Raw genomic sequence first — 72,089 nt, 5'->3', positions numbered from 1 at the left:
CATTTCTGTTACTAAGTATTGTGGTGAGAAGGACTTAATTATCGGATTCAAATGGACCAGGGGAAGGTGGATGCAGTCAGGAAGTGGCCCCGTCCCCAGACCGTTAAAGAGCTCCAACAGTTCCTGGGATTCGCAAACTTTTACCGCCGGTTCATCAAGAATTTCAGTCTTCATACTGCCCCCTTGACTTCTCTACTCCGAGGAAAGCCCAAGTCCCTGTCCTGGAACTCCACCGCCCACGAAGCCTTTGAGAAACTCGAGATAGCCTTCAGCACGGCCCCCATCTTACACCATCCTGATCCAGCTGCTCCCTTTGTTGTGGAAGTGGACGCCTCCACCACCGGCGTCGGGGCTGTGCTGTCCCAATACAAAGCCTCCTGGCCTCCATCCTTGCGTATACTACTCCAAGAAACTAACCTCAGCGGAGCAGAATTATGACGTCGGAAACCGGGAGTTGCTGGCCATCAAACTTGCCCTGGAAGAGTGGCGGCACTGGCTGGAGGGAGCTAATCATCCATTCACAGTCATCACCGACCATAAAAACCTCCAGTATCTTCGAGACGCCAAAAGACTCAACCCACGTCAAGCCCGCTGGGCGTTGTTCTTCACAAGATTCCAATTCTCCATAACCTACCACCCTGGAAGTTGCAACAACAAAGCCAATGCCCTCTCCCGAATACACTCTCCCAACTCACCCTCCGATCCAGAACCCATCCTCCCTCCAGCCATGGTTGTAAGTCCCATTCAATGGAATATTGACGAGGAGATCCGAGCCGCCACCCTCACCGAACCTGCTCCGCTGGGAGGCCCAGAAGGGAAGACGTATGTACCCACCTCCCAACGACTGGGCTCAGTTCACAATGTACCGGGCTCTGGACATCCAGGCAGCCACAGGACCCTCTCGCTCCTTCAAGCTCGGTACTGGTGGCCTAGCATGACCCGGGATGTCATTAGGTACATCCACAGTTGCTCAGTCTGTGCCATGTCTAAGACCCCTCGTCATCTCCCAGTAGGCAAGCTGGTGCCCCTGCCAATCCCTCGTCGACCCTGGTCCCACTTGGGGATTGACTTTGCAACGGACATACCCAACTCCGAGGGCAACACCTGTGTACTGGTAGCAGTTGACCGCTTCTCTAAGGCGTGCAAATTCATCCCCATCAAAGGACTTCCCACTGCCCTGGAGACTGCAGAAAGTCTATTTCACCACGTTTTCCGAAACTTCGGAATTCCAGAAGAGTTAGTCTCAGACAGAGGTCCTCAGTTCATTTCCCACGTGTGGAAGGCATTCTTCCGATTACTGGGAGTCACTGTAAGCTTGTCCTCAGGCTACCACCCCCAGACAAATGGCCAGACTGAGCGTAAGATCCAGGAACTCGGACGGTACCTCCGGGCATACTGTCACGACGATCAACACAGCTGGAGCAGCTTCCTCCCCTGGGCCGAGTATGCACAGAACTCCCTGCAACAAAACACCACCGGCCTCACGCCGTTTCAGTGTATACTCGGGTACCAGCCACCACTCTTCCTGTGGACAGGAGAGCTGTCGGAGGTTCCAGCTGTAGACCACTGGTTCCGAGCGAGCGAGAGAGTGTGGGACTCAGCTCACTTCCACCTCCAACGTGCAGTGCGGAGGCATAAGACCTTCGCAGATGCTCAGCGAACCATGACTCCCACCTACCACCCCGGAGACAAGGTCTGGCTGTCCACCCGGGATCTGCGCCTCCGCCTGCCTTGCAAGAAGCTGAGTCCTCACTACATTGGTCCCTTCCCGATACAGAGGCAGATCAACGAGGTCACCTATGAACTGCAACTACCACCCAAGTACAAAATACATCTCTCCTTTCACGTGTCACTCCTTAAACCCTGTTCTCCCTCTGCACCAGGACCCACTGAAGTAGACGAGCCTCCTCCCCCAGAAATCCTTGAGCAACCCTCCGTCTACCTAGTCAGAGAGATCCTGGACTCACGGCGACGGGTTGGCAGGCTGGAATATCTGGTCGACTGGGAAGGCTACGGACCAGAGGAACGTTCCTGGGTGGCCAGGGACGACATCCTAGACCCCTTACTACTCGAAGAGTTCCATCGCACCCATCCCGATTGTCCCACACCCAGAGGCCGTGGCCGCCCCCGTCGCCGCTCGAGGGCGTCAGGAGCCACCCCTGGGGGAGGGGGTAATGTCAAGGATCAGTCACAATCCTCACAGTCACCACCCAGCACAATCACCCGCTCACAGTCACCTGACTACTGATCGCACGCACCTGCTGCCACTAATCAACACCAGTATATACACACACACACATCCCTACCTCTCATTGTCCGGTCTACCGTTCACCTTGATGGACTGCTCTGGACTCCCTATATCATTTGACTTACCTGCGATACTTACCCCTTGGACTCGATCCTCCATCGAGTCCTGAGACACCCAATCCAAGATTATCCTTCCACCTGCAAACGAAAGACACTGCATCAAGACCACAGCTAAGCATTCTGAAATCCATAACATCTTGCTCACTCACCTGCCTTTTGCCACTCTCGTTCCTGTTCCCCAAGTTCCCTTCAATAAACCTTCTTGTTAGTCACTTACCTGTTGTGTTGGACCTTGTTTTGTGACAGTAGCTCCGTGTAGCTTCACTTTTTATTGAATCTCCACCTTACTTTCACTCCCTGTTGTTTAAAGTGATAATATATAACTTAATTCCCACCATATTTCTGGTGTTATCTTTCAAACTAATCTAACTAATTTGATCGTTCGCTTTTAAAACCGCTCCATTCGCGTTTCTATTCGTGCCTATTATTCTTTTATTTTTCTCTCGCTCCATTTTCATTTCTCTCTCGCTTCGTTTTTCACGAGTTCATCAAACAACAGTGGTAAGTTAAGTTGGTATCATTCATCAATCACGGTGAGTATAATGGCTTCTTCTCCTGCTATTGTTGTTAGCACTGCTTGCCACATGTACAGTTTATCTGTCTCTGTCAGCAGCGAGGGATTCACATGTGATAAATGCAGGGAAATAGTTAGGCTGACAGAGAAGGTTTTAGAACTAGAGACACGCATCCAAACTTTAGTTGAGGATAGTAAGAATGTGAGGGCTGTAGATACTGCTTTGGATGCTAGCTCAGGGAGTCCTGTACATTGTTCGGTTCCGGTTGAGCCCGTGCAGCAGGGCAACTGGGTGACTGTGAAGCGGCCTAGTCACGGGTCAAAACACCGCTCTTCCGTTACGATCAAAACATCAAACAGGTTCTCCCAACTCAGTGACGCACCCACTGAGAAACCTGATGAAAGTGCTCTAGTTATTGGCGATTCTATTGTACGGAACGTGAAAATAGAGACACCAGCCACTATAGTCCATTGTTTATCGGGAGCCAGAGCGCCTGACATCTTGGCAAATTTAAAAGTGCTGGCTAATGCTAAACGTAAATTCAGTAAGATTATTATCCACGTCGGCGCTAATGATGTTGGACTTCGCCAGTCGGAAATCACTAAAAATAATGTTAAAGAGGTGTGTGAACTTGCAAGTACGATGTCAGACACTATAATATGCTCTGGTCCGCTCCCTGCTTATCGTGGCAATGAGATTCATAGCAGACTGTCGCCACTCAATGGCTGGATGTCCAAGTGGTGCCCACAAAATAATGTAGGCTTTATAGACAATTGGAAGAATTTTTGGGGCAGACCTGACCTGTTGAAAAGAGATGGTGTTCATCCCTCCTGGGGTGGTGCTGCTCTTCTCTCTAGAAATATGGCACATACAGTGCCCTCCAAAAGTATTGGAACAGTAAAGACAAAATTGCTCTGTTGGCTGTGGAGTCAAGACATTTACAAATATGATTAAAAGATGAATATGAGACAAAACTACAGAATGTCGCATTTTATTATTGGGTGATTCAACACATAGATGTTTTACCAGCTAAGAAGTTCAGCACTTTTAGAGTTTCATCCCTCTATCTGATGTGAGCATAAGTATTGGAACAGCTGCCTCACAGGTCTTTCTAAGTGATCAGGACAGCTGTGTCCTGTTGCATTAATTCTTCAGATATTAAAAGCAGGGAATGTGTCGTATCAGTTATAGCCATTACTTCTGCATTCTAAATCTTGCATGATGACACACACAAACCAGGATGAAGACAAGGGAGCTGACTTTGAGAGAAAAGCAAGCAATTTGGATGCTAAAAGGAAAGAGGAAGTCAATTAGAGCTCTAGCAAAAACAAAAGGCATGGAGAAATCAAGAGTTTGGAAACCACCAGCGACACCAGCAACCACAACAACGACCTGATCGGCTGAGAAAACAACAGTAGTTGATGACAGACAGATCATAAAAGCTGTGAAAATGAATCCTAAAAGACGTGTCTATAAAATCATCAACAACCTCCAGAAAACTGGGGTGATGCTCTGACAATTTATTGTCCTCAGGAGACTTTGACACAGAACTACAGATGGTACACAGCAAGATACAAACCTCTGACCAGCTCCAAAAATAGAAAGGCAAGATTAGAGTTTGCAGAAAAGCACAAAGGTGAGCCAGAAGAGTTTTGGAACTGTGTTTATGGACTGATGAGACAAAGATTAACCTTTATCTAAGTGATGGGAAAGCAAAAATGTGGAGAAAAAAAGGGAACTGCAATGATCCCAAGCATACAGCCTCATCTGTAAAGCGTGGTGGAGGTGGTGTCGTGGCATGGGCATGCATGGCTGCCTCTGGAACAGGCCCTCTCAACTTTACTGATGACTTAATGTATGATGACAGTAGCAGAATGAATTTGGAAGGGTACAAAACCATCTTGCCTACCAATATTCAAGAAAATGCCACCAGATTCATTGGGAAGTGCTTCATATTGCATCAGGACAATGACCCAAAATACCCTGCCAGTTCAGTCAAGGAGTTTATCAGGGGGAAAAAAATGTAAAGTCTTAGTTTGCCCAAATCAAACTCCAGATTTAAATCCGATTGAACATGAATTTCACCAGAAGGAGAGGAGACTAAAGGCAGAAACTCCCCAAAACAAGCAACAGTTGGAATTGGCTGCATTAAAGGCTGGGAAAAGTATTTCAAAGGATAAGACCAAGAGTCTGGTGATGTCTATGAGATGCAGACTCACTGCTGTGATTGTACGCAAGGGATCTGCAACAAAATAATAGCTTTTAATCTTTTACATCTGCCTTAAATTCATCTGTCCCAATACTTATGCTCGCATCAAATGGTGGGATGAACTCTAAAAGTGCTGTCCTTTTTATTTGGCAAAACATGTATGTGTTGAAACAGCTAATAATAAAATGTGACATTCTGTAGTTTTGTCTCTTATTCATCTTTTCATCATATTTGCAAATGTCTTGACTCCACAGCCAACAGAACAATTTCGTCTTCATCGTTCCAATACTTATGGAGGGCATTGTAGTCTTAGGGTTCGTACTTGACTAACTGGGGCCCAGGTCAGGAAGCAGACAGAATGGCTAAACCGACCGTCTGCTAGCCGCCTCACGTCACAGAAGTCAGTTAATTCTCAGCACTTAGAGACTCCTTCACCTAGATATCACACTTTAGAGACTGTGTCTGTTCCCCGTACTAGAAAATACAGAAAACATCCAAACCAAAGTAATAATAACAATTTAATTGATGTTCAACAAATAAAAAACAAATATAATACAGATAAACACATGATAAAGCTTGGCTTCTTGAATATTAGATCCCTTTCTACCAAAGCACTTTTTGTAAATGATATGTTCACTGACCATAAACTAGATGTGCTTTGTTTGACAGAAACCTGGCTAAAACCAGATGATTACATTACTTTGAACGAGTCTACACCCCAAGATTACTGTTACAAACATGAACCGCGTCCAAAAGGTAAAGGGGGAGGTGTTGCTATAATTTATAGCAATATTTTCAGTATTTCTCAGAGGTTGGGTTTCAAGTATAATTTGTTCGAAGTAATGGTGCTTCATATAACGTTATCCAAAGAAACAAGTGTTAATGATAAATCCACTGTGATGTTTGTACTGGCTACTGCATACAGGCCACCAGGGCACCATACAGACTTTATTAAAGAATTTGCTGATTTTCTATCGGAGTTAGTGCTGGCTGCAGATAAAGTCCTAATTGTTGGTGATTTTAATATCCATGTTGATAATGAAAAAGATTTGTTGGGATCAGAATTGATGTCAGTGGCATTGATATCTCAGATCATTATCTAGTCTCCTGTATATTCCATATAGCTAAAGCTGTAAAGCCAACTCCTTGATACAAATACGGTAGAACCATCAGTTCTACCACAAAAGACTGCTTTATAAATAATCTTCCTGACTTATCTCAGATCCTCAGCATATCCAATAACTCAGAACAACTTGATGTAACAGAAACTATGGACTCTCTCTTCTCTAGCACTTTAGATACGGTTGCTCCTTTACGCTTAAGGAAGATTAAGGATGAGAGTCCAACACCGTATAATGAGCACACCCGTGCCCTAAAGACAGCAGCCCGGAAAATGGAGCGCAGCTGGAGGAAATCAAAACTAGAGGTATTTCGTATAGCTTGGCGGGAAAGTACCCTATCCTACAGAAAAGCATTAAAAACTTCTAGATCTGATTATGTATTGTCTCTTCTAAAAGAAAACAAACATAACCCCCGGTATTCATTCAATACAGTGACTAAATTAACGAAAAATAAAGCATCAACAGGTGTTGGTATTTCCCAACAGAACAGCAGTAATGACTTTATGAACTACTTTACTTCCAAGATCGAACTACTATCAGAGATAAAATTGTAATCATGCAGCTGTCAGCTACAGTATCGCATCAGATAGTGCACTATAGATCCCCTGAGGAACAATTCCATTCATTCTCTACTGTAAGAGAGGAAGAATTGTATAAACTTGTTAAATCATCTAAACCAACAACATGTATGTTAGACCCTATTCCATCTAAACTACTAAAAGAGCTGCTTCCAGAAGTCATAGATCCTCTTTTGGCTATTATTAATATAACGTCATTAGGACCGATCTCAAATCTCCCTTTTCTGTCAAAGATACTAGAAAAGGTAGTATCCTCACAATTATATTCCTTCTTAGAGAAAAATGGTATCTGTGAGGAATTCCAATCAGGATTTAGACCGTATCATAGTATTGAGACTGCTCTCATTAGAGTTACAAATGACCTGCTTCTATCATCTGATCATGGTTGTATCTCTTTATTAGTTCTACTGGATCTTAGCGCTGAGTTCGACACTATCGACCACAACATTCTTTTGAATAGACTAGAAAACTTTGTTGGCATTAGTGGAAGTGCCTTAGCATGGTTCAAATTGTACGTATCTGACCGCCATCAGTTCGTAGCAGTGAATGAAGAGGTATCATATCGATCACAAGTGCAGTATGAAGTACCTCAAGGCTCAGTACTAGGGCCGTTACTTTTGACGCTTTACATGTTACCCTTGGGAGATATTATCAGGAGACATGGTGTTAGCTTTCACTGTTATGCTGATGATACTCAGCTCTATGTTTCTTCGCGGCCAGGTGAAACAAACCAAATTGAGAAACTAACGGAATGCATAGTCGATATAAAAAACTGGATGACGAGTAATTTCTTACTGCTAAATTCTGAAAAAACAGGTGTTAATTATCGGACCTAAAAACCCCACATGTAATAACACTATCTAACACTTGACGGCTGCTCTGTCAATTCTTCTTCATCAGTTAGGAACCTAGGTGTGCTGTTAGATAGCAATCTTTCCTTTGAAAGCCATGTTTCTAGCATCTTTAAAACTGTGTTTTTCCATCTCAAAACCATATCTAAATTGCGACCTATGCTCTCAACGTCAAATGCAGAAATACTAATTCATACGTTTATGACCTCAAGGTTAGATTATTGTAATGCTTTATTGGGTGGTTGTTCTGCACGCTTGATCAACAAATTACAGTTGGTCCAAAATGCAGCAGCTAGAGTCCTCACTAGAACCAGGAAGTATGACCATATTAGCCCGGTTCTGTCAACACTGCACTGGCTCCCTATCAAACATCGGATAGATTTTAAAATCTTGTTAATTACTTATAAAGCCCTGAATGGCTTAGCTCCTCAGTACTTGAGTGAGCTCTTATCACATTACAGTCCTCCACGTCTGCTGCATTCTCAAAACTCTGGCCGTTTGATAATTCCTAGAATATCAAAATCGACTGCGAGCGGAAGATCCTTTTCCTATTTAGCACCCAAACTCTGAAACAATCTACCTAACACTGTTCAGGAGGCAGACACACTTTGTCAGTTTACATCTAGATTAAAGACCCATCTCTTTAACCTGGCGTACACATAACACACTAATATGCTTCTATTATTCAAATCTGTTAAAGGATTGTTAGGCTGCATTAATTAGATCAACCGGAACTGGAACACTCCCCATAACACACGATGTACTCGTTACATCGTAAGAAGAATGGCATCTACGCTAATATTTGTCTGTTTCTTTCTTATTCTGTTTCTTAGACCGTGTCCGGATCAGATGGTGGATTGGCGCCGGGAGATGATGTCTGCGGCCCTGATTGTCGGCAGAAGCCAGGACACCTGGAGGAAGACCTCAACTAAAAATACAATAAAACTAAAATAAAACAAAATAACTAAAAATATAATAAATACCTAACTATATAATACTATTATTGTTAGAAATTGCAACAATCTAAAAATCGAAATATAATACATTTATACATTTAAAATTTTAATTAAAACAATAATATACAAATATGAAAAATGAATAAATACAATTTAAAATAATAAATAGTATGATATATATATATATATATATATATATATATATATATATATATATATATATATACACACACACACAACAGAAATATATTAAATGAATTAAAATATAAATTAAAATGATAATAAACAAACAAATATATATTCTAAAAATAGACAAAGAAACAATAAATGCATTAAACTATACATTACAATTGTAGCAATGAATAAATCATATAAATGAAAAACTTCAAATAATGAATAAAACACAAATATAACAAATATATTAAATTATAAATTAAAATGCCCCATCGGGACAAGTCCACGGGAATCAGATAAGGGAATTATTTTAATCCTCTTAATTATTTTATGTGTGTATGTCTTTAAATGTTCTTGGGTCTGCCTGTCATGTGATCAGCATGTCAAACAATCAGGGTCACCCACCAAAGGACTGCACCAGCTGGATTGAGGAGTTGTTTTAAGGATTTACCATTCCAGCATCTCACTTTCTTTGGATTGTATATACACCGGTGGACACTTTTACATTGGAACTTACAGCACGCTGGATTTCTTAAGGACTGTTTTAATGGTATGGAACTGAAAGACTCTGTGCTTTTAACAGCCTAGGATTTCTAGGTTTTATTGTGTTGTTTTAAGTTCCTTGTGAATTCTGTAAATACACTATTTATTCCTTCTACTTTTGTTGTTGTCTCATCTTTTTAAAATGCTTATTTTACCTCACACAGTTTAATCTGACCCCATTTTAAATCTATGTAATTCGGCAGATAAGGCCGATCGTTACAAGTGCACCACATTAAAAGAGATGATCATTCATGTTTTCATGACCACTGGTCAAATTCAAAAACAAAACTAAAATTAAAACGTCTTTGAGAGCAAGGGGGCCCCCTGGTTTTTTCGGGGCCCCTCTGCAGCTTGCGTATTCTGCGTATAGGGAGGATCGGCTCTGCCAACATAAACAAAGACTTGACTTGACTACAGACATGAAACAACTCACCAAACAGAGGTCAATACGTTCAATACATGACCAGAGACAATAGGTGCGTTCGACTTAACGCAGTGCTGTGCAGATCGATCAAATTCTGACTTGACGCAGTGCATGCCGGTCAGAAATTTTGTTCGACTTGAGACGGCACAGATGCCACGTCACTGTCACGTGTGGCATCAAAGCACCGCAAGAGCGTTTCGAGAGCAGCCGGCTGACTTTAAGCGGCGCTGGGCAGAATGGTCAGTGTATGACATCAAAGTACCGTGAGAGTGATTCGAAAATATAAGGATCCATCTGCTCTCGCGGTACAAGAGGGGCACATGACAGGAACATGAAACAAGGCAAAATAGCAAAATAAAAAAACAGAAAACCTAAACAAGAAACAAAACCCATGTTACAATCGTTTTCAGATTTGTCCACTCTGGGGAAAAAATAGCAGATTCAGGCTCCCAAAACGCCAAAGCTGTCTGGACGAAACGGCGATACAACAAATTTTTTATGTGTACAGCTAAACGCATCTCTGTTTGGACAGGGCCTAAGTGGGTGCTTTCGACAGAGCTTTATGATATTGTAGCCTTACAAGAATGTGTCCTACCATTGAGAAGCACCTGATGTTTCTGTGACTAATGGATTTTTATCCTGATAAAGTCTGTTTTAGGTCAAAATGTGCTGGCCAAGAACAATTTTAAAGATTTAAGCCCACTTTATCAGAGGGTTTTCATCTTCAACCACTTGCCTTGGAATTTTCTGTTTTGTTTTTTTAATCAATTTGAACTTTTTGAATAATATTTTAAAATATGTAGACATTCACTCTTATTATGCTTAATATGTCAAAAACGCAAAACATTTCTTGTCTCCTCACATTGTTACATGAATTGAGTAATTGATTCCAAACGGTGAAAAAAGTCTGCATCCCTAGATTACTGTTGGTTGTTTAACATGCACTGTATTGCCAAAAGTATTGGGTCACCCCCTTCTAATGAACAGGTTTGACTACTTTAGTAATTTCCATGAGTACAAATCTTAATGTTTAAGCATATAATGATATTCTAGGGAATTGTGTGCTTCTAATTTTAAAGCAACAGTTTGGACAGGACCCTTTTCTATTCTAACATGACAATGCCTCTGTGTATAAGGCAAGGTTCAAAAAGAAATGATTGATTTAGTCCGTGTGGAAGAACTTGACTGGTCTGCAGAAAGCCAAGTCCTAATCAAAGCTGAACACCTCTGGTGTGACTTTAAATGCAGATCTTGAGCCAAAAACTCTTTACCAAACACCATCAAGTTCTTCCACACTGACTAAATCAATCATTTCTTTTTGAACCTTGGAAATTACTAAAGTAGTCAAACCTGTTCATTAGAAGGGGGTGACCCAATACTTTTGGCAATATAGTGTATCTATTGTAAAACAGTTGTCAAATATGACATTTTGCTACACTGAAAATAAATTGTGTATAAACAATTTTCATTCAAAAATTGCTAGTGAATTTCACAAACAAAGAAACTGAAAGTAACACATTATTAAATATGAAATTCTAAACAAGTATTTTTAGATTTTAGAAACTAGTATTTTAGTAAAAAATATTTTTTTACAGTGTACTAACATTTTACCTCGCTCTTTTTTAGGGGGCATTTACACATCATCATTTTCAATTAAAAAAAGGAAAAAGTTGGCTTTTCATTTAAATGACAACAGCCTTTTGGTGGCCTGAAAAACAGTTTTGAAAATGGGTTTCAAAGGGCAAGTTTTTGGAAAGAATTCCATTATTGTCTCTACAAAAAAATACAAAAAATGTGAACTTGTGGAATTGGTGATGTCATGTATATATTACGTTTAGTCATAGACATACGCAGGTACTAGTAACTGGTCTGGCATGCATAATGCATTTTTAACCTTTTTTGTGGATGTGTTTGAATGGGGATTGTTTTGACAATGCTGTCATCCGTACACAAAACTTTTCAAAAATACGAAGGAAAAACTTTTCTATTTTTAGTACATTGATGTCATGTAAATGTCATGTCATGCTTGGCTTCTGTGAACAATATAGCCTGCCTTCTTTGATTTGATTGGTCATCTCAGTCAATTTGACATTGACATGCTCTGTTAGACAACTGAGGCAGACCAGCCTAAAAATGTTACTTTTTAGTCATCCTAAAAACAAAGAGAACAATGTGTAATGGAGTTCAGCAGAGCAGTACAAGAAAATCAAACAGACAATTTGGCCATTTCTAATTATTGTCCCTCTCAATGTCTATGGTTATAATGGCCCTTGGGGTGTGTTTCCTGTACAACGACGTAATTCGCTGATTAACCACCAGAGTACGATGCATTGTTGTGGAAACGGACTAGCTAGTCGTGACTGTTTCCCGAACACTGTTGCATCTCCGTCTTTTGAACCACATTAGTTCAACAACATAGGGCCACTGTTAATGACATCACACGCATGTGGTGGAGGAATAACTTCAGCTATTTAACTGATTAGGGATCTCTAAGATGCGGTTGTATTGAACATGGCACCTGAAGATTAATTTAATATTTTTTGTTCCCTGTCATTTTTCTTTATTTGATGTTTGATTCATCACGGGTTCCCTCTCACATCATACTCCGGGGTTCCCTTAGGTATTTATGCACATGCACACTCTACAAAAACGGCACTTTGAGGACACGCAAAAATACATACATTAAAATGCATTTATATTTTGATAGAATGGAAGATATAGATTGTACTGCATGTTAGCTTGCTTATTGTGCCCAAGAGCATATCTATTTAAGCCCATATGTCTTACTAACCAGAAACTATGCCTCTAACCACAAGTCGAGAGCTGCGACGCTGTTTGCGAATGTTCGTTTGAACTACGGTTTCGGGGAAACAGCGAATCATTGAACCATGACGGAACTTGCGAGTTGGTTAACGATGCTTTTGGGAAACGCACCGCTGTTCGGTTGTAAGGGAAAGGTTACAAATCCCCGACATCACAGGTATTGAATTGATGTGAAGGTGTCAGTGATGAGCACTTAAGGCTCAATAAGTCATGGTCTTTTGTGGCTTTAAATATAAATTAATGTATAGGAGTGTGTGTTGATTTAACTTGTTGAGTTCAAGTTCAAGCAGAGGTGTAACTGAGTAGTGTTTCTTCTCCAGAGGGGCTTGACCAGGATTAATTTCCCAGACCAATGTAATTTAAGCCTGGACAGAAGAAAAGCGCTTTAGCCCACAGGATTTTACATCCATTCATGCCTTTTCCACATCCAACAGGTCTTAAGAGACAGCAGCTCTGTGTAAGGGGACAGGTAATGGGCTTGGGGTTCATCTGCAACAGGTAAGGATGACCTGACTTCTGCCGTCTAGACGGAATCCTCTGCATATTTCTGTTGATAGGCTTTGCATGCAGGGAAAATCATTTTCAAATCATTTCAGCTAAATGAACAAACACATAATTAATCATGCAAGTATCATTGGCTCCAAATAGCAACACTGCTGGGCCTTATAAATTGGCATCAACACAACAAACCCCAAGATGTTGGTCATAAAAACATTCTAATGTTATTTACAGATTCATTCAGCACTTTATACTGGAAGTGAGTCATTGATAGTGGGGACACTCCTTTGTGGCAACGAAACAAAGAATTTTGGTTGGAGCCGACAATTGCAGGGAGACGCAAAGAACAGACACTTAAGTGTATGTGTTTTGGGTATGACTTCCCTTGTCGTGGTCATGTTGTAATCTCTGTTTCCTGTGGTCTGCATGATAGCAGAGGCTCAGAGCCCCCTAGCTTCATGGGGAACTGTCATCAGCTCCATTTCCTCAGAGGGCTGTGCTCCGTCCACACGCAACTGGCACAAATATGCAGAAGGAAACTGCAATGCCAAGATTATCTAGAATGGGACATTAATGACCAGCCACTATGTCAAGGGTTTTGAATCTTCATGTCTGCATTTTCAGATTATGATTTCAAAATCCTGGTTATGATTGAACACATAATTAAATGATTAATTAATTAATTAATTAATTAATTGAGACTTACTGTAAATTCTACTTCTTAACAGCATGATAGTTTTAGGAGTTTGAATACATGTTACTAATAAAATGTATGACATAAATTAAGATGAAATATTTTAGATCCTGCACTATTTCTAGGTCACTAATCAAAATGATAATGTGAACTCACTTGTACATGCTTAAAAAAAGAATTCTTCTTTGGCATGTACAGTTCTGTGAAGAAACATTAACATACTTGGAACCTTTCCATTGCACATAAGGTTCTTTAAAATTGGGAAGAACTAATCACTGAAAGGTTGGGGTTGGGGAACCTAAAATGGTTATTTTATGGCATTGGTCAGATTTTCAGATATTCTTTCTTTCACTGAAGCACAAGATGAATACTTTCACTCAACTTTTCAGTCAAATTGTTATCCTGATATTATAATTTAAAATGAAAAGTTAAAAAAAAAAAATTGTAAATAATAAACAGATTACAAGCACACTTTTACAACCACGCTGTATACCATCATCAATGCTATTTGCCAGGTCACATTAAATGGGGAGATGTTATGGAGACAAATTAAATGTGCTTATAATGAATAATTTCCTGAAAGGACAAAAGTCAAGGAGAAATTATTTAAATCATATTGTAGAAAATTATTTCAGTCAGGCATTGTGGTATTAACAAACAAACTAACAAAAATTAACAAAAATGAATAATCCATACAGTATCTTTGGACTACCACTAAAATCATGTTAAACTCTTGCTTCAATAATTTTCCCCTAACACTGGAAATTGAAGCAACATTTTCTGCATGAGCCTCCCTGTGCCCCCCTCAGTGTCTGAAGACTCAATGTGCTGTCACACATCTGCCAAAGGGGGTTTCTCTTCCTGTGTTGGCTAGCTTTAATGCCAGCAGAACAGGTCAGGAAACATGACCACAACACTCCCCGATCAACCTGTCAGACCTCATTTACTCAAAGTCAAGGAGCTACAAGACCCCTCACCTCCCAGACCCTGTGTCATGTTACAACACCCCCCAAACTCCATCAGATCTCAGCCTCATGAATGAAACGAATGGCTCTCTTGTTGTGTAATGAATGATCCTGGCTGCTTTTCTCTCGTTTTGGGATCTACATATTTTAGAGAAAGCAGATTTTCCTTTTTTTGGCAGTCATGTTCTGTTTATTATTTTGTGAACAAGTTCAATGTTTTAGAATAATAAGAAAGATCTATTATAGATGAAAAACAAATGTGGACATTGCAAAATAAAATTATTTGGACATTTAACAAAATGTCCATTTCCAATTACTATAGAGCAGCAGTTCTTAATCCTGGTCCTCCCGATTTTTAAGTGTTTAAGTGTTTAATTCATTGATTCATTCATTAGACTGTGTTTTTTTAATGTCTACACCTACTCCAACCCTAAACCTACCCCTTACGATAATGCAAAAATAGTAAATATTTTTGTACAGTGTGAGAAAAAATTACGCTATATTGATATGCGCATGTCCAGTAGTTTTTGCTGTATGCCTTCTAGCCTTAACCTCAGAAGGCAGAAGACACTGAGCGCAGTGCTGAAAAAAGGGCGTGGATAGCCGTGCAAAATTGTTCAATATAAGTAACCAGGCGATATCACTCTAATCACAGCCATGCTGATTTCATTCTTTTGTTCATTACCCAAAACTCATGATCATAAGAGGTTGGAATATAAATCGATTGGTAAATTGAGGGCTTCACCTTTAGGCTTAGCTCTCTCTTCAACACGACAGATCGGTAACGACTACATTACTGCTGCTGCTGCACCAAAACGCCTGTCAATCTCATGCTACAGCCTAGGGATACAACGATACCATTTTTTTCCCCAGATCCGATCTAATCCGATCCGATCCAGAAAATTCGTAATTCATTTCGAATGGAGAGTAGTGCGGGGGCTGCTTGGAGTTCCGATCATATTAAATCATTATTACGTTGATTAGCCCCATAAAACCTACTATGTTTTTATTTTGGGGATCATTTGTTTTGTGACGATACATTCATACATTAATTATATTCATTCAAATCATTAATTTTACCATGGTGAATATGCTGAAGTAATGGTTGCTGCACGACCGGTTTGAAAGTACTGTGTGACTGCCACTAGAGGGACAGTCGTGTCCAAATGTCGTGTGCAGTGGAAAGGCGGCTTTGTATCGGCCGATTCCGATCTGATCCCAGCGCAGGTTTTTTTTAAAATCAATGTAGAATTTCTATACTTCTGTGTGTTGACCTGATCATCACTCTTTTGTGTGTAAAACACAATCTGCTAAATACAGACAACTTCATTTTAATGAAAAACAACAAATGAAAAAATATATAATCATAATGTATGACAAAAATACTATTATAAACTAGGTCAGTGGATAATTTAGCAGCAAAAGTTATTCTAGAAAAATCAAGAGTGCACAATTTTATCAAATCTAAACATTTAGTGAAATAACATTATTTAGTGGGGAACAAATAAAAGTGAATAAGTGTAGGACTAAATCTGGTAAAATGTTACACATTGCTCTTTGTATTGTTGTAAAATACATTCATGAAAACAAGTAAATGTATTCATATATAAATATAAACTATAAAATTAAAAGACATTTATTTTAAATGAATAGTATAGCACAGTAATGAAGGCAGCAACATATGATAGATTAGATTATTAATAGCCTTTCTTTTTCTGTCCTATCATAAGACAGAACAAGAAACACTATAAAAATCTTTCATTGCGCAAAAGTATTATAATACGAAAAGCTCCAATACAGAGCGGCACAATGTGCTTATGTGCATCCCCTGATGATGCAACACGGAGTCACAGCGTGCAACGCTCCGCATAGAGAAGTTCAAAGCAAAAAGGAAAGAGATATTGATGCATAGTTTATTAAATCTGTGCGACAGTTTGAGCCTTTTCATTTAACAGTTTTAAATTTCAGTTACTGTGCGCTCTTGGAAAGAGTTTCATTGTCTTGACTGTTGTCCATTAACCGAATGTGACACGCAGTTTGAATGCTAAATGGAGGATGACAGACAGCTGCAGCGGAGAGAAGAGTAACTTCAGAACAGAAACTTGAATTTAACGACTTAAATATTCATCTGTACCTCACATTAAACTATGAAACGGCTTCAGAACACTTGGACTTTGACTTTATGGTGCTTTATAATGTTTTTGTGCTTTCGTGGGGCTTAACAATAATACAGAATATTATACACACAATATCGGATTTGGATCAGTCTCGTTTGACCGATACCCGATCTGGCAGAAAATGCCAGTATCGGAGCCGATACCGATATCGGATCGATGTATCCCTACTCCAGCCTATCCTCACTTGTGAACAAGACCCCGAGGTACTTAAACTCCTCTATTTGGGGTAGAAACTCACTCCCTACCCAGAGTGGGCAATGCATCCTTTTCCAGCTGAGAACCATGGCCTCAGATTTGGAGGTGCTGACCCTTCACACTCGCTGAATGTCACAGCCCGATGAAGCCATCATGACAACAACATCTACAAAAAGTAGATATGCCTTTCTAACACCCCCAAACTGGACTCCTGACTGGTCTACTATTCCATGTCTTGGATGGAATCCACATTGTTCCTCCTCCAGCTGAGATTTGACAATTGGTCGGATTCTTCTTTCCAGTACTCTGGCATAGGTTTTCCCAGGCAGGCAAACTGGGAAAGTTTGAATCCATTATAATTGTAACAAACCCTCTGGTCCCCTTTTTTAAAAATGGGAACCACCACACCTGTCTGCCAATCACCAGGTACTGTCCCAGATTTCCACACGATGTTGAACAAGCATGTCAATCAAGGCAGCCCAACTTCATCCAGGGCCTTCAGCATTTCAGGGCGAATCGTGTCCACCCCATGGCATCTTGCCACTTCTGAGCTTTTTGACTACTTCAGTGACTTCTGCCAGAAAAATGTTAGAAGGTCACGAAGTCCCTGTGCCAACATGTAATAGCCTGGAACAGTCCATGCTTTCCCCGCCTCAGTCGTTTGATGGTTTGCCAGTACCTCTTTGAGGCCGACCAAAAATCCTTCCATGGCTTCTCCAATCTCCTCCCACACCAAGTTTTTGCTTCCCTGACCACTGCAGCTGTGGTTCTTCCAGCCTGCTGATAACTGTTAGCAAAATTGGAAGATTTATAACTCAACTAGACCCGAAAGGCCTCCTTCTTTTGTCTGACAGTCTCCCTTACCACTGGTGTCCACCAATGTGTTCTAGGGTTGCCGCCATGACAGGCACCCACAACCTTCCAGCCACAGCTTGCAGCAGCAGCTTCTGCAAAGGAGGCTTTGAACAAAGCCCACTCAGAATCCACGTCCCCAGTGTCCCCCAGGAGTAAGGAAAATCTTCTCCAGAGGTGAGAGTTGAAAATATTCAGGACAGGATCCTCCATCTGGGATTCCCACCCAGGTGAAAAAGTGCACTTCCATACCCAGTCAACATTTTGATGTCACGATGTCACCGTGAGCTCACATGATTCTCATGATGTGGTCACAATGTGTGGGTTACAGTGAGCTAAAAGTGAGCCTTTTATTTCCTTCAAAGTATTTCTACAATTCAGTTTCCTTGTTTATTTTGATTTATTTTCAGTTTGGTGTTGGCATTTGACACAAACATTTCAATTCGACAGATACATTCTGCTTCTGGTGTTGTTTTGGTGACTCCTTTTCGATTCTTAACTTTGATTTCTTTGTCCCTTTGGAAAGACTTGACGCATCCTGAAACACAGAGAACAATATGTAATTGCAATCAGTTACTAACAACCTAACAAGTGAAAATAACTATTAGTTCAACAAAATACGAAACAAATCATTACTGAAATATGATCCAAAGTTAGTAATATAGTCTAGTAATGATCTGATTTGGGAAGTATAACAAATCATAAATAGTGCACTAAAGCCAGGGACACAGTTAAAGACTAGCTGAAACATTGTAAGACTGAACACACTTATGATTTTAAATGCTGACTGTAAACACAGACTGAACGTAACTGGCTCTGACGCCTTTGGGTGTGATCAGCTGTAAGTATCAAAATTACATTCATAATCAGTCTTACAGTCGTAGTGTGTTCCTGGCTGTGCTGGCAAGATGGCTGGTTCACATATACCTGGCTAACATGTGTACCTGGCTAATTTGATAACATGGGGCCAGGCCACAGTGCATATTGGCATTATAATATCATATCAGTGTATGTGAATAGCAAATAAAGAAACCACTCACCAGTGCTCCAGAACAAAACAGCAATTCCACGGTCGAAAGACTCTGACATAAATGTAAATCACTGTAGTGATGTTCGATTCCTGAACGAATTGTTCTTTAAGCCTGTTCATTCATAGAAAGTAATCAAACTGAATCGAATTTTAGCTCCAGGCTGATGACGCAAGACGCACAGCTGAAATTTGATGACCCGTTCGTTGATCCGTTGATAAATAACATTTTATGAAAACCTTCAAATTCTTGTCGTCACCGATAGACCCTTTTTCTGTTAGTAAACATAGTGATGTTTTTCTGTGGGCGGAGGCAGAAAGATTCCCCTGACCGCTTCACTAATGCTAGCTATGAAGTTTGATAGCTTGTTTTTTTAACAATGACCGATTTTACCTGCATATGTAAGGTCACGCACTGTCCGGGACCACGATTGTTATTTGAAAAGGTTAACTTTAACAGACGAAACCAGATCGGCCAACCCGCTTTTACTCAAAGCTTGGACGATCTGACAGGATTTCCTCCGGTTGAGTGACTCACATCTAACGTGTATAGTAAAGAAGACAAACTCACTGTGACTATCTAGTCATGAAGATGTTATACATTTCAATTTCAGCAGGCAACTATTTTTGTTACATTACTATTCCAGCCACAATTAATCACAACAATGTACAATTACAAATAATTAAGCATATACAGTGAGGAAAATAAGTATTTGAACACCCTGCTATTTTGCAAGTTCTCCCACTTAGAAATCATGGAGGGGTCTGAAATTGTCATCGTAGGTGCATGTCCACTGTGAGAGACATAATCTAAAAAAAAAAATCCAGAAATCACAATGTATGATTTTTTAACTATTTATTTGTATGATACAGCTGCAAATAAGTATTTGAACATCTGTCTATCAGCTAGAATTCTGACCCTCAAAGACCTGTTAGTCTGCCTTTAAAATGTCCACCTCCACTCCATTTATTATCCTAAATTAGATGCACCTGTCCACCCCATACAATCAGTAAGAATCCAACTACTAACATGGCCAAGACCAAAGAGCTGTCCAAAGACACTAGAGACAAAATTGTACACTTCCACAAGGCTGGAAAGGGCTACGGGAAATTGCCAAGCAGCTTGGTGAAAAAGGTCCACTGTTGGAGCAATCATTAGAAAATGGAAGAAGCTAAACATGACTGTCAATCTCCCTCGGACTGGGGCTCCATGCAAGATCTCACCTCGCGGGGTCTCAATGATCCTTAGAAAGGTGAGAAATCAGCCCAGAACTACACGGGAGGAGCTGGTCAATGACCTGAAAAGAGCTGGGACCACCGTTTCCAAGGTTACTGTTGGTAATACACTAAGACGTCATGGTTTGAAATCATGCATGGCATGGAAGGTTCCCCTGCTTAAACCAGCACATGTCCAGGCCCGACTTAAGTTTGCCAATGACCATTTGGATGATCCAGAGGAGTCATGGGAGAAAGTCATGTGGTCAGATGAGACCAAAATAGAACTTTTTGGTCATAATTCCACTAAACGTGTTTGGAGGAAGAAGAATGATGAGTACCATCCCAAGAACACCATCCCTACTGTGAAGCATGGGGTGGTAGCATCATGCTTTGGGGTGTTTTTCTGCACATGGGACAGGGCGACTGCACTGTATTAAGGAGAGGATGACCGGGGCCATGTATTGCGAGATTTTGGGGAACAACCTCCTTCCCTCAGTTAGAGCATTGAAGATGGGTCGAGGCTGGGTCTTCCAACATGACAATGACCCAAAGCACACAGCCAGGATAACCAAGGAGTGGCTCTGTAAGAAGCATATCAAGGTTCTGGCGTGGCCTAGCCAGTCTCCAGACCTAAACCCAATAGAGAATCTTTGGAGGGAGCTCAAACTCCGTGTTTCTCAGCGACAGGCCAGAAACCTGACTGATCTAGAGAAGATCTGTGTGGAGGAGTGGGCCAAAAGCCCTCCTGCAGTGTGTGCAAACCTGGTGGAAAACTACAGGAAACGTTTGACCTCTGTAATTGCAAACAAAGGCTACTGTACCAAATATTAACATTGATTTTCTCAGGTGTTCAAATACTTATTTGCAGCTGTATCATACAAATAAATAGTTAAAAATCATACATTGTGATTTCTGGATTTTTTTTTAGATTATGTCTCTCACAGTGGACATGCACCTACGATGACAATTTCAGACCCCTCCATGATTTCTAAGTGGGAGAACTTGCAAAATAGCAGGGTGTTCAAATACTTATTTTCCTCACTGTAAATCGTCAGTTTGTTGTTTTACACACATGCACACATACATTATTTCATACACGACATAATCATGAGATGCATAAGAAATCTTTAGACGCACTCATAACAACAAAAGACAATTATTAAACCATTTCTGATAAGAAGTGTGCGCTGCAAACGCAATCATTTTTGACGATAGTTTCTGTCTAGTCCGTTTGTTTTATTGCGTTTAAACACAGCTGTCGTCGGTTTTTTGTCTGGCAGGGGCAGCAGGTAAGCGATAAAATTTTAAATTGGAGCCTGTACTATGTCGATTCTGGCACCCAACATCACAACAAGATGATATTTTAAGCTGCTTATGTAGCAGAATCTGTGCTGGTTTGAATTGGCCGCCTCCCGTTTTCGCTTTGTTTTGCCTCCAGCTAGCGCTGTTATTTAATCGTGACATCGGCACAAAAAGGGTCTATAACCGCGTGGGCAGCACGCCAACATACAGTGCCGTGCGCTACGTGCGTCTTGAGTTCAAATCCCGGCTCGAGGACCTTTCCCAATCCCACGCCCCTCTCTCTTTCCACTTCTCTTGTCAGATCTAAACGGTCTTATCATAATAAAGGCAAAACCGCCAAAAATAAATCTTAAAAAAATACCAATGCTAAATCATTTATGTAGAGAAATGTAAATAAATTGTACTACAGTTTATTGTGCATGCAGATTAGGCTATATTTTAAGTTGTTACACGAAATCAAGAAGCTTATAAGGAGTTCATTATGGAGCGAAATTTGTGCCAATATTCATCAAACAAATCCAGTGTTTTGCAAATAAACACAATCTGCTTTACAAAGAAAAAAAACTCGACTTTCAAACAAACGCAAAGTGATTTGCAAATACAAAACTCTATTTGAGAGAAAATGCAGAGGTGCGGACAAATATATGTATTGTGTGTTACAACTGTGAGACTCATTTGCCTTTTTATGAGGAAACTTGGCTTGATTTTCTCACAAATGCGTGCAGGCTGATTTTCAGATTTTCTCACAAATGCAATTGAGCAACTTTCTTTTATTGATACAATTGTTCAACATTCAAAACAATGCAGGGGTATAACAATATATCGTGACAAAAATCATTTGTCTAAAATAATTACGTATCTTTTAGCTAAGCAAAATGATGAATATTTCTCTTCTGGTGTCACTCTTGTCCTGTGAATTGGGGAGAAGGAACAAGTTCACGCTGATGTAATACTAAATTCAGCATGTTAATAAACAGTGGTTTAATAAACAACGTGCTACACTGGGGAAGACTCAGACTCAGATGACGAACGTTTGCATTTTAAAGAGCCACTAATATAATTCCTGACGGTAGCCTTTTATTCTTAACTTCATGAGTTAAAATGTTGCTCGGCCATATATAAAAAGCTACATAATTTTAGTTGGATTTTTCCAAACAGGCTATTTTCAGACTAAAATCTGCTGATATATTGGTTGAAATATGAAATATCTCCTTACATGCCACTTTTAGTTTTAAATGTTGTACAAGGCATGCATATTACTATACTATATATAAACATAAATATGATAATAAACTATGATATCCCTTATGAAAATTAAAGTTGGTTTTACTATAGTAAAAGTGTGGTAACCATGTTTTTTTGCAGGCTACCATTTCAATATAGGCAGCTTTACTACAAATACCATGGTATTTATTTAGTAAAACCATGGTGAATTTTTGTAAGGGATATTAATGTTTAGATTATATTTTGGTACATTTACATAGCTGAATCACAATAAAGCTCACCTGAACTTAAACTAGTTTGATTATAGTAGCCTATTTGTATAATTAGTTTAGCCTACTCCTTTCAGTACGTTGTCTATGTGTAGTTTTATACTTGTTTAAACTTTTACTGCAGAGGTAGCCTACAACATTTCTCTCGACTGGAGGCTATGTCTCAACATATATAGCAGAAAGACAATAAATCTTACTTGACCTAACGTAAAAATAAAATTCAAAATGCTTTCATTTTTGGTACACAATATTGTCGTTATCCACTATACATTTGCATTTTATTATTACAATATATTGTGACACGATATTTTGTTATGCCCCTGCATTGTTTTGAATGTTGAACAATTGTATCAATATATATGTTTATGCCATGGTCTGTCTGAATACTCGATTCTGATTGGCTGGCAGGTGTTGATTAAATTCGTTTAACTGCACAGGTAGTTCCAGGTCAGTTTAATCACGTTCTATATTAATGCGCTTCCTATAAACATTGGTAACCATAGTAACATACAGTTACAGTTAAATAGTAATACAGACGAAAATAACCATCATTTTTATCGTTCCAGTCAAATATTGCAGCGCAAATATTATTAACATCTTTAATATGTGAATGCTGGCAAATAACCATGGCATAAACGGGATAATCAACAGCTAGCTGTGCATTAAACGATTTGAATGCACTTCCCGGAGGCAACCGCTGCGCGTCGGGTGGTTCTTCGCCTCCACGTCGTGCATTCAAATCGTTTAATGCACAGCTAGCCGTTGATTATCCCTTACATATTCTATATCCCGCGATCCATCAGAGGATAAGAGGTATGGAGAATGGATCAGTTTTTACAGGGAAAGACTGCCTAGTTAAATGTTTAGCCATGTCACTAATGATTTTTGAACTTATCAATCATGTTAACAACTTTACAGTATTTGTTGTTAATTTCACTGACACTGTAGTAGGGTTGCTTTTTGAAAACATCTAAATGGTTAATTATAGAGATAGTAAGACAAAAACTCACCTGTTCCCCACTCATATTGGTCTGAAAAGGTAAAGAGGTGTTTCAGGTCTCGGAAGACTAGCATAAATTGACCGACAGCACCATCTGCTGTTTTTGGAAAAGAAAGTTGCTCAGTTGCACGTGTGAGAAAATCAGCCTGCACGCATTTGTGAGAAAATCAAGCCAAGTTTCCTCATAAAAAGGCAAATGAGTCTCACAGTTGTAACACACAATACATATATTTTCCATACCTCTGCATTTTCTCTCAAATGGAGTTTTGTAATTGCAAAACACTGGATTTGTTTGATGAATATTGGCACAAAATTCGCTCCATAGGTTCATCTCTATATACTTTAGACATGTAGAACATCAGCATTTCTGCATCAATGTATGTAATGTGTGCTGTAGGTGCGAAACTTTTAGGAATCTTATCCAAGATGTAGATGATCTTATCCCCAGTGAACGATATTTAAACTGCCTCCTTACAACCTGCTCAAAAATTTAACTGGTGACTAATCGGAGAAGCCGATTAGTCACCAGAAGAGACCGACTGCAGCGCGTAAGTGTTTTAATACTTGTTCTTAGTTCTGTTGTTTAAATTAATTACTTACTGCTAGGAAAGAATACTCCGTTTCCTACCTATTTCTATTCTGCTTTTTCGTTGTGGTTTATATTTTTGATTGCACTTACTGGTCATTATAATAACTGCCCCTTTAGCTTAAACTCCTTTGCTGCACTTAAGTGTGAAGTGTTAGTTTCGATTTGAGCCATTGCCCTGCGATTGGCTGGTGTTTGTGCTAATTAAAAGCGACCACAGCGACTGTAAAAAGTATTTAAACTGTTCGGGAACTTTTAGACCCCGGGAGAAGCCGATTAGTCACCAGAAGAGACCGACTGCAGCGCGTAAGTGTTTTAATACTTGTTCTTAGTTCTGTTGTTTAAAATAATTACTTACTGCTAGGAAAGAATACTCCGTTTCCTACCTATTTCTATTCTGCTTTTTCGTTGTGGTTTATATTTTTGATTGCACTTACTGGTCATTATAATAACTGCCCCTTTAGCTTAAACTCCTTTGCTGCACTTAAGTGTGAAGTGTTAGTTTCGATTTGAGCCATTGCCCTGCGATTGGCTGGTGTTTGTGCTAATTAAAAGCGACCACAGCTTTTTTTCACTCTAGACTGTGTATTTGTTTGAGGTCTGTGCGCTGATGCGGAAGCGTTCAGCAGTCGTGTTCAGCCTCCTCGTGTGAAGACCGACCAGTGTAAAGACCTGCGATTTTTTCCTGCGCGACTTTAACTGAGCAACGACACCGAGCTACACACTTAAGTATCTTTTTTCCTTCCTCACACACTCTGCTTTCCTATCCTCTTTCCTTCTACCTCTATCATGTGTCTCCAAAACATTCCGGTTCTCTCTCAGCCACGCTCTAAAATCACACGCAGACGGCAACGTAATCCTGCTAACCTACGCCCTATCTCTACATCTTCCACTACACCTCTTGCTTTCTCTGTGGGTCTCTGGAATTGTCAGTCAGCCGTCAACAAAGCTGATTTCATTTCTGCCTTTTCTTTAAAATCCACTCTCAGCATCTTGGGCTTGACTGAGACCTGGATTCGTCCAGAAGACTCAGCAATCCCAGCTGCTCTCTCTACTAATTTCTCTTTCTCTCACACTTCGCGTCAAGTTGGCCGGGGTGGGGGTACTGGCCTGCTCGTTTCAAACAATTGGAAATACTCAACCCGCTCTACCCTATGCAATTACAACTCATTTGAATCTCATGCCATTACTGTATCAGCTCCGATAAAACTCCAGATTGTGGTAATCTACCGTCCCCCTGGACAAATTCTAGCCACCTTCCTAGAGTAAGTAAGTAAGTAATATTTATTTCTATAGCACCTTTCAAGCGCAAGTGTCACAAAGTGCTGTACAACAACAGTATACAATGAAGAAATAAAAGACATGACAATTTAAAAATTAGACAAAAGCAAGTTTAAACAAGTGAGTTTTCAGCTGCTTTTTAAAAATGTCCACAGAGTCCAAAGATCTCAGTTCCCGAGGAAGAGCATTCCACAACTTGGGAGCAACTACTTCAAATGCACAGTCTCCTTTTGTCTTTAATCTAGACCGTGGAACAACTAGCAGGAACTGATTTGAAGATCTCAGATTCCTACTAGAGTTATAGGGTTTCAACATCTCATGTATATACACAGGGGCTTGACCATTCAACGCTCTAAACACCATGACAATAATTTTAAAATGAATTCTTAATTTGACAGGAAGCCAATGTAAAGAAATTAAAATTGGGGTTACGTGAGATCTCTTTGATGACTTAGTTAAGAGTTTAGCAGCAGAATTTTGAACCACTTGTAAACGTTTGAGTGTTGAATTACTAAGACAGGTAAAAAGAGAGTTGCAGTAATCAAGGCGGGAGGAAATAAATGCATTTATAATCATTTCCAGCTCCGCTGTAGACACAACTGGCCTCAATTTTGCGATGTTTCTCAACTGATAAAAACAATTTCGAACCAAATAATTCACATGCTGATCAAGACTGAAGGCTTTCCCCATATGAACACCTAAATTACGAATGGTAGATTTAACAGAATGTGATAAAGAACCAAGACTTTCCATCACTTTTGGAAGAACACCAACAGGAGCTGAGATAAGTACTTCAGTTTTTTCAGGATTTAACTTTAGATAATTATTTGCCATCCAGACTTTAATGGAGTTTATACAGTTTAAAAGAACAGACAATTTTTTAATTTCTTGAGACTTAAAAGAAATATAAAGTTGAATATCATCTGCATAGCAATGATAGCGAATGCCTTCAAAACTGCTTATCAGTTTCCCCAGAGGCAGCAAATACAAAGCAAAAAGCAATGGGGCCAAAACAGAACCCTGGGGCTGTAGATGAAGTGTAATTATGAACTCTTACTGAGAAAGACCGATCTGATAAGTATGATGAAAGCCAACTCAAGGCTCAAATTTATCAAACACATTATGACCATCTAAAACAGCATAAAGCTGATTTACAACAACTTTTTCCAGGACCTTAGCCATAAAAGGTAACTTAGAAATAGGTCTATAATTTTGGAGTAAAGATGAGTCAAGATTTGTTTTCTTAGAGGAGCTGGATGGGTTGTTGTCCTCTTTCGTGGAGGATGGCACTCCACTCTTAGTCTTTGGTGATTTCAACATTCACCTAGACAAGCCTTATGCTACAGACTTCCACTCACTCCTAGCTTCATTTGATCTCAATCGCCTTACCACTACTAGCACGCACAAATCAGGCAACCAACTTGATTTAATTTACACACGCAATTGTACTGCAGATAACATTCTGGTACAACCGCTACATATCTCGGACCATTTCTTCATTACATTTACACTACATTCTGCTACCCGTGTGCCACCAACCCCCCTACCGGTTACTTTTAGACGAAACCTACGCTCCCTTTCTCCTTCCCATCTTTCCTCTGTAGTATCCTCCTCTCTTCCCTCACCTACCCATTTCTCATCTCTGGATGTAAACGCAGCTACTGAAACTTTATGCTCTACCTTAACTTCTTGCCTAGACAACATTTGTCCTCTCTCCTCTAGGTCAGCACGGGCTGCCCCTTCTAACCCCTGGTTATCCGATGTTCTTCGTGAACATCGGACTAAACTCAGAGTGGCAGAGAGAAAATGGCACAAATCAAACAACCCGTCGGACCCGAGTAGGTATCAGTCTCTGCTCACATCTTTCTCTGCTGATGTCCACACTGCCAAATCCTCACATTTCCACAACAAGATCAACAGCGCTCCAGACATGCGTAATCTCTTCAGAACATTTAATTCTCTCCTCTGTCCCCCTCCACCACCTCCCATCACTTCTATTACAGCTGATGACTTTGCAACTTTTTTTACAGACAAAACTAGATCGATCAGTGATCAGTTCTCACCTCCACGCAGTCAAGACCCCCAACCAACCACATCCACTGCTAAAACTGCCATCTTCTCCTTCTGGCCCCTGACGGAGGCTGAAGTATCCAAACTTCTCCTCTCCAACCATCCTACAACATGTCCTCTTGACCCAATCCCCTCACACCTTCTGCAAGCAATCTCTCCCATGCTCTTACCGGCACTCACACGCATCATCAACACATCCCTCCTCACAGGCATCTTCCCCACTGCGTTCAAGCAGGCTCGGGTAACCCCACTGCTCAAAAAACCTACATTAAACGCTTCTCTTATAGAAAACTATAGACCTGTCTCTCTCCTTCCATTCATAGCGAAAACACTTGAACGTGTTGTCTTCAACCAGGTCTCATTGTTTCTTTCACAGAACAACAAACTGGACGCTAAACAGTCAGGTTTCAGGAGTGGCCATTCAACTGAGACTGCGCTTCTCTCGGTCACTGAAGCCCTGCGAATTGCAAAAGCCCATTCCAAATCATCAGTCCTCATTCTGCTAGATCTATCTGCTGCGTTTGACACTGTCAATCATCAGATACTCCTCTCCTCCCTCTCATCACTGGGCATCGCTGAAATTCCACTTCGCTGGTTTGAATCCTATCTCACTGGTAGGTCTTTCAGGGTGGCCTGGGGAGGGGAGGTATCCAAAGCACATACACTGGTCACTGGGGTTCCTCAGGGATCGGTTCTTGGACCCCTCCTCTTCTCCACATACACTACATCTCTGGGTCCCATCATACAGGCACATGGATTCTCCTACCACTGCTATGCTGATGACACACAGCTCTATCTCTCCTTTCAACCAGATGATCCAACGGTAGCTGCAAGGATCTCAGGTTGCCTGGCGGACATCTCGGCTTGGATGAAAGAACATCACCTTCAGCTCAACCTGGCAAAGACTGAGCTTCTTGTCTTTCCCGCCGCTCCGACTCTACAGCATGACATCACGATACAGTTAGATACATCAACAATTACCCCGTCAACTTCGGTCAGAAATCTCAGTGTAATCCTTGATGACCAGCTGACCTTCAAAGACCACATTGCAAAGACTGCTCGATCTTGCAGGTTTGCACTACACAACATCAGAAAGATCAGGCCCTTTCTGACAGAGCATACTGCACAACTTCTTGTCCAGGCCCTTGTCATTTCTAGGCTGGACTACTGCGATGCTCTTCTGGCTGGACTTCCATCAAACACAGTCAAACCTCTACAAATGATTCAGAATGCAGCGGCACGACTGGTCTTCAAGGAACCCAAAAGAGCCCATGTCACACCTCTCTTTATCTCATTGCATTGGCTACCAATCGCAGCTCGCATCAAGTTCAAGACAATGATGCTTGCTTATAGAACAACCACAGGCTCAGCACCCACCTACATGCACTCACTATTAAGAATCTACATCCCCTCCAGAAGTCTGAGATCTGCTAGTGAGCGACGCCTCGTGGTACCATCACAAAGAGGCTCAAAATCACTCTCCAGAACATTCTCGTTCACCATTCCTGGCTGGTGGAATGATCTTCCCACCCATATTCGGAGTGCTGGATCCCTGGCAATCTTCAAGCAACAGCTGAAAACTAATTTCTTTCAACACTACTTGACTTCACCTTACACATAAAAATAAAAAAAAAATCTTTCTCCTTATTTATTCCTTCCCTTGCTAGCTTGTACTTATTTAAACAATGCCTGAGACTTGGTGATACAAGCACTTCGTTTGTCGGATTGCCTCTTCAAGATGAATCGCTTTATGTATTCCCCAGTTGTAAGTCGCTTTGGAAAAACTGAAATATCACATGGTCTTAAGTATTCAGACCCTTTGCTCAGTATTTAGTAGAAGCACCCTTTTGATCTAATACAGCCATGAGTCTTTTTGGGAAAGATGCAACAAGTTTTTCACACCTGGATTTGGGGATCCTCTGCCATTCCTCCTTGCAGATCCTCTCCAGTTCTGTCAGGTTGGATGGTAAACGTTGGTGGACAGCCATTTTTAGGTCTCTCCAGAGATGCTCAATTGGGTTTAAGTCAGGGCTCTGGCTGGGCCATTCAAGAACAGTCACGGAGTTGTTGTGAAGCCACTCCTTCGTTATTTTAGCTGTGTGTTTATGGTCATTGTCTTGTTGGAAGGTAAACCTTCGGCCCAGTCTGAGGTCCTGAGCACTCTGGAGAAGGTTTTCGTCCAGGATATCCCTGTACTTGGCCGCATTCATCTTTCCCTCGATTGCAACCAGTCGTCCTGTCCCTGCAGCTGAAAAACACCCCCACAGCATGATGCTGCCACCACCATGCTTCACTGTTGGGACTGTATTGGACAGGTGATGAGCAGTGCCTGGTTTCTCCACACATACTGCTTAGAATTAAGGCGAAAAAGTTCTATCTTGGTCTCATCAGACCAGAGAATCTTATTTCTCACCATCTTGGAGTCCTTCAGGTGTTTTTTAGCAAACTCCATGCGGGCTTTCATTTGTCTTGCACTGAGGAGAGGCTTCCGTCGGGACACTCTGCCATAAAGCCCCGACTGGTGGAGGGCTGCAGTAATGGTTGACTTTCTACAACTTTCTCCCATCTCCCGATTGCATCTCTGGAGCTCAGCCACAGTGATCTTTGGGTTCTTCTTTACCTCTCTCACCAAGGCTCTTCTCCCCCGATAGCTCAGTTTGGCCGGACGGCCAGCTCTAGGAAGGGTTCTGGTCGTCCCAAACGTCTTCCATTTAAGGATTATGGAGGCCACTTTGCTCTTAGGAACCTTAAGTGCAGCAGAATTTTTTTTGTAACCTTGGCCAGATCTGTGCCTTGCCACAATTCTGTCTCTGAGCTCTTCAGGCAGTTCCTTTGACCTCATGATTCTCATTTGCTCTGACATGCACTGTGAGCTGTAAGGTCTTATATAGACAGGTGTGTGGCTTTTCTAATCAAGTCCAATCAGTATAATCAAATACAGCTGGACTCAAATGAAGGTGTAGAACCATCTCAAGGATGATCAGAAGAAATGGACAGCACCTGAGTTAAATATATGAGTGTCACAGCAAAGGGTCTGAATACTTAGGACCATGTGATATTTCAGTTTTTCTTTTTTAATAAATCTGCAAAAATGCCAACAATTCTGTGTTTTTCTGTCAATATGGGGTGCTGTGTGTACATTAATGAGGAAAAAATGAACTTAAATGATTTTAGCAAATGGCTGCAATATAACAAAGAGTGAAAAATTTAAGGGGGTCTGAATACTTTCCGTACCCACTGTACCACTCACATGTGAGGATCATTTGTGTTCATACTGACCTCACATACTACTCACAGTGTGAGGATCATAGTATGAGGATCGTGTGATGTCACTGTGATCATCGCATGATCTCACGTGTTGACTGGGTAATTCACTTAAAGTGCTCTATTTTCACCAACCCATTCTCACTCCCAAGGCGTCAAAAACTGAAGCATGGTCAAACGCCTTTCGCGTCACTATGAAGACGCCAAAAGTGCCACTAGGCGTCAGTATATGATAAAATAGGATCTCCATTGCTTTCAATTGCTTGCTTTATGCGTCAGGTCAAGATGCTTATGGAAAATGACAACACATTCTCCTCCATTGTTTTCAGTTGTTTGTCTTAGTTTAATGGTTTGCATGCATTTGTAAAAAATATAAATAATTTTATATACCCGTATATATTTTATATGTCCCGAATATAAGATGACCCTGATTATAAGACGACCCCCCTTTTTCCAGATGTACCTGTTGGAAAAAGGCTTTTTGAAAACCAAATCTTGTTTTTTTGTTTTTTTTTCTCTCTCTGTAAAACACATTTATTCTTAAATTATTTTCATATTGCATATTTTTCCCAATTCTAATTTTTGTTTTGAAAGTATGGTAAATACTGGTAAAATGTACCAACAATGACATTGGAAAATTTTGATATACCATTGAAATAACAGGTAGCCCATCTGAATTATATAACAATTAGGCTATCCAACTCATAGTAGCCTACCAAAATGTTATTATCAGTAGACCTGAAATCTTATTGTAGTCTTCAAATCTGGGTACTGTCTTATGTTTTAAAATCACTTACAGAGGAAGTTTGGTCCCATCAAGCTAACATGACAGCCACGATCATGCTGCTGTAAGCTTTTCTTTTTCATTTGTTTTCATTCGCGATCTTTACAACACACATTACATTACATATTTCATGGCACACTCGTTTTATGCGTTTGTGGCGCCACCTATTGTTGTGGGTGTATTATTGACATGTCAAAGTCTAGACCCCGAATATAAGACGACCGCGTTTTTTCAGATGTATTTCCACGGAAAAAACATCGTCTTATATTCGGGTCAATACGGTACATTTATACTTTTATTGGAGCACCTAACCCCATAAACAAGCAGTATAAAAGCAAACAAGTCGTGTTGCATTCCAAGTCTTCTGAAGCCATACAAAGTCTTTATGTGAAGAAGAGAGTAAAACACAAGGTTTTAACCGCTGAAAATGATCCTGCTCTGTTAACCTGCTCACATCTCATTCGAAAAGATACTCCCGTCCCGTAGCATGACACAATTGGTCACGAGACACACAAGAGCCAATAGCATTTCACAACCAAGGCTGACATAAGGCTTCTTCTGGCGGCATTTTTTGAATTTGCTCACAGACTGCAGCACAGGATCAGCTTTACAGCGGACGGAGACGGGAATCGGTCTATTCCTCTCACAAATCAAATGTTTTGCCTCGGAAGACTTGGAATATTAATATTTTTTGAATAAATTATGACGGTAGTTGTATCTGCCTGTTATATCTTGTGTTTTATTGACAAATGGTAGGTATAGGGGCAGGGGTTGGATTATGTGCTCATAAATGTGTAAATAATGTAATATAAATAAAACTGTTGTGGCTGTTTACATTGAAAAATCACACCCCAACATATATGCAATAATGGCACTGTTATTACCCAATATATAATTTAATTATGACGATAAAATTCCCAGTATGGCGTGGGCATATTGACGCTAAGGGTTTCCTATTTAAAGCAACGGAGGACCCTGCAAGTCGAAAAATGACGCTAAGGGGTACCTTGAGCGTCAAAAAGCGACGCCAAGTGGTCCTGACCAAGCTTCAATATGTGACTAGTTGGGTGTGAGAATGGGTTGTTTTCACGCATTAATTTTATACTTAATATACTAAAAATGATTCTTTAGTGCTTCTGAAGATAAACTCAAGATCATCCAAGTGTACTCAACTGTGCTATTTTGGGACACCATGAATATGAACTAAAATGTTAACATACTACCTCTGTATTTAAAAAATGTATTTTGTACACATGTAGTACACCCATCTTTCATACACAAGTGGTTATTAAATGCATTTTTAAATACGGAGATAGTATGTTAAAAGAAGAATCTTAAGAAGTACTAAAGAATCATTTTTAATATATTTCAGTCAGGACCACTCTGTTTGAGTAATGGCGCTTTTCCACTGCATGGTATGGCACAGTACGGTTCAGTACGGTTCGTCATTACTGCGTCACTGAACTTGTGACACGAGACACAACAGACCCGCTAGATTTAAATCAGCACAGCCAGCGAAGGATCGAACGCAACTGTTTTGAATGAGCGCACCTTTCTTTTAACAACCAAAAAATGGCTGTTTCATTGTCTGTTGAGGAAGTACAGACTGTCCTCTCGTTGATAGCCAAGGAGCGGATCCAGTGAGAGCGTGATGGAGCGACGCGGAATTAAAAAGTTTTTCAGGAGTCACGGCAGTAGAGGCAGCGCATAACGACACGTGAATAATCCCGCCCACTCTAAAGCGGTACTAAACTGCAGATATTTTATATGCACCAGTTGTATATTCCAAGTAGAGTAATACAGTACTATAAATTTGGACAATTTAGCAATGAGCTGGACAGATGATATATCTCTCTGGGCAAGCAGTTAAGTGATCATGTATCTGCATAAGGAGGAGTTGGGGATGGTGGATGGTAAACGCATGTCTGTGCAACAGACTATGACAAGTGTGAGTTCGGATGTACTTATATATCTTATTAATTGTAGTGGGAGGAGTTACGATCAGCTGAGTGTCAGCTGATGCTGCAGGAACGCTGTGGTCTGCCTGAACTACGCTTGAGCTCTGTTCGTTGCTCAAAAAAAATAGAGCACTTAAAGTATGGTAAGTGCACTTTTTTTTTCACCTGGGCAGGTCTGTCTGGCAGCCTCCCCCCCATCTTATCCAACTCACCAGCAGGTGGTGATCAGATGACAGCTCTACTCCTCTCTTCATCCATGTGTCCAGAATATACAGCCACAGGTTTGATGACAGGGAGAAGCCGAATATTCACCAGAAGAGGCGGACAGCAGCTCGTAAGTGTTGCGATACTTAGTCATAGATCTGTTGTTTAAATTATTTACCTGCTGTTGGGAAGGAATACTTTCGTTTCCCTTCTATTTCTATTCTGCATTTTCGTTGAGGTTTCGTTGTTTGATTGCACTTTCTGTTAATTATAATAATTTGCACCTCGGCTAAGAAGGAACCTGGATCATTTTCAGTGCTCCTTGCTAGCGAAGTGTTAGTTTCGTCTTGAGTTATTTGCACAAGGCTATTGGCTGGGCCAATCAGAAGCCGGCCACAGCGACTGTAAAAGTATTTAAACTGCCTGTTCGCTATTACAAGTCGGGAGAAGCCGAATATTCACCAGAAGAGGCGGACAGCAGCTCGTAAGTGTTGCGATACTTAGTCATAGATCTGTTGTTTAAATTATTTACCTGCTGTTGGGAAGGAATACTTTCGTTTCCCTTCTATTTCTATTCTGCATTTTCGTTGAGGTTTCGTTGTTTGATTGCACTTTCTGTTAATTATAATAATTTGCACCTCGGCTAAGAAGGAACCTGGATCATTTTCAGTGCTCCTTGCTAGCGAAGTGTTAGTTTCGTCTTGAGTTATTTGCACAAGGCTATTGGCTGGGCCAATCAGAAGCCGGCCACAGCTGTTTTCACGGTAGTGTGTTAGGCTGTATTTATCAGAGGTCCGGCGCTGGCGGAAGCATCAGCGAAGCGTTCAACCTCCTCGTGTGAAGACAGGCGAGGTAAAGACCATCGACTTTTCCTGCGCGACTTTAACCGAGCAACGACTCCGGCGACACACTTAAGTATCTTTTCTTTTTCCCCTTCCCTTACACACTCTCCGTTTCCATCCTCTTTCCTGCCACCTCTATCATGTGTTTCCAAACTATTCGGTTCTCTCTCAACCACGCTCTAACGTCCCACGCAGACGGCAACGTAATCCTGCTAACCTGCGCCTTATCTCTACCTCCTTCACTACACCTCTTTCCTTCTCTGTGGGTCTCTGGAATTGTCAGTCAGCTGTCAACAAAGCTGACTTCATTTCTGCTTTTCTTTAAAATCCACGCTCAGCATCTTGGGCTTGACTGAGACCTGGATTCGTCCAGAAGACTCAGCAACCCCAGCTGCTCTCTCTACTAATCTCTCTTTCTCTCACACCCCGGCAAGTTGGCGGGGTGGAGGCACTGGTCTGCTCATTTCTAACAATTGGAAATACTCAACCCGCTCTTCCCTATGCAATTACAACTCATTTGAATCTCATGCCATTACTGTATCAGCTCCGATAAAACTCCAGATCGTGGTCATTTACCGTCCCCTAGCCAAATTCTAGCCACCTTCCTAGAGGAGCTGGACGGGCTGCTGTCCTCTTCGTGGAGGATGGCACTCCACTCCTAGTCTTTGGTGATTTCAACATTCACCTAGACAAGCCTTATGCTACAGACTTCCATGCACTCCTAGCTTCGTTTGATCTCAAACGCCTTACCACTACTAGCACGCACAAATCAGGCAACCAACTTGACTTAATTTACACACGCAATTGTACTGCAGATAACATTCTGGTACAACCGCTACATACTGGACCATTTCTTCATTACATTTACATTACACTTTGCTTCTCCTGTGCCACCAACCCCCTACCAGTTACTTTTAGACGAAACCTCGCTCCCTTTCTCCTTCCCATCTTTCCTCTGTGGTATCCTCCTCTCTTCCTTCACCCACCCATTTCTCATCTCTGGATGTAAACGCAGCTACTGAGACTTTATGCTCTACCTTAACCTCTTGTCTAGACGACATTTGTCCTCTCTCCTCTAGGCCCGCACGGGCTGCTCCTTCCAACCCCTGGTTATCCGAGGTTCTTCGTGAACATCGGACTACACTCAGAGCGGCAGAGAGAAAATGGCGCAAATCAAACGATCTGTCGGACCTCAGTAGGTACCAGTCTATGCTCACATCCTTCTCTGCTAAAGTCCACACTGCCAAATCCTCACATTTCCGCAACAAGATCGACAGCGCTCCAGACATGCGTAATCTCTTCAGAACATTTAATTCCCTCCTCTGTCCCCCTCCACCTCCTCCCTCCACCTCTATTACAGCTGATGACTTTGCCACTTTCTTTACAGACAAAACTAGATCAATCAGTGGTCAGTTTTCACCTCCACGCACACAGGACCCTCACCCTACCACATCCACTGCTAAAACTCCCATCTTTTCTTTCTGTCCACTCACTGAAGCTGAAGTATCCAAGCTTCTCCTCTCCAACCATCCTACAACATGTCCTCTTGACCCAATCCCTCACACCTTCTCCAAGCAATCTCACCCACACTCTTACCTGCACTCACACACATCATCAACACATCCCTACTCACAGGTAACTTCCCCATTGCGTTCAAGCAGGCTCGGGTAACCCCACTGCTCAAAAAACCTACATTAAACACTTCTCTTATAGAAAACTACAGACCTGTCTCTCTCCTTCCGTTCATAGCGAAAACACTTGAACGAGTTGTCTTCAACCAAGTCTCACTGTTTCTTTCACAGAACGACAAACTGGATGCTAAACAGTCAGGTTTCAGGAGGGGCCATTCAACTGAGACTGCGCTTCTCTCGGTCACTGAAGCCCTGCGAATTGCAAAAGCCCATTCCAAATCATCAGTCCTCATTCTGCTGGACCTATCTGCCGCTTTTGACACTGTCAATCATCAGATACTCCTGTCCACCCTCTCATCACTGGGCATCTCTGGCATTCCACTTCGCTGGTTTGAATCCTATCTCACTGGTAGGTCTTTCAGGGTGGCCTGGGAGGTGAGGTATCCAAAGCACATACACTGGTCACTGGGGTTCCTCAGGGATCAGTTCTTGGACCCTCCTCTTCTCCACATACACTACATCACTGGGTCCCATCATACAGGCACATGGATTCTCATACCATTGCTACGCTGATGACACACAGCTCTACCTCTCTTTTCAACCAGATGATCCAACGGTAGCTGCAAGGATCTCAGGTTGCCTGGCGGACATCTCGGCATGGATGAAAGAACATCACCTGCAGCTCAACCTGGCAAAGACTGAGCTTCTTGTCCTCCCTGCCACTCCGACTCTACAGCATGACTTCACGATCCAGTTAGGTTCATCAACAATAACCCCATCAACTTCGGTCAGAAATCTTGGTGTAATCTTTGATGATCAGCTGACCTTCAAAGACCACATTACAAAACTGCTCGATCTTGCAGGTTTGCACTATATAACATCAGAAAGATCAGGCCCTTTCTGACAGAGCATGCTGCACAACTTCTTGTCCAGGCCCTTGTCATTTCTAGGCTGGACTATTGCAATGCTCTTCTGGCTGGACTTCCGTCTAATACAGTCAAACCTCTACAAATGATTCAGAATGCAGCGGCACGACTGGTCTTCAACGAGCCCAAAAGAGCCCATGTTACACCTCTCTTTATCTCCCTGCACTGGCTACCAATCACGGCTCGCATCAAGTTCAAGACACTGATGCTTGCATATAGAACAACCACTGGCTCAGCACCCGTTTACTTGCACTCTCTATTAACAAACTACATCCCCTCCAGAAATCTGAGATCTGCTAGTGAGCGACGCCTCGTGATACCATCACAGAGAGGCGCAAAATCACTCTCTAGATCATTCTCATTCACCATTCCTGGCTGGTGGAACGATCTTCCCACCTCTATCCGGAATGCTGGATCCCTGTCAATCTTCAAGCAACAACTGAAAACTCATCTCTTTCGACAGCACTTGACTTCATCCTAAACTTAAAAAAAAAAAAAAAAAAAAAATTATCTTTACTTATTCCTTCCTTTGGTAGTTTGTATTTATTTGAACAATGTCTGAGACTTGGTGTTGCAAGCACTTCGTATGTCTGATTGCCTCTTCAAGATTAATCGCTCGATGTATTCCCCAATTGTAAGTCGCTTTGGATAAAAGCGTCTGCTAAATGACTAAATGTAAATGTAAATGTAAATGATACGACTACATGGTTTGTGTTATAGCCAATCCACGCTGAGCACAGAAGTCCAATAAAAAAAGGTTTAGACCAGACAGGCCGTTCCTCCCAATCACCCCCATCCAGGTTTCTCTATCATCCCCAACAAGAGCATTAAAGTCACCCAGCAGAACTATGGAGTCCCCAGGTGGTACCCCTTCCAGGGTTCCAACCAGGACCTCAAAAAAGGCTGGATCCTCTAAACTGTGGTTCAGCGCATGAACACAGAACACAGTCAGAGATTTCCCCCACAACACAAAGTTGCTACTGGAAAACTCCAATGCTGTGCCACAGAGTCAGGGACTTGTGAGTATTCCCACCTCATCTCAGCACCTCTCACCCTAAGTGACTCCGGAGAAGGAGAGAGTCCAATCCCTTTCTAGGAGTTTGGTTTCAGAGCCAGAGCTGTGCGTAGAAGTGAGGCCAACTAAATCTAGCTGGTAATGCTCAACCTGGCTGTTCTCGGTAGGTTCATTAACGCTGAACGGCCGCTGACACAGAAGAGCTCACATCTCCTAAAATTTTGAAATTTTCAAATAATCGCTATCTTTATTAACAATAGGGGCAGACTTAACTAATAAGTGAGGTAATCAGCTGCTCCATATAATATTGGCAAAAAAGATTTGGCAAACAATCCAGTGCATATTTTTTGTTTGCATTCTGGACTCTGGAGGCCATGAAACATTTATATTTTCAACCTGTTTTTGCAGCGTTGAGCAATGTAGCCAGTCACAGACATATCTGTTGATTTTTTTTAACAATGCCCAATCAGAGGTGTTTAAGTTAGAATCCACTTTGAAATGCTGCAGTTTTATTTAGTGCTGAGTTCTGCGTACTTGCGAATTCCCTCATTAGAACAAAGTGTTTGTAAATAAGAGATTTATTGTGTAGTGTAGAGCTTCATTGATTATTGTCACAAATCCGGTTCATGGTCTTCCGTCCACTCACAGGTCACAGGTCGCCTTTCATTCATATTGACTCTTACACCCCACAGACTGTTCCATGTCACTCCGGACTACAGTTCCCATCATCTATTGCACTGATTGCACATACACAGCTGAATGCACTGATCACACAGCTGTCACCAATCACATGCTCACCTAAGAGCTATTAAACACACTATATAACACATACTCAGATCGCTGAGTATTGTCTAGCGTTTAGCACTCTCCTAGTGTTAGCTACTTAGCAAGCCTTTCCGTGTTTAGTCTCCTGTATTGTTCTGCGTGTATCACTCTCCTAGTGGTAGCTGCCTTATGGAGTCTTGTTCTAGTTTAGTCTAGTCTAGTCTTTTCGTATTGCCTTGTTTCTTGTTTCCTGATTCCTGCCTGTGTACCTTGGATTAACCCTTGTCTCGCCGCTCGAACTCTGTCTGTACCTCGTCTGGACTATTGCTCGTGTTTCTGGATTACTCTTCTTGTCAAGCCGTCTGGATTCTGTTTGCCGATCGATGACCTACGCCAGCCCTAGGAATATTCTTGTGTTTTGCCCGTGCCATACCTGTTTGCTAGTGTTTCGACCCTGCCTGTGTTTGTTGACCACGTCTGTCAATAAAAAGCTTGCACATGAATCCGCACGCCTCACGCTTCTGTCACTCTGTTACAATTATAATGGAACTTCCCGAGATCTAAATTTAACTTAAGTGAGTGACAGCTTTTTAGTTATTATAAAGGGAAAGCTCTTTGCACACTTATATAGGTAGCTATATAATCCATTTAGAGTTTGAATAAAATGATTTTACATGCTGTCAAGAGGACCAACGTCTACTTACGGAAGTGACATCTGCACATAAATGCGAGATTCACTCTCGAAATCAAAATGGATGGGACAAAAATATGTCAAACTAAGGCTAGAGCACCCTCGTTAATTTCAGAAACACCCACAGTGTTTTGATTATGGAATGGGGCTTGTCGGTAAACACCAAAGAATTCATTATAAATAAGAAAATGATTATATGTTTAGTTTTAAATTATTTAATTAGTTGTAAATAAAGTCAGTTTAATTATTAACACAAAGGTAAGAATAATTGAGTTAAGTATTGCTTGCTCATGTGACAACTGCACTGTACAAAATTACCGTGATTTTAACTGTAAAAAACTGTGAAAAAGCTACGGTAAAAACCTGTTAAATGGTTAACGGTAAGTTCCCCTAATATATACTGTGAAAAACTGTAATAGACATTTCAGACAATTTTATGGTGAAATATCGCTTTTGGAAGTGGAAAAGAATGTAAAATTTACAGGGAAAAACTGTAAATTGACATTCCCAGAATTCCCTGCATTGCATTTAAAATTTTGTTTGAATTTGATGTTTTTTCTTTGAAATATCTAGGTTTCTTCTTAGTTTTTTCTTATCAGTTATGTTTATTAGGGTTGTATGTTACATCTAATGTTGTTAAATTAATGTTTATTGCATATTTCAGTTCAATGAGTCTCACCATGATGGTGTTTAGTGTTTGTGTGAATGACACTGTGCACCTTCTATATATATTTTATTATTTAAAATCTGCTTGTGATGGGCTTTGGTTCATCATGTGACTTTCTCATCACCACCTGCATTTGGTGGTTATCAGTGTAATACAAAGGTGCAAAACAAATTTCAGTACTTCAATAGGTTGGTATATTAACATTATATCAGTTAATTAAATTACGGTATTTAACTGTAAATTTCAGTTAAAACCTAAAACGTTGCTACCATATATTTTACGGTAGAATTCCGGCAACCACAGCTGCCGTTCTTTTACCGTAAATTTTACGGATTTTTTTTTACAGTGTGTCTGAATGTCTCACAATATTATTCATTAAGATTTCAGCACATAGCTTGTGTGTTAGAGCCCCATACCTGAATTTTTCTTAGGGCCTCCAAATCGCTAAGTCTGACCCTGTTTAACAACCAGTTTAAACTATGTTCTCACCTAAAAAAAAACTCTTCAAATTACATTCTATGACACAACAACATTAGTAGGCTATTTGTAAAACTTTAGTGGGTTTGGTCCTCTGCCATGATACTCACTATGATACAAATGGTGAAACGGTTCCAGTGGCGATACTGGTAGAATATCTCATGGCTGGAAAGACCTCTTAGCCAATCAGACTTGAGGATCGGAAAGAACTGTTGTATAATTTTTTCTAGTGAACAGTGCTAGGGGATCTAAACTTGCTATGGAATCAGTACAGGAACGATGTTAGTTAGTAGGTCACCATTTAAACCACACATAGGTAGAACAATCTTTCCACCCATCTTAACACAGAGACGAAACAGACTAGTCATAAAGCAAGGTTTTTACATTGAGCACAAAACCTAACAAACATATACATATGTACATAAAGACTCAAGAAAATAAAATCTATAGAATAAGAAAATTATGGCAAAATAGAAATATTTTTTAAATTTAAAACCAATGAAATTGGAAGACAACATGAACAACTGAAAACAATACAAAAAATAGTGGAATACATAACAGAGGAAGAAATACAGAGAGTGCAGGAGTTAAATTCGAATTCCGAAACTATAGAGTAACACACTAAATCGGAATTTAGTATTTATTTATTTCTTCTTTATATTATAATGCAACACTCCTTTGCAAAATTCTGAAGCATGTGAAAAGAGGATAAATAACGACTAGCCAACATACTTTCAGCAGGTGATGTGATACGCATTCAAATAAACAACAATAAAGATGACATTGTATGAAATGAGAAATCGTTCCTCTGTAAGCGGTCATGTCATAAAGTTTTTGCAATAGCAAAAATAAACCACATAAATCTGCTTGCTAGTTGTGTACGCCAAAAAAAAAAAAAAAAAAAAAGAAGAGAAGAAGGTCACACGCATCGACTTGACCGACACTTTTCGCATATCCAAAACTGCTTTACATCCTCTAAGTCAAATAATACAATCCACAGAGCCAAGAATAATGTGAGTGGAAGCTGATAATATTGCTTTTGTAATTAAGACGTCAGTGTCCTTTCATATGCAGATATGTGAGCTGACTAAAATTAACTCAAATGTCTGGCTAGATAGGCTATTTAATAGCTACAACCTAATAATAGTACAATGCTATTCACCGTCCATACAGTGGACGACAAAATGGTTAATATAAATCAATGAGTTGAAAGATTTAAATATAGCCTACATTCACATTTTATTATTTATGAAACATAGCCTATGTAAACAAATAAGCTATGTGAATATATTTAGACGAAATACTTGACACGAAATACGGTTCAGCGGAAGTTAATGATTGACTTCGGATGATAGGCTACATAGCCTACTATCCTATTTTGTTAACCATCTGAGAACGCATTTTTTTTGTCATTCAGCTCGTTTTTAATTTTAATATCATAATTACCCTACTGACATGAAAACAAATTTTAAACAACATTCATTTATTGTGAAGCAACAGTGCGCATTGAAATATTTGGAAATAGCAATGTAAAATTAGCTAGAAAGTGGAACATAAGATAAAAATAAATTAAATAAATGAAAAGTTACTAGTTTATAGAAAGTTCACAAACCAACTAATTCAACCAGTAATATCAACATAAACCAATACAAATGAATGGTTTTGTTAAATAATAATAATAATAATAGTAATAAACAAACAATGACATTGGCAATGTTATAGGCAGGTTAAGTGATCTGCACTCTCTCCTAACGAAACACAGTGAAATATTTGAACAAATTATTTTATTTTGACTCGAAATATTTCATTTAGCCTAATCGCCATCTGATCATGCATAATTCCAAACCTAGATGTATTTGCTGTGGAACTGATGTACAAACTGTCAAACCCGCGTAATAATACGATGATGTAGCCTAAATGATTTGATTCTTTGCAACAAATCACAGTTATCACTGCTTTTTAATATGACAGGCAGATTTCAGAAGACTAAAATGTGAAAATTGTATCTTAATGGTAGCCTACTGCGATGAAGAAGAAGAAGAAGAAGAAGAAGAAAACATAATTCTGATGTGCAATCAGGTTTAAACCGATGCATGAAAGAGATCTGCTGTAGCCTATTTGCTATACGTAAAAGTAGTTAGTTAAAAAGTCGTTTCCAAAACGTATTTAACAAAATTGTTGCAATCTCGATTCAACAAATATTATGCTGTTTTTAGTTTGTTTACAAGTCTTTTTCACGCAACTCACTCCTCAAATAATAGGGGTGTGTAAATGTAACAGGGAGGTGCGGCCAGAGTAGTGAGAACATGAGGGAAAAGTTCCACCCTCACTAAGGAAAACAAAAGTTTGAGTTAAAACATGGTCACGACGTGCATTCAGCAGCAGCACCCATATGGATTAATTCTCGCTGTACACGAGATCTGAAAGTGGATACAACATACTGGGCAATGTACTGGAAAAATGAACAAACCACATCGAAGGAAAGTCCAAGCAAGAACACTGTAAGTGTCACATGAATTGCTTATAGGTTACTTTTGAGATGTCTTATTGTGCATTTTATTTTTATTTCCTGTCATTTTAATTTCTTGTTTTATTAATGAATCCTTAGCCTATGTGATCTCCATATTTTGGAAGATTTTCATTAATAAAAATGATCAAAATACAGGCTATATAAAATATATAAAGAATAAAGGCTGCAGGCAAACGGTGCTTTTTCCATCATTCACTAAACTATTAGCCTATTTATTCCTGTTTATTAGCGAGAACTGAAACAGCCTTCTTCTGAATTACGGTAGGCTTCCATCATCAGCTGCGCCTCAGGCAACGCCTGTGTGCAATTAATATAAATTATGTAATCGGGGGAGTTGTTTTCTTCTTTGTCACGGCGGCAATTGTTTTTTTCTAAAGAGAGTTTGGAAACCCTTTAAAAGGGTTTAGAAAGGAATTTATTTTTTTTTTTTAAAAAGAGTCCCTTTGGAAAGCAACACGTAAGGGTAAATAAGCCCTTGAAGGCGACAGAAAACCAGTTAATATCTACCTGAGGAGTTTCAGCGCATGAAATGAAGAGGATGACGCTTTGCGTTAAGAATCACCCGTGTTTCTGCACCTCTCCTTGCTGGCTGGTAGAGGTTGTCATGGTAAAAAGGCAAGTGGCCGTTAATGGGTCGCTTGGCCGCCCAGGTTAAAAGGCGGCAGCGCAAGCGGGCAGGCTATACAGTGTGTTTGAGCTGCTCTCGTCATGCCCGCGCCCTGTGGAGGTTCAGTCCTCTGCACGCCTCACACCATACAGCTGCATCAGGTTAAAAACGCAGTGGTATTAGTAATAATTATTTAAACATTTCTGGAATTGAGGATTACATACTTTTATTTATTTTATTTACGTATGTATGTAGGCTACTTTTTTTTTTTTTTTAGTCAAAGACTTTTGAAAGACCACAGGAAGGTCACTGACCTTATGTTCCTGAACGACGAGGCTGAATTCTCGTTCCTAAACAAGCCTACTATTTAGTGACCAGAGTTTTGTTAAATAGATTATTTAGCTACGTTTTAAAATACTCAAACTTTGATTTTTCAGGATAAAACCCAAGAGCTGTTTGAAGAGGTATCGTGTTCGTCGTCGTCGTTGTCGCCCGGCTCTTCACTACATGCCATGACAGAGAAAGCCATCTGTACCAGCTGTGGCATTGAGATTGTCGACAAATATCTGTTGAAGGTGCGTTTGAAATATTTTACGTTTATAACAAATCTTTCTGACGAGTGTTGTATAACTAAATTGTCGTTCTGCTCTGGGTCTAAATCTTATTCCTTTTTTTAAATCTTATCTACGCAAATGTTTCGTTCGAAACCGAAAAATATTGCTTTTACACCTCAGGTGAACGACATGTGCTGGCACGTGAGATGCCTGTCGTGCAGCGTGTGCCAAACATCTTTGGGCAGACACATCAGCTGTTATATAAAAGAAAAGGAGATATTCTGTAAATTGGACTACTTCAGGTAAAGAAGAACCCCCCCCCCAAGAAATACTGAAAATAACTTTGGAAGTAGGCTACTGTCATGCTGTCGATGGACGACCATCAATATGACGATGCCTCTGCGTTTTCTTATGAAGTGACTTAAAATTTTGTAGTTGTGTTCTACCGAAACACTGCATACTTTCCCTCGTTACATTTTAGGTGGGCTTGACAACAGTCGATCAGTGTTTTCATTCCTTCTCTGTGGTTTTTCCGGGAGTGCTGTATCTCTACCAAACAACTGTTGTTAGCCTCACTACAAAGAAATGCCACAAAAGCTTGTTTAACTTTTAAAGATGGAAGTTCCTATCAAAGACTTTTTCTTGCAGGAAGTACGGAACACGTTGTGCTCACTGTGGTAGGAACATCCATTCAAACGACTGGGTCCGCAGAGCAAAAGGAAACACCTACCACCTGGCTTGTTTTGCTTGCTTCTCTTGCAAGAGACAGCTGTCCACAGGAGAAGAGTTTGCCCTGGTAGATGAGAGGGTTCTGTGTCGTGTGCACTACGACTGCATGTTGGACAACCTGAAACGTGTCATGGAGAATGGTTAGATTTTGCAAATATGTCATTTAAATGATTATCTAGTATATCTTCTCAAATGTTTAAAATGAACACAATGTTAACTCCTCCTGCATTCATTTAGCTCCTATGGAACCAGAGCTTGAGTTTAATTCTGCTCTCGTTGATGGGACTTTGTGGTTTGCTGTAGGAAAAGGAGTGAATGCGGAGGGAGCTGTTCCCTCAGAGCAGGGAGTAAATCAGCCTAAACCAGCCAAGAGGGCACGGACAAGTTTTACAGCTGACCAGCTACAGGTTAATATTGAAATTCTCATCTTAATTTCTTCTGGGAAAAAAAAAGCCAGATAATTAAACATAGTATCCATTTACTTGCATTGGCTGCTCAATGTATTTATTTATTTGTAATAATTTGAATTAAGGTAATGCAAGCCCAGTTTGCTCAAGACAACAATCCAGATGCCCAGACTTTACAAAAGTTGGCAGAAAGAACTGGTCTAAGCCGGAGGGTTATTCAGGTATCTATCTATCTATCTATCTCAATCAATTGTATTTAATTGATTTTAAATTCGTTTTATTTGCTTTTGTTTTATTGTAACTTTTCATGCGTACTACTACTATTATATATATTACTATACTAGTGTACTGTCAATACTTCATCCATCTGCCACTCAGGTTTGGTTTCAGAACTGTCGAGCTCGTCATAAGAAGCATGTTAGCCCAAATCACTCTTCAGCCGCACCAGTGTCATCTCTGCAGTCCACTCGGCTTTCTCCTCCTCTAATAGATGAATTTCAGTACACTGCTTTTGCCCCTGTAGACACCCCTATGCTGACTGCGCTACACTCCTATATGGATGGTATGTTATGTGGAATATCACTATATTCTATGCATGTATGTGTGCATTTTAAAAATGCAATATCATACTAGCTAAATCAAGTCTTAAGTAATATTTTATTATACATTATTTTAATTTAGTGTATATGCTGAGCAGCTGTTCATGACTGAAGTTTTGAGACTAGACATTAACTTTTCACCTTTGTAGTCCACTCTCCCTCTTCACTGGTTCTGCAGCCTCTCTTGCCCCACTCAATGACACCGCTGCCCATCAGCCACGCCTAAGACGTCCACTGCGGCCACATGGTCAGGTCAGAGTCCAGAGGACAGCATGAGGAAATATTGATTCTTATACTGACTATTGAACAAGACCCATGCTACTTTCTTTCATGGGCACTTACTGAAGGATATCTGTCTTGCAATGTTTAAAGTCTTAATTGTGAAAAAAGCCTGAAGTTTTTGTTTAATATATAAAATATATATTATCTATATAGTGATGGAATAAATTTCATTTAATTTATTTCTTGTATGTGAGCACTTTGTTTTAAAATCACTACCGTGGAGTTCTTAGTTTCTGGTTTAGTTGACACTATTTTTTTTTTTTTTTTTTTGTTCTAAATAAAACTGGAAGGTGAAGAAAAGCCAATAAAATCAGATTTGTCTCTAGCACTGATCAAATGAAAGCTTTTGTTTGGCTTTTTTTTAATTTATTTATTTAATACTGATTCTGCTTGAACTTTGAGTTGAATCATCAGAGGTTTGAGTTATTTTGTGTTTTATAGATATGGCTGGAAAAACTTGTAGAAAGTTTACTGTGCTTCTAGGAAATAATTCTAATTGAGCAATAAACTAAACTGGTTATTAAATGCAGTTTAAATTCAATTACAAACATTGTGAATCGTGAAAGAAAATGTCGTAACTGAATTCAAACATAAATGTTCAAGATACACCCATAATTGTACAGCTGTATAATGTTAAACAAATCCGATTTCTTTGTGACATAAAAAGTGTTTTATTGTATGCTCTTGCACTTTGACACGGAATGATATTTTGGTCTGATATCATGCTTAGTTTTTGTACACCTCATAGATACAGTGCATGCATTAAAAAGCAGTTTGCTAGGATATCAGTATTGAGTTATGCAGACCAAGAGCATTCCAACTTTTCCTATGTTTAAATAAAATGCGACAAATATGGATGCGTGTGGGCAGAATGATTGCTAGAAGTAGTCTTCTTGCAAGACCTGAGGATCCTTCTCAGCAAATTGGTTGTGTAAAAGGCTTGTGCAGCTGATTAATTTTCCTTCACATCTAGAGTTGTAAGTAGACATAAGGATGATTTTATGTGCACATGTGGGTTAAGCAGCAATGTCTTCATGTTTAATTTATCCCAAACTAAGAGCAATTTCCGTTAGCTTCGGAATTATGTTGTTGAAATGCTTATGATTAAAATATCACTGTAGGGTTAAATATATATCCAGCTAATGGTTTTTGATGAGAGATCCACAAAACAAATTTCTGAAAAATTGTGGGTGTTGAAGTTTTAATGCATTTCAATGGCAGTTTAATAGAGAGAATAAAACTCTGAGAAATAATGTTTATTAGTGAGGGATTAATCACAGCTGTTCTGCATTGTTTGACAACTTGGGAAAGAAAATGTCTTTGTGAGAAATTTGCAAAATGGACCTGAGGGAAAGCATTCAGGGAAATGTCTTTGTAATATTCTTTAAACAGTTATATTAATTTAGATGTATAAAAAATTGTCGTACAAAAAATAACAAATACAATAAATACCACTCCTAAAACAATACAGAAGTGTTTTAATCTAGGATTATAAAATGATAGCATTTGTAACACTCAGTACAGAACTTAAATGTCTCCAGACATTGAGCAGGACAGTTCTTGCTTTATTTCTGATTATTTTCATAACAATCCTTCAAGAAAAGAGGGACATAAATAAACAACAATAGTCAACAGTTCATTAAGCATCTGGAAATCAATTGTTACAGTAGGAGATAAAGTGCTTATTTTTCACTGAACCTCACTTGCCAATCCTAAAGGAGGCATGTACTGTATTTCTACAAGGACCATCTTTCTCCATGCCACATCGCTTGCAATCACAAAAGAAAATATTATGAAAACCCTTTGCTGATCTAAGGTATATAATGCTTTTTAAAGACCTAAACCTGCGAGGGTTTGTTAACATCTGTTGAAGTGTTTTGAGCAGGGAAAACTGACATGAATTCATAAATATGAATAAAAAATAAAACTGAAAACTAGACCAGACATCTAGAGCTCAAAGCAGAATGTTGACCTAAATTGATTGTATAAAAGCCACTTTAATCTCATTCATTTGCAGCTGTAAAGCCAGCTCAAATTGTGAGAAAAAAACTATGAATCAGTCATTCAGTTTTACAATGAAAAAGCAAATGAGTCCGTTAACTCTCATGTTCAACTTCTTTTTCTCAAGGTGTCCAAGCTCAGGCAGCTTTTTAAATACCAGATATTGAGTGAGTGATCATTTTTCCAGAATAAGGCAGCAGTCAGAAGTAAGAGGCAAACATGTTAGTATGCTGTGTAGGGTCTATGTCAGAAAGGCCAAAGCTCTGCGTCCTGAGTTAGTTTCTGTTATAGTGCAGAGAGTCTTTGGTCTTTGCTCTTGAGGTGGATGGTCATGTCATCACTTTCCATAATCCTCAGCTCCCATTACAAAATGTACTCCACTTTAGCTATAATATATACTGTAAGCTAATTCATGCTATGTAAGCCAAGTAAAGGTATTCTCATAGATTTTAGAGGGATTTATCCACATGAATTCCTGGGGCTCTGCTCAGCTCTTCCCAATATTGTTTTCAGGCCAGGAGACATGAGGAAAGGTTTGGGTGTTGTCCCATCGTTTCTTTTTAAGTCTTTGCCTGTTGAAATAGAAGAAAAAGATGGTGTTCAGGAGGAAACAGATAAATAAAGGTTATATGTATCAGGAAATCAGATGTGTAAAACTGTAGAAATATTTTTGCACAAAGAAATTTGAAAAACAGTTGTTTAAAGCTGAGAGAAGTTTTTAGATCGACATGAAGAAAAAAAATAATTTCAAGCAACGTAACACTGAATAAAGCTTTATGCATGAAACAGAATATTATATTAATATTCAACATGATAAAGAAATAATTATAGTAAAACTTACAGAAACAAAGAGGTGTCCACACACATTGCATAGACGCTGAAGAAGCTGTGTGCAATTCAAGTATGAACCCACTGTCTGTCAAAGAAAGAAACGTCAAACGTCAAACATCAAAAAATGTCTCAACCGGAAACTAGTCCCCAGTAAATAAAAAAAAAAGAGACTTTCTTACCAAGAGTGGCACGTAAAAGTAATTCAACATGGGAACGCCCTCTTGGATGATGGGTATTTTGCCTGTAAAGAGGAGGAAAGAAATAACACCTGCAGGTCATAATTTATAGAGCCCTCAACCACAAACCTCAACAGACCGCTACTCTGTTACACTCTCACGCCCTCTTGTGGGGAAAGGAAACATGAGCATGCACTACCGCATAATTTAGCAAAATGCCAATATATACACTTTTAAATAAAGGCAAATCAAAATCAAATATAAATTCCTACGCTCAAACAATACTGTAAGCCACCGTTTAAAAGTTGGAGGTTGGTAAGATTTTATTTATTTATTTTTAAAATATAGGCTAGCAGTCAACATTTGAAGTGGATCAAAAAGGTTCATCACAGTTGAACACATTTTGGTTTAGGTTTTAGGACAACTTTGATGAAAGGTTTTGATCCACTTCAAATGTTGACTAGTGTATTTTTGAAAAAAGTCACATGCTCATCAGTAGTGTAGTCTGTGGTTTACTATTACCCTGTCGCCCCCACCACAGAACAAAAAGTTATTGTTGTTGGTTTATTAGTAATTTATATAGTAATTTAGTAATATTAATGCAGTGCACTCTAAAATTGCATGACTAGGTTGTTCCAGCCCATGCAGGTTTGTCGACCACATTATTACAGTTCTATATAATTTCAACATAATTTCATTCAATTATATTCATTGAGAAAAGTGCTTCTCGATACATCTAAATTTAATGTTTTATTTTATGCAAGTGGGTAGAAAAAAATAATAATATGAAATACTTATATTTATCGTATTTCCAGATATATATTTTTTTCTTAAATTTGCTTTGGCTTCAATACAGTAGAAATTTAAAAGCCAATAATTTAATAAAAAAATTATTTATATTTATGATATGATTCCCTTACATCGCATTAGTGGGTCTTGCTTGTTTTGCTGGGTTATAGGGCCTTCAATCGGAGTAATTAAATAAATAAATAAAACAGGTCAGAAACAAATAATGATAGATATTACTGAATTCATAGCAAATGCAACAAACTTAATAATGCTTTTTTGTCACATAGAAATGCACTTGACAGAAAAACAATGATTCTGAGCAAGAATGCAGAAAATTTACTACTAATAAATTCTGCCATCATTTCCTCACTCTCATGCCATTCCAAACCTGTATGACTTACTTTCTTCTATGGAACACAAAATATATTTTGTAGAATGTTACCAAACCATTTTGGTTACCCTTGATTTCTACTGTATGGACAAAAATTTCTTGAATTTCTCAAATTATCTTCTTTTTTATGTTCCACAGTAGAAAGAAATTCATAGCTACAAGTTTGAATTTTCATTTTTGGGTGAACTATCCTTTTCAGAAATTTAACATGTAACCTAATATAAGACACTGATATTTATCTTTAATCGGGCTCTTGCTGAATCAATAACATTTTACTTCTATTAAAATTAATTAGAACTAAACATCTAAAGAGAAAGAAGTTAGGCTATTAAGATGGTGGTCACAAGAAGTAAAACCATGTTAAATTACTATGTTGCTGAATTGATAAGCCTGTGTATTGGCGTTTTCCAATTTACCTCTTCATGCAGTTTACATTGTGGCTGTTTTCAGTCAGCATGTTCTCATTTATCACACGACTTGGCCTATAACAAAATTCTGTGTCACATTTGAATGGATCAAGCGACTTGCGCTGTATATCACTTTACATTATGGCGTAAGCGCAGCTCACGTTTGTCAGCGCTGTGCGGATGCATTGCGTAGCGCCGCTTCACACTTTTGGAGTATTTGCTTTTTTGCAGTTCGCTGTAATTGAAAAACAGCGCCTAATGTGCAGGGCTGGACTGGGACAAAAAAATCGGCCCTGGCATATTTTGGTCCAGGCGGCCCACCACCACCACTTCTCTCTCTCTCTCTCTCTCTATGTATATACACATATGATATACACATATCATTGTTTTTTTTGTTTTTTTTAAATGAAGTCTCTTCTGCTCACCAAGCCTCCATTTATTTGATCCAAAATACAGCAAAAGCAGTAATATTGTGAAATATTTGTACTATTTAAAATAACTTTTTAAAATATATTTTAAAATGTAGTTTATTCATGTGATTTCAAAGCTGAATTTTCAGCATCATTACTCCAGTCACATGATCCCTCAGAAATCATTCAAATATTCAGATTTGCTGCTCAATTTTTTTTTTTTATTATTATTATTATTATGCTGAAAACAGCTGAATAGTTTTTTTTTTCAGGTTTCTTTGATGAATAGGAAGTTCAGAAGAACAGCATTTATCTGAAATAGAAATCTTTTGTAACAGTGTACTCAACTATTTTAAATATTGATGATAATAATAAAAATAATAATAAATGTTTCTTGAAAAGCAAATCAGCATATTAGAAAGATTTTTGAAGGATCATGTGACACTGAAGACTGGAGTAATGATGCTAAAAATTCAGCTTTGATCACAGGAATAAATTACAGTTTAACAGATATTTAAATAGAAAGCAGTTATTTTAAATAGTAAAAATATGCTGTATTTCGGATCAAATAAATGCAGGCTTGGTGAGCAGAAGAGAATTCTTTAATAAACATTAAAAATTTTACTGTTCAAAAACTCTGGTAGTGTACTCTGACTGGTAGTGTAGATATGTATCAAGTCAATTCATCTTTATTTATATAGCACTTTTAACAATACAGATTGTGTCAAAGCACTTAACAGTATCAAATTGGAGAATAGAGTGTCAGTAATGTATAATGATAAGATTAAACACTCAATTTTCAGTTAAAGGCATTTCATTATTGAATTCAATAATAATGAAATGTATCACTGCATCTGTTTTAGATAAAAATAAAACGTCAGGTCCGACAATATCGTGTCTTTTTTCATTTAAATCTAGATTTATTCGCATTAGCCCATGGAAACCTTTATGAACATACTGGTGAAAGTGCATTGTGAATCATAATTTTGTTTATGTAGTTCTTCTTCTTCTTCTTGACATTTATTTTTTTTGTATTCTTGTAAACTTAAAACACTAAACTAAGGTACCTTTATATTGTATGTGTGACTTGAGTAAATGTGGTTTTGATCAAAGATTAAGGCAGCTGACCACACAACCCTGATGGAGTGCACAGACAGGATTTTGTTATGTGGATACACGGGGGCAGTGTCCATTGAAAGGAAAGAAGACATTATGCGGTAAGACGTCTCCTTTAATGTAGGCTCATCTTGTAGAATTTATTTTTTTATTTTTTTTAAACCTTATTTTACTTTTTGTTATAGCTCTGTAGTCCTACATGCTACGGTTAGGTTACTTCCCATGCTGCAACAAGTCTGCTCTGGCATGAAGCTCTATGGTCTACTCACGTTGGTCCAGCAAGATACGGACATCTGCAGACAGCTGTTTGTTCCAGGATCTTTTACCAAGGCAAGCAATAAATAACACCCACTACAAAATCTGCATTAAATCATTCTCCAACAAAAAATTTGGTTTGACTTTTTCTCTGTAAACTTAAGGTGGACGCTGATTTCCTTGTCAAGACACTATCGCCTGTCTTGAGTGAGAACAGCACAATGAGGCGTCAGAGAGAATCAAGAGTGGTGAACTTTCTGCAGGACTTTGTACAAGATGTGGAGGATGAAGGTGAAAATTAACAATACTATCATAATAGAGTAGAGAACACTAACTTTTTTTTTTTGAGGACTATCTTGTTTCATAATTTTACAAATTGGGAAAGGATTTTTATTTCTTTGGAATTATTTTATTTTTATTTTTTAATTTCAGCTAAAGTAATTAGTAGGAAAAGTTTAAATTGGTGGTATAAATTGGCCTTAACCTGCCTGAAGTCTTTTATTGATGAAGCTTCTAATCATCATTACAATTAACTCACAATGATTTTATATCATTTTATCAGAAGAGGGCAAAAACAATACAGAAGAAATGCCTGAAGAGGAGACCAAAGATGAAAATGACAAGGAAGCAAGAAATATCAGTGACCCTCCCATTAATGTCGCTCCACTAAGTCATGCAGGAATTTGACCATGAATGCCATGTGCGTTATGGTACACATAACATCTGCTATCCTGTAGTTAATGCATGTTCTCGCTCTGTCACATTCCCAGTTTCACACCTTGGTACATATGCAGAATTTAAAAATGTGATCTCACAGGCCATTGTCCATGCCTAATGAATTTGGCCGCTGTTAGAAAGAGAATACTCTAGCTCACTTTCCGTATCATTGTTCAGGACTGTTCTAAAGACTCTTGTCATGTTTGTTACAGAAGTCTACAAATGAAGTTGAATTTGATGTTTTTAATTTTTTATTACAATATGAAGTGCAGTTTTGTATGCATTCATGAACAAACCTTGTAGTTTATAGTAGTACTTATTAGAGTTACACAGTGCAGTTTTGATGCATTTGTAGTATTTCTGATGCTTTCCTTACTCTTTTCTTCTAAGATTCTGAATTTTTACATGTTTTTCTTTGTTTTGGATAATAGTGCAAAAAAATAAAGCAAGTAAACAAAGACATGTTTACAATGTTTCATAGCATGGCAAAACTGCTACTCAAACATAAGCTGAAAAACATTTATAGGATGAATTCCTTGGTTTGTGTGGTAAAGTTCAATACAGAATAGGGATGTTCATTTTAACCGTTTAACCGTTAACCGACCGATAAGAATTTTGACTGATTAATACAATCAGTTAAACGGTTTAAAGTCACTTTATTTCTTTATTTTTCAGTAATTTATCAAAATATTTTAAAAGGTTTGCTGCATGGTTAAAATAAGCTATGAGTATAAAAAAACAAACAAACAAAAAAACGTTTTTAGAGAGAGAGAGAGAGAGAGAGAGAGAGAATACATAAGTCTCCTATAGTCGCATTTTATTATTTCATTCAGAAATAGGCCGACGCGAATTACAAACATTATAATAAACACTGTAAACATATAGGCTATTTTAGTTCCCCTCACTCCTCAACAAATCCTTTCAATTATAACAGCCCAGCAAACACAGAACGTTGTGACGACGTCGCCAGTTCGTCGTCCTTTGGTCAGCGCGACATTACTTTATGGCGACGTTGTGAGGACGTCGTGGTAAAGTTCCATTTTTTAGAATCTTGGCTAACGTTCCAGAAACGTCGTGGGCACGTCCTCAAAAGACGTCGCTTGTTAGTCCCATGAAGAACGTTGTAGCGACGTGGTCATCTGGTCTCATGATAACTTTTCATATTATTGCACTACATGTATTATCATGTTAAGATACCATTTGGATAGCCTATATTTTGGAAAATTTTAAAAGATGGCATGAATTATTATATTTGTAGATATATGCAGAGGCGTAGCAATAGGGCAGGCAAGGCAGGCAATTGCCTGGGGCCCCGCATTTTGAGGGGGCCCCCGACAGCTGACCATTTGAACAATCGGAAATGTCATTATTAATAATATACACGTAACATGGAGCAATATATCTGCATCCCCCCTAGGGGGCTCCCTCTCGCGTTACGCTGGATGTGCTAAACTATTTATGTTATATTATGTGTTTTGACTACTTTTTGTATGTTGTATAAATATATATCTAGGTAACAAAGGTATATTAACAAAATAATCTTTTAGAAGGGCCTCATCTATTAATTTTGCCTGGGGCCCCCACTTCATCTTGGTTCGCCTCTGGATATATGTATGTGTCATCAAATTAAGGACAAAACAAAAACCAAATAGTTTGCTTAGCAAATGGTGATCATTGTTAATTACATGTTTGTGAATGACTGAGAATGAGATCTATTGAAAGAGGGCAAGGGACAAATTAACTTTTAAACCAGCAGCGCGCGGCGCGTCACTGTACTGCTGCGCGAGAGTGCGCGTGCCCGTCATTAACGGTCAATTTCCAGCTGACAGACACGGAGGAAAAGGTAAGCGCTATAAATCTACTTGTATTCATCGTTTTTACTGATTTATAACGTTAGATGTCACCAAAGATGAGTACTTAGTGTTTTGTATTTTTGTACGTTTTCCAATTTAATTTAATAAATAAATGCCCTGTTCGTTTAATTAGCTCACGAGCAGTCTCATGAGGCGGTCTGAGGTAACGTTAACCGTTAAAACCTTGAGATAAAATGTTATACCTTTCTTTTAGTTATTTGAAGTTTAACACGATAAACTATACAGTATTCACTTTCAAATTCTTTAAACTTTAACCGTAGTAAAGTTAATTAGTTTGTTTGACTTCCTGCCATTTGCGCTAGTCGATGATGCTCATGCTAGCCATACTGTAACGTAAACTTGAATATAAACCGCTGTATGAAGTTTAATTAGACCGAGGCTGCTGAAATCATGTTCAGTGTGTGGGATTAATAATTTCCGCCTTTCCCCCTAAAGTGACAGGACTGTAAATTGTGTCATCTGCTCGTTAATGGTGTTTTTTTACATGCATGCTTTTTATGCTAGTTTAATCCTCAAATAGATCTGATACTTTAGTTTCAACAAATCTTTAATAAACAAATGGTTCACTTTTTTTAGGTCCTGACTGCCACCAGTTGAGTCAATGATTCAGTGAGTTGCTTATTAGAAAAGATGCTCATTTACAACATAGTATTATAAATGTTTTATTCATTGCTGTAAAACTAAGTTTTTTTTTTTAATCATCAGGTGGAGAGTCAATCTGGCAGCAGCAACAAGACAACTATTATGAGTAGAGATGGGTTTCAAGATCCAGGTGCAAGGTGCAATAAGATGCAAGGATCCAGGATCAAGAGATCATTCATCATGAAGACTGTTCAATAGGAAGCAGCGAATCCTTGGTGAAAAACTAAACCTGGTTGTTTCAGCATCACTCAGGCAAGACAAAATACATTTAAATTGATTTCAGTTGGTTATATGTTTCAGATCATCCTGACCATTCTGTTGTTCTGGATTTGAAGACATGCTGGAACTGCATTTCTCATGGCTGAAAGATTTGTGCAGCGGTATCCAGACATATAAGCACCCTTCCTGGACCCACACGACTAAAGGCTCTGGAGGAGAGGCAGGCAGGGGTGCAAACTCGTCAGGGGTGAAAAAGGTGACACACACACACACACACACACACACACACAGGTGTGTTAAAACTAAGGGCAAGTTAATTGACATAATTCACATAGCACATTTCACACACAATGGCAAGTCAAAGTGCTTTATAGGGAAAAAATGTTACACACTGCTAAAAATGCTTTTCTTACATTTTTCTGTCTTGTTTCCAGTCCAAATAATCTAATAATTCTAGTGTAATAATTAGTCTAATAATTCTTAAATCAAATTATTTTTTTTTCCAGAAATAATTTTTTTTTCGGTTTGAAATAAGATTATTTAGCTTGTTTTAAGGAAAAACTCACTTAATTTTGACAATTTTTTTTTCTGAAAACAAGACAATTTTTACTTGTCTAGAAAATGCTTTTTGATTTAAGAATTTTTAGATATTTGGACTAGAAACAAGACAAAAACATTCTCAAATAATTTTTTGCAGTGCACCATTCAAGGATAAACACCTTTATATGATTAGAAGACGTTTGAGCGACAACTCAACAAGGACTGTTGTTAAGATACATGAACGTAGTCAGGGCAAATAAACCACTGTAAATCTTTATTTCAGCACTCGAATTATTGAAGCAGCTGACGGGCTAAACGCGAGGTGTTTCTCCGTCTTGAAATAGGCTGTTACAGTCATGTCAGATACATGTACGAGTTGAACGCACATGAACGCCACCACAAAGTCGTTATTACGAGTGGGAAACTCAAAATTTTCTTTAAGCCCAGAGTTTCCGATTTGGCGGCGTGTCCGTGAAAAAACGTGTCGGATGCAATGGACGCAGCCAAAGTCCATATGCAGTGTCGGTAAAGTTGTCGAAATGAATAAAATGAAAACTATATAAGTTACATAGCCTACACACAATATTATTATATAACTATAATAGAATATATAATTATTCAGTTTACATCACCTTCATAAATGAAATAAAACGGAAAAAAGAAAAAACACACTGATGCACATTCTTCATTCGGTCATAAGTTGCTTGCCGTTAGCTTGTTCCTACACGTTTTACATAGCCTCTGGAAATATGTATAGCTGCCTGCAGCGTCTAAAAGTTAGGCTTCAGGAGTGAGATTGGTTGGTTGAGGGAAAGGACATTAAGGTAAGCCAATCAGAGGCAGAGTAGGGCGGGGCCATTCCTTTGCCAACAGGGGAAAAAACGCTACAGGTGACATGACAAATGACACGCAGATACGACCCCCCATTAAATTTTTTTTTTTTACAGATCTACACGATTCACGTGAATGACCTATTTCAAGGTGAAAACGGCGAATTTCGCCGAAAGGTGACAAGTTTGCACCCCTGGCAGGTAATCCACAGGGGTGGATTTAGGGATTCAACGAAACCAATTTTTCAGAACCGATCCGATACCAAAAATTCTGAGTATCTGCCGATTCCGATCTGATACCAGTGCAGTTAAAAAAAAAAAAAATCAATGTAGAATTTCTATACTTCTGTGTGTTGACCTGATCATCGCTCATTTGTGTGTTAAACACATTCTGCTAAATAGACAACTTCATTTTAATGAAAAATAACAAATGTATAAAAATATATACCGTATTGACCCGAATATAAGACGACCCTGATTATAAGACGACCCCCCTTTTTCCAGATGTACCTTTTGGAAAAGGCTTGTTTTTTTTCCTCTTTCTCTCTCTCTCTCTCTGTAAAACATTTTTTCTTAAATTATTTTCATATTGCATATTTTTCCTATTTTAATTTTTGTTTTGAAAGTATGGTAAATACTGGTAAAATGTACCAACAGTAAAAAGCACAGCATATGTTTGGAATGATTTTGGATTTCGATGTTCTGATGTACTTCAAAGGCAAGTACTTTGTAACGCCTGTTTCACACATGCTCTGTTTTAGGGCTGGGTATTGATTCAGATGTCCCGATTCGATTCGATTTCGATTCGCAAGCTCTCGATTTGATTGGATTCTCGATTTTTTTTATTACATTCAGTGAATATAGTTTTAAGACAAAAGCTATTGATATTTCTAAAAAATGCAGTTTACAAATATTGAATTAATAAGAAATTAAGACCCACAGGCCTGTATTTTAAACCTATTCTTTTTTTGTATAGGGTCCTTAAACAATAATAGGGCCCTATAAAATGTTCTTAATTTTTCTGGTAATCAGATGAAGGCATAAAACATTACACTTCCTTTTATGTAAAGCACTTTGAATTATCACTGTGTATGAAATGTGCTACATAAATAAACTTGCCTTGCCTTGCCATTAATTTAATTTATCCTAATCAAATGAAAATTAAACCCTTTTATTTTTTGGCAAACAAAGTGCTGCACAACAGAGGTTTACTGTTACAATTAAAAAGAAAACAAATGGGATTATTCCTTTAAAAATAAAGATGAATTAATATTTATTAGTAGTAGAAGCATTGAGTCTTAAGACTGCTCTTAATGTTAAACTAAACTTTTATTTTGACAGGTTGCCGTGAGGAATTTGCAGCTGCTGTGTATTGTGTGATATGACTGTAGTTTTCTCAAAATTAAACTGTAAAATGTTAATGAAATGACTCTGAGCAGCAGTGTGTTAATGTCATCATATAGTGAGACGGCAGAAGATGAAAACAGATCTTGTTTTAAATGTGTGCTGAAATAAATTCGGGAAAAGATCGATTCGCGGCCTTTGAGAATCGATATCAAATCGACGTCATAAAAAAAAAAACGATTTATCGAAAAATCGATTTATTTGCCCAGCCCTACTGTGTTTGCAGTGCGTATGCGGTCCGTGTGCTTTACGTATGCGGTGCAGAAGCAGCACGGACTCATAGTTTTGCACGGGACGCGTTTGCAGTCCGCTCCTGATCCGCGGCTGTTTACCACAAACACAACATTTATCTATCATTTTTATTTCAAATCCAAACGTTAGCTTATACTGAAAGTGTAAGTCTCGCGGGTCTTAAAGAACTTTGTTTTTCTACCTCCACAGGACAAGTGCATATGTTGCCTTGTTTATCTAAAAGTGCACTTTTATTTGTTTCAAACCTAGCCAAAAAGACTGTGAAACATAGTAGACTTTAATTATATCGATTTTTTGGATTTGGAAATTACTACATTTCCATGTCAATCCATGTTCATTTTACCGCGAACAAAGCACTGTCACTTTAATTCAGCGCGTGCTGCAGACGCACTGCTCCAGGAAAGCACTGCCGGACCGCAACCGCATGCAGTGAGAACGCTTTAATCCGTTAACATGGGTGCGGAAAAAAATACGCACTGCAAACGGAGCATGTGTGAAACGGGCGTAAAACCTGCCGAAAGTACAGTGTGTTTGGGTTCTTAAAAGTTTAAAATTTTATATATGATTGTTAATTTAACTTTAATTAAGATACTGTAGTTCTTAATGTCATGACAGATGTTTGCATCCTGACAACTTAAAAAAAAAAAAAAAAATGGGCACAATGTTTAAGAGGTTTTAAATAAACAGTAGCACAGTGTAGCATAGTTTGTGATTATGCTTGGTCATTCTTTGGTGCTGTTAAAACCACCACAACAAACCTGTAGCTCTTTTTATGAAATAGTAATAAATCGCATTTTAAATCGCAATTTTGATCAGAAAAATCGCAATTAGATTTTTTCTCCAAATCGTGCAGCCCTACCAACAATGACATTTAAAAATATACACTTTTTGTTATACCATAAAAATAATAGGTAGCCCATCTGAATTATATAACATTTAGGCTATCCATCTCATAGTAGCCTACCAAAATTGTATTAACAGTAGAAGTGAAATATTATTGTAGTCTTCAAATCTGGGTACTGTCATGTTTTAAAATCACTTAGAGGAAGTTTGGTCCCATCAGACTAACATGACAGTCACGACTCATGCCGCTGTAAGCTTTTCTTTTTCTTTTGTTTTCACTCGCGATCTTTACATCACACATTACATATTTCATCGCACACTCGTTTTATGCGTTTTTGGCACCACCTATTGTTGTGGGTGTATTATTGACATGTCAAAGTCTAGACCCTGAATATAAGACGACCGCATTTTTTCAGATGTATTTACAAGAAAAAAACATCGTCTTATATTCGGGTCAATACGGTAATCATAATCTATGACAAAAATACTATTATAAACTAGATTATTGGATAATTCAGCAGCAAAAGATACTCTAGAAAAATCATGGGTGCACGATAATTTGATAAAATCTAAACATTTAGTGAAACATTTTAGTGAAATAAAGGCCGTTCCACACTGAGCGCAATGCGAATCGCCGACGACAGTGCTTTCACACTGAGCGCGAAGCGATTGTTCACCTTGTGCTAATTCACGCATGCACGCTAGGTGGCCCCGACCAACAATGTATTTTTCCTCAGATGTGTATCTCGTATATGGATTTAACATCGTCCGCTGCTCAATATACAGCATTAAATTTTGATAAGTAAAGTTTGGTTCTACACCAGAAACAAATATCTTTAATACTTACAAGAATATCCTATAATATAATTAGAGGTAAAATTAGAATCAAGCTACACTTGAAAATTTATGTAATTATTAATGTGTTTGTTTATAAGTCACTTAAAACCATCATTGAGTGCTTCTAATAACTTCCGATTGTGATCTGTAGTTGATTTTGATTATAATAGGCAGTTGTATGTCATCAACATCCTTTATTGTTATAAAAATACCACGAGCTGTATACAAAACACATACAGAAAATATATTGTTATAATCATATGTCTATTTGCTTTCATATGTCATGTGTAGCGGCACAAATGTACAACCCGTGCACAGAATGATGCGCTTGAAGCAACACGGAGTCACAGCGCGCAGCGTTACGCAGAGAAATGTTCAAAGCACAAAGGAAAGAGATATTGGTGTGTAGTGTATTAAATCTGCGTGATAGTTTGAGCCTTTTCTTTTAACAGTTTTAAATCTCAGTTTATGTGCGCTCTTAAAGAGAGTTTCATTGTTTTGACTCTAGTAACCGAACGTGACACGCAGTTTGAATGCTGAATGGAGGATGACAGACAGCCGCAGCGCAGAGAAGAGTTTACATGAACTTGAATTTAGTGACTTAAATACTCATCTGTACCTCACACTGAACTATGGAACAGCTTCAGAACACTTGGAATATAGTACACAAAACTTTATGGTGCTTTATAATGTTTTTTGCCTTTAGTTGGGCTTAAAAATAACACGGAATAGTATACGCACAATAACGGATTTGGATTGGTCTCTGACCGATACCCGATCCGGCAGAAAATGCCAGTATCGGAGACGATACCGATCCTGAGTATCGGATAGATGCATCTCTAGTTGGATTTCACAATTCAGTTACTCATAGCTAGATAGATATCAATTGATAGTCTAATTCCAGAGCCTTTGAGAGATTTTGTTTTTCCCCAGTCAGGAGGAATTTTGTTTAAATCGTTGATGTTATGGTCTTGTTATGAGAAAAATTACGAACTGAGCAGAGTACCTTATGATAGTGGTTTTCAATTCTGGACCTGGGGACACACAGCACTGCACATTTTATACATCTCTCTTCACTGACACAAGCTTAGTTTAGTTCATGGAGCTCTTTCCTAAGGAGTTGATTATCTGAATCAAATGTGTTTAACGAGAGATATACGAAGTGTGCAGTGCTATGGGTCCCCAGGACCACAATTGTAAACCACTGCCTTTATGAGCACCTCCTGAGCTCCTAGTCATTTTTAAATGTTTAAAAAATATTGGAGTTGGCCTAAATTTGACCAATGTAAAGACTCTCCCCTATTCCTAAACCTTACACAACCACATCACTTTGCTTGTTCTGTCTGAGGGATCTGGGGGCATGGTCTCATTTAAGAAATTATGTACATTTTAAAGTTACATTCGTCTATCTGGTTCACTTTGAGAGTTCAATATTAAGAGCTTCAATGCATGCTCAGCGTGGAAACTTAACAAAGAAAAGTGTCAATGCAATGACTCAACCCTCTTTTTAGTTACTGTAGACCCTTAAGAGTTTTGTTAATAGGTTTTAAGCTAAATCTCCTCTAGCTAGGACACCTAGTAGTAAGATAAAATTTGCTGTGAAAATGGCCCCAGAATCTGCCTTTCCTTGAAGCTAGAGAACCACTTAAGATTTCAAAAAGAAGATTCACAGTTTGTGGCCACCATCAAAAAAAGTCTCGGGTGACTTTATCCAAATTGTCTATAAAATTATTTGTTTAATTATTTTTATTTGTTTATTTTTGTGTAGATTCAAGGGAAAGATGAAAAATAAGTAAGTCTGGGAATGACTGGAGAAGACCGCAGCGAGGGAAGGAAGTAATCATCACAATGTAAGTTCTTTGAGAATGTGTGCATTGTTTATTACAAGTTGTGTTTTCATTTAAATGTAGCAATGTACACAGCTGGTCAAAATATTGAAATATATTGTAAAATATAATTTATTTCTGTGATCAAAGCTGGATTTCCAGCATCATTACTCCAGTCTTCAGTGTCACATGATTCTTCAGAAATCAAGAAACATTTATGATTATTTTCAATGTTGAAAACAGTTGTGCTGCCCAATATTTTTGTCTACACCAGTGTTTCCCAACCTTATTTCTGGCGCTGCACAGTTTTGACCTGTAAAAAAATCCTGCGGCACACCACTAAGTATTATAAAAATAAAAAAACAGAAAGGGGAAAAGGTTTTTTTTTTTCTCAATAATTAAACATTGTGTCATCAGAGTTGGTATTTTGGCTTTATATATGATCAGACACTTGCACTTAATTTCTGAAAATCATACTCATATGGAGTTAACAAGGTTTTTGACGAGCGATTGACAGAGATCTGTGTTTTCTCCATCATTAGAACGGCCGCATCTGAGGCAGTAAATTAATAGCTTAGCGTTTTCATCAGTTTGCAGGTTATAAAGTTTATTGTAGATATATGGGCACTCAGTTTCTCTTGTTTTAATGATAACGATTGCGCTGATTTAAAATAATAACAACGAAATATAATAGAGAAGGACGTTTTTGATAATCTTCCATGGCACACCTGACCTGTCACGGCACACTGGTTGGGAAACACTGGTCTACACGACGGTTCAAAAGGTTGGAGTGACTAAGATTTTTTCTTTTTTTTTCTTTGGGAAGACATTAATAGCAAGGATGCATAAAATTGAATTAAAGTGATAGAAAATACTTATTATATTACAAAAGATTTGATTTAATTTTTTTTTTACTTTGTTTTTTTTGTTTTTTTTGAATGTTTTGAACTTACTTATATTATAAAAGAATCATAAAGAAAAATATCACGATTTACACAAATATACGATTTATATATATATATATAGCGCCTAGCTTTATTATGTTTTTCTCCGCTGCAGAAGCGCTGCAGGTGCGTGATGTGATAGCTATGATGACTGTGTGAATCCTCATGTTCTGTTGTTTGCTGCTTTTTGCGCATGTAAAATTAATCCCCGGAAAACAAATGTTAGTATTTTTAACGGGTCACAGACACTTATTCTTGCTAATTTAATTCAGTTGTAATTTAAAATAATCTTGTCGGTTAACGGTTAATAATCGGTTAACGAGCGTCGGTTGTCGGTTAGGAAAAATAACCAATATGAACATCCCTAATACAGAACAATTAGACTACAACCAAGCAGCGTGTGTTTGAAAGTTTGCAGTGATGAATCCACTGACGTGAGCGTCAGAGCTGAAGAGTTCAGAGTGTCTGCCGTCGTTTTATATGTAGCAGACAATGTATAGCTGTTCATCAGTAATGTTTGGGTCAGTTGGATCAACCAAAGTTTGTACTTCAATCGTCATCTCCTCAGACAGAGGACACTCCTATTCAGGCACTATTATACCAGTTTCTAAGTCAAGGCCATCACAGTCAACAGTAGTCTCCCAGTCAATGTCTGGCTCTTGTAGGTCCTATAAATGTATAAAAAAAATCATAGATTTGGCATAGTAACATTATTTCAGTTTGTTTCACTGGATCATCAAAAATGATAAGGTCATATTTATATTTAAGATATCAAGTCTTTCTAGGTCTTTGCTTCTGAAACATTTAGTACTTGTGCATTGATGCTATTAATCTAGAAACACCCATCTTTACAGCAAAAACTTACCACAAGGTTCTCAGAATGTACGTGTTTAGCATCTGTGCAATCTCCCAGATCTGTGTCGGACTACGGTTTCCCTCAGTGCGGAGTGGATGGTGGTTCCAGCCTTCAGTGAATATCTCCAAGTCTCTTTTGAGTCATGGAAGAATTGCATAATGCACACAGAATATGTCATCTGTACATGAAATGTCCAGAAGCTCATTCTCTTCAAGAGAGTGTAGAAGGTTGTAGTACTTTGATGAGACTAAGATCCACACATCTCTCCATAAACGTTCTATCCTATGAAGGTTTAAAACAAAATAAATCATCTTCATTACTGTCTCGGGAATACAACATTACACTACTATTAAGTGATGTAATTGTGACAAAAATACGAAGTAAGAAAAACATTTTTTTTTTGCAGTGTATTTTTTGTTGTTGTTACTCAAACAACAAAGACATACGAATTGTACCTTTGGTTGTGCATGCTTTTTCCAGAGATGAAGCTTCCCCGATCATTGTCACAGACAGTAAACATAAACCTGGCGATGTCCACGTTCTCCACTCCTTGGTCAGCTCTGGTTAAATTAACAGAAAGTGATTTTTGTTTTTAATTATGCCCTTTAACTTTTAAAGATCAATTCAAAAAGCAAGGACGATGAAAAATATTTTGAGCAGAATAATTATTTTTGGATAACATTTTGAACAGTAGGAACAGTAAGAAAAAATAATTTGTCGATTTTGGTTGATGATTAATAAAAGCATCTACTGTAGATCTGTTTATATACTACACTTTTTTTTTTGTTGTTGTTGTTGTTTTTTTACCAAAGGCAAGGTGTACAGCAGCAGCCAGTTACCTTTCTGGAGAAACCATCCACTCCTCCAAATATCACAATGTTATATCTAGGAAGTAAAAGTAAAATGTTATTTTTATATCAAATTAAATCAATGTGCATTTAAGGGCATTACAAAGGGAGACCCTGTTTATATTTTTACTTTTTTCCAATGCTTTAATAATTGTTATCTTTTATATTTAAAAAAATAATAATATGGACATATGCAATTATTATTTATTAGATAAAATATCTATTATTTTAATAGTGGTAATACTTTTAAGTTTTAAGGGTTCACAAGTCTCATAAATCTATATCATTTTCATTTATTCATTTATTACTTTTCTCATTTTTACAAAGGTTTCAATTCATAGTAAATATAAGGTCAAAACATGATATTACAAAAGAAATCAGGTTGACAAATGTTTTTAAAAATAGGGAATGCCATCTCCAAACAGATCCTCACACCCACACCCGCCCAATCACACACACACACACACACACACACACACACATACAGAGGCACCATTCAGGAAGGTCAGCAGTTCAGATCATAACTTTTTCCAAAATCAAGTATTGTGCATTTACTTGCTGATTTTAAAGCATAAACTTACTTTAAAGTTTGAATAAAAGATTACCAAATGTAGTTTCATACCCGTTGTGTTCTATCAAAATCATTAATCGGTTCTCTTTGTTTTATACGATTTATTTTTATTACTTCTACGAAGGATCATGATACTTTTGTAAGTCTGATAAATATGTGATGAATACACGAGGAAGTGAGAATCAGGTTACCAATTAAGTTTGTCACAATGTTTTTAAGAAAGGCAATTTATTTATTTTAATTATTTTCTTTTATTTCTTCTTTTTTTCTTTTTTTTGAAAATACAACTAAATCAGATAACAGATTATTCTTTTTGACAAACTACATTTAAAAGTGTTTGATCTTGAAATGATTTATTCTTATTTTCTAAGGTCCACTAGACGAACCTTCTTAACTGAACAAAGAAAACATATTTTACATTCATTCATCATATTTTATTCAATATTTTTGTTCGTGTATCGTGGTTTCATGCCTTTGTCTAACGCTTTAGATGCATCAGAATGCGGATTTTTCACCATCCAACATGAAATTAAAGAGGTGTATCAGCCGAGCTTGTTTCAACTTACCATTTAGGTTATTATTTTTACTCACATAGATATAGAACAGATATAGAATAAACCTTATTATCCATGCTTTTCCCCTACAGACCCAACAAGGGCTATGGGGGCACAGTTGTAAATTCCTAGAGGTCTAGTTACTCAGAAAGTGTATACATCATATAAGAAAAGGGTCATAATGCAGACAGAATACAGAAAACATCTATTGTGACTGACATTTTACTAAGTCAGATGATCAGGATTATGGATGACGTTGCACACATTTTGTTGAACTGTATATGTCATTACAATGACTGTAGGTGAGGCCTTCTCTCTCTTAGAGCAGTCAGCATTCAGTGTTTATAGAAATAAATTAAATGAAGAAAATTTCGACTTGAGAGCGCTTGACTAAGTCGGTATTTCTTTTTGGGACAATTGTCCATCTCCATATCCGTAGGATGATAAGTCTTGCTGATTTACACGTACAACTGAAACATTTCTCACCATCAAGCTCAAAGCTTTTTTCTTTACGTCACTAGATTTAGACCTCTTGTTCAAGATAGCTGATGACGATATTCACATTTTATTTGTCATACCAACGACTCGTTTCTTTCAAAGTTTCCGTTTGCTATTAAATATTAGGCCTATGCGTACTACCCTTATAAGCATAAGCATAATCATCTGCCTCTTGCTAAAAATTTTCTGTTTTGTCCACTTTTGGCGGATTTGGTAGAGGGACTATGTCGACTTGTTGTAATGTAACCGCAATTAAGAACCATAACATTAAACTACATGCCCATGAAAAGGTCACAGACGTAGTCTTTTATACAGGAAATATGTTTGCACAACAGAAATATGTATCGGTATAACAAATACCTAATACTGAAATACTCTCTTTTAAATATATTTAATGTTTTTAGTTTTAGTGTTGATTTTGACGGCTTACCCCAATAGCAGATACCAATCTATACTTTTTCATTGTTTTGTACAGTTTTTAGATGAAGACCATCCTCAGAGTTTGGTCAATCATGCGGCGAGTGAAAACGAGAACAATATAAGATAATTAAAGGAAAGTCAAGAGAGTGTTTAAACTGAGATTATGGTGTACAGATTACTGGTCTGTCTACAAAGAGGCCACGCGACACAAGGCCTCAATCTTACTATTTCACTGTTACATGTACATCTATTTCATTTAGAGCGCATACAGTTCGCATTACAATTTGAAGATGGTGTGGAAGCAATATTTTCTTTATGCGTGTCTCTAAACGTGGCTTTAATAAGTAAATCACAGATGTCATGTAGTTGATTCATTGAAAGGTGCATGTTATTGACCGTTTTAGACGGTCTGCACCAACACACAGACGCATGATTTAGGTATTCATCTGTCCAAAAGTTTTGATCTTGGGGAAACACGCACAACACCAACTGAGAGTTGTCATGATTGTCTGATCTTCTTTAAGAAAACATGCGGTCGGCAGTTTTTAACACGTCTTAATTCTCTTAATTTTTCACAATCGCAAATGTTTGTTTAGCTTAAATATGAGTTTTTTTTTGTTTTGTTTTTTGTTTTTTTAGTCAGTAACCAAAGTGGCAGGCGTGATGCTTATATGTATTTTTTAAATAATTACGAAAAAGTTACAGGTTTCCGGTACTTGGACGAGCCCTTGACAGAGTGTTACTCAATCAGTCCTCTGCGTTGTCTTTTAATAAAATATTCCATTGAATGTCACTAAGACAAATTCTGTAACAGCATTCATAAATGTATATAAACGTACAAATCTTTATAGAGACAATAAGAACAATACGGTCTAACATCACAAACACAAATGCTTGTTCTAACTCTTTCACACACCAGACTGGTCCCTGGTAAGTACCCCTAAAACTGAGAGATATCTTGACTTTGCACATTCTTTCTGTTTGAATTTGTTTACCGCTCTTGTTGTATTTTCCCCATCTAATGGTAATTGTTAGGCCTTGCACTTTGCCCCCTAGTTTTTTTGCTGTCTCTTTGTCTATATTTCTGCTAATTTGCTTGATTTAATAAAACACGGCTTCAACCCACCCGTCATCTTCATTCGAGACATTTACGTTATATTATTAATATTGTCCTAGTTTAGATATCAGATACGAGACCTATTTCCATCTACACACAGATTTTCTTTTTAGAAAATTGATTTGAAAAATATATTTGTAAATTGCTCATTTGTAAGTTGCTTCGTATACACATTTTAACTTTTTTTTTAAACAGTTTATTGTTGAAAATACATTGAAGTAGTGAAGAAAATGATCACCGCTACACACAGTAGTCTAGCCACCAAAGAAAATTTCTGACGGCCAACATGTTTTTGTGTAATATGAAATCGACCAGCGATTCAACAATTTCACACATCATGGATTCAAATTTTTTTGCAGCCAGCGCCACACATAAATCTGTTACACACGTACACAGACAGAGTACCTTGTGATTTCCCATCTGTTCCCTACGTTCAATCATCATATCCAGAATATCTTTGGCTGTTAAAGAGACTGACTGTTTGCTGTAAATAAACATGCCGGTCAAATCGGGCCAGGGGTTATTTTTCAAGCTTCGTACAAAGTTAATTTCTTTCTTGAGATTTTTCACACGCTTGGTATCCCCCGTAGAATCATGATTCGGATCGCATGCATGCTCGATGACCGCTGCCATCAGCTTGATCATTTGTCCTCGATAATACGGTTTAAACATAGAGTCTATAACGCCTTTTACAGGACACGTTTTTCCCGCGGGGCAGTCGCACTCCAGTTGCTCATCCGCAGCGTCACGCTCCATCGGCTTTTGCTCGGCGTCAGACATCCTTTTCAGAACTCGATTCTTTCCTTTCTTTCTTTTGACTGGTTTAATCCACGACGGTCCGGCGGAATTTCAGTTTCAATTTCCGGTTTATGGTTCAGATCCTCCGAAGCATATTAATTGAAAAACTTCAGGGTGATCAGACACATTGGATTGTTGGAGTCGGTCCGTTTAGATAATGTTTTGATCAACAAAAGGTTCTGTCCTTGTCGGTATTCTTCACAGATCTAGGAAAGTACGCGATAATTTATCCAGAACAGCGGCTCTTTGCTCGCAGGGGATAAGCGTAGTGACGGATCTTTGTACATTCGGGCGAAATAAATTGTTAAGGTCTTGTTTCTACGTGTCAGCTGTTGGTTGGTTGTTGAGATGGGGGCGTTGCAATCAAAAGCGGAGGGCTGCGGGTTCGTGTTTTGGTCAAAGAGAAATAGTTCTCGCAGAAAGATATTTTGGTTCTTATGTTAAGATATTTTAGGGATTTTTGTTAAGACGTTGGCAAATTGTTTTGAGTAATGTATCGTGGCTACGTAGACTGAATCAGTTCGTCTATCGTTGATGTTTAACAGACGGTCATAAAACGTGCGCTTTAACGCCTGATATGATCTCTTAAATTATTAGATCATTTATAATAATAGTAGTTCGTGAAAACCTCTGATTGCGGTATTTATCAATTTTCTAAAAAGAAAATCTGTGTGTAGATGGAAATAGGTCTCGTATCTGATATCTAAACTAGGACAATATTAATAATATAACGTAAATGTCTCGAATGAAGATGACGGGTGGGTTGAAGCCGTGTTTTATTAAATCAAGCAAATTAGCAGAAATATAGACAAAGAGACAGCAAAAAAACTAGGGGGCAAAGTGCAAGGCCTAACAATTACCATTAGATGGGGAACATACAACAAGAGCGGTAAACAAATTCAAACAGAAAGGATGTGCAAAGTCAAGATATCTCTCAGTTTTAGGGTACTTACCAGGGACCAGTCTGGTGTGTGAAAGAGTTAGAACAAGCATTTGTGTTTGTGATGTTAGACCGTATTGTTCTTATTGTCTCTATAAAGATTTGTACGTTTATATACATTTATGAATGCTGTTACAGAATTTGTCTTAGTGACATTCAATGGAATATTTTATTAAAAGACAACGCAGAGGACTGATTGAGTAACACTCTGTCAAGGGCTCGCCCAAGTACCGAAACCTGTAACTTTGTCGTAATTATTTAAAAATACATATAAGCATCACGCCTGCCACTTTTGTTACTGACTAAAAAAAAAAAAAAAAAAACTAATATTTAAGCTAAACAAACATTTGCGATTTTTGCAGCCAGCGCCACACATAAATCTGTTACACACGTACACAGACAGAGTACCTTGTGATTTCCCATCTGTTCCCTACGTTCAATCATCATATCCAGAATATCTTTGGCTGTTAAAGAGACTGACTGTTTGCTGTAAATAAACATGCCGGTCAAATCGGGCCAGGGGTTATTTTTCAAGCTTCGTACAAAGTTAATTTCTTTCTTGAGATTTTTCACACGCTTGGTATCCCCCGTAGAATCATGATTCGGATCGCATGCATGCTCGATGACCGCTGCCATCAGCTTGATCATTTGTCCTCGTGTCTGGTTTAAACATAGAGTCTATAACGCCTTTTACAGGACACGTTTTTCCCGCGGGGCAGTCGCACTCCAGTTGCTCATCCGCAGCGTCACGCTCCATCGGCTTTTGCTCGGCGTCAGACATCCTTTTCAGAACTCGATTCTTTCCTTTCTTTCTTTTGACTGGTTTAATCCACGACGGTCCGGCGGAATTTCAGTTTCAATTTCCGGTTTATGGTTCAGATCCTCCGAAGCATATTAATTGAAAAACTTCAGGGTGATCAGACACATTGGATTGTTGGAGTCGGTCCGTTTAGATAATGTTTTGATCAACAAAAGGTTCTGTCCTTGTCGGTATTCTTCACAGATCTAGGAAAGTACGCGATAATTTATCCAGAACAGCGGCTCTTTGCTCGCAGGGGATAGCGTAGCCGTAGTGACGGATCTTTTGTACATTCGGGCGAAATAAATTGTTAAGGTCTTGTTTCTACGTGTCAGCTGTTGGTTGGTTGTTGAGATGGGGGCGTTGCAATCAAAAGCGGAGGGCTGCGGGTTCGTGTTTTGGTCAAAGAGAAATAGTTCTCGCAGAAAGATATTTTGGTTCTTATGTTAAGATATTTTAGGGATTTTTGTTAAGACGTTGGCAAATTGTTTTGAGTAATGTATCGTGGCTACGTAGACTGAATCAGTTCGTCT

General features: G+C 38.6%; 2 protein-coding genes and 1 pseudogene across 4 annotated transcripts; 2 read left to right on the top strand and 1 right to left on the bottom strand.

The window, feature by feature from the left end:
- The first annotated feature begins 36,473 nt into the window (after positions 1-36,473).
- Positions 36,474-38,220, top strand: LOC131553452 (uncharacterized; annotated as a pseudogene).
- Positions 38,221-43,418: 5,198 nt separating this feature from the next.
- On the top strand, positions 43,419-47,781 carry lhx8a (LIM homeobox 8a). Of its 3 annotated transcripts, none has more exons than XM_058798164.1 (8): positions 43,419-43,644; positions 44,718-44,855; positions 45,015-45,136; positions 45,483-45,703; positions 45,867-45,970; positions 46,096-46,191; positions 46,349-46,532; positions 46,719-47,778. In XM_058798164.1, exons 1-8 carry the CDS (start codon positions 43,591-43,593, stop codon positions 46,793-46,795), a joined length of 996 nt encoding a protein of 331 aa, XP_058654147.1. In that variant the 5' UTR covers positions 43,419-43,590; the 3' UTR covers positions 46,796-47,778. The 3 variants fall into 3 exon arrangements, with proteins under 3 accessions (XP_058654147.1, XP_058654155.1, XP_058654138.1); XM_058798172.1 differs by lacking the exon at positions 43,419-43,644 and adding an exon at positions 44,076-44,288 and having other exon boundaries at positions 46,719-47,779; XM_058798155.1 differs by lacking the exon at positions 43,419-43,644 and adding an exon at positions 44,299-44,441 and having other exon boundaries at positions 46,719-47,781.
- A 1,206-nt stretch (positions 47,782-48,987) lies between these two features.
- Positions 48,988-51,511, bottom strand: slc44a5a (solute carrier family 44 member 5a). The gene is made up of 4 exons (XM_058798222.1): positions 51,456-51,511; positions 49,863-49,924; positions 49,694-49,768; positions 48,988-49,424 (listed from the first exon to the last, which is right to left on the bottom strand). The coding sequence occupies exons 1-4, from the start codon at positions 51,494-51,496 to the stop codon at positions 49,312-49,314; spliced, it is 291 nt and encodes a 96-aa protein (XP_058654205.1). The 5' UTR covers positions 51,497-51,511; the 3' UTR covers positions 48,988-49,311.
- Positions 51,512-72,089: the final 20,578 nt, after the last annotated feature.

This window comes from Onychostoma macrolepis, chromosome 02 (genome assembly GCF_012432095.1).
Source record: "Onychostoma macrolepis isolate SWU-2019 chromosome 02, ASM1243209v1, whole genome shotgun sequence".
NCBI lineage: Eukaryota > Metazoa > Chordata > Actinopteri > Cypriniformes > Cyprinidae > Onychostoma > Onychostoma macrolepis.
The sequence above is the reverse complement of the archived record's forward strand: the minus strand, read 5'-3'. Positions and strand labels throughout refer to the sequence as shown.

Bases quoted from the DNA above. Each gene is read 5' to 3' on its own strand.
- lhx8a (XM_058798155.1), top strand. From the start codon at position 44,382: ATGCCCGCGCCCTGTGGAGGTTCAGTCCTCTGCACGCCTCACACCATA. The intron at 44,442-44,717 runs GTTAAAAACGCA...TTGATTTTTCAG, and splicing joins ACACCATACAGCTGCATCAG to GATAAAACCCAAGAGCTGTT. The intron at 46,192-46,348 runs GTATCTATCTAT...TCTGCCACTCAG, and splicing joins TAAGCCGGAGGGTTATTCAG to GTTTGGTTTCAGAACTGTCG.
- slc44a5a (XM_058798222.1), bottom strand. From the start codon at position 51,496: ATGCTGACTGAAAACAGCCACAATGTAAACTGCATGAAGAG. The intron at 49,925-51,455 runs GTAAATTGGAAA...TCCTCTTTACAG, and splicing joins AATGTAAACTGCATGAAGAG to GCAAAATACCCATCATCCAA. The intron at 49,425-49,693 runs GTAAGTTTTACT...CTATTTCAACAG, and splicing joins GTGGACACCTCTTTGTTTCT to GCAAAGACTTAAAAAGAAAC.